A 72,089-nucleotide genomic window follows, 5' to 3' on the forward strand; every position below is an offset into this window, starting at 1 on the left:
AGGTCATAAATGTCTGCAGGCGATGGGAGGGACCCCAAGCTGGACCAGGGGAAAAGCACGAGGAGGAAGGAGTGGCAGAGTGCAAGTGTTACGGACTGACCACAGCCCCTTTCCTCATCCCCCCCCGTGCCACTTTGAGGGTAGGGAGGAGGAGATAGAGGGGTCCAGAATGAAGGAGAGAAGTTGAGCCTTGGGGAAAAAGGGGGGTGGGAGGAAGCTCCTTTAGTTCTTGTCTTTTGTTTCTCACCATCCAGGTCTATTTTAATTGGCGATAAACCAAATTAATTTTCCCTGTGTTGAGCCTGTGATGGTAAGCGGTAAGTGATCTCTCTGTTTTCATCTCGATCCACAAGCTTTTAAATTTTATTTTGTCCACCAGTCCTGTTAAGAAGGGGGAGTGAGAGAGCAGGTGGGTGGCTGGCGGCCTAGCAAGGTCAACTAACCACAGATACAGTTCCCTGTGGGAAACGTATGCTGGTAATTCCCTCCTGCCTGAAGTTCCAAAACCTCGAGTTTATATGTGTAGGCTTTCTCTCTGCTTCTCAGGAAGAGACAAGATGTGTGCATTTGCATCCTATGAAACACAGTCAGTATACGGTTCTTTTGAAGGCAGTAGTTTTGAAACTGTGCTCCCTCCCTAAAGCCATGGTTTAGGATTGTTCCTGGGCTGGGGTACTTAGTGCATGACAGGGCTTCCAGAGGAAAGTTTGTCATCGTGCTAATCTTGGAGCAGTTCTTATGGATCCCAGTCCAAAATACTTAAAAATCGTGTTATTAGATAGTGTTTTCAAAACAGTTAAGATTTGGAGCTGGAAAGCGGTATGTGCCTTACCTGAAGTATTTACTTAGATTCTACCCAATTCCGGCCTGGGAGGTACTTTTTTTCAGAACTCACATGAGTGGGAAACAGGGAGGAGAACTGCTGGGCAACAGTTGCTAATGCATATAGTCAGTATTATATACTTATGTGCCATTTTTCACTGGCATAGGAGGGAACTTCTAATCAAAAGTTTCAGATCTGTTTGGGGATTGCGGTATTGTAGACTGGTTTTGGTTTTAATTACAGATCAGAATCTATAGCAATGGTTTTCTCTTGGTTTTTTTTTTTTTTTTTTTTTAAAGTACAGTGCATATTTTTATACCAAATGTCATGCTATGTTATTTCCTTGTTGTTTTCTGTTCATAGATCCTTGAGAATAATTTTCTGGGTGTTCCTCCCGTGCCCCCCAAGAAAGAAGTTAAACAGATTACTTTAACCTGTCTCAATCTCTTTTAATGCTCATGTCAATTCAGTACTGGTTTTCCATACCCCCACCCCTGACCTGTGGTTAGAAGACCTAAACTGTTGTTTACTACAGATGTGTGAGTTTGGAGTGATCGCTACTGAAGTAAACAAAGATCCTGCCTAACCCGTCTATGGTTCGTTTTCCCATATACTAATATTCCCAAATAGTAATGCTGAGACTTAGCCAGTTTTGTAAATTAGTTTGCAATCTACACATAAAAACATAGACTAAAAAGTACAGTTATGTTTTTGCACGTCAGTAATGGCTCCAGAGGGCCTATTATGTTCTATTGAGTAAACATTTTGACAATCCTACTTATTTTAGAATATGTATTTAGGAATTTGTTTAAAAATGGATTTTTGATCAATAGGCTGTAGTGGATTCTTAGGATGCTCATTAGGGTCTATTGTGTAAATCTCTTACTTTGTGGTTTAATGATCCAGTGGAGGTAACCATTCCAATCTATTAGGTCAGTTTGTCCATGTGCTGGCTCAATAAACTCATGCTGCTTTTGTGTGTGAAATGTTGCCTTTTAAGACTTTTATGTTGTATTGATCTTTAAAAATTACCATGTAGAAGGAAAGAAGTTCAGTTATATGGATGACCGTATTTAAAATAAAAGCTGTTATGAGTGCTGAAAGTACCTTAAATGAGCAGTCATATTTCACACATAAAACTATAAACCTGTCTTTTTTTTTTCTCTAATCTAAACAATGTTTTTGTAGCAAACTTGCATGGCATGTTCATACTGTAGTTAATCTATACACTTGTTTCTTAACCCCCTAAAACCAAGGGATTTATGTTAAAGAAATGACAGACATAACTACACAGGTGTAAACTGGAGTGCTATAATACACCTAATGCCAGAGAGAATTAAGTAAAAGGTGGGGAATATTGTCAGACTTCTCTTGTAATGAATTACCTTTCCTTAAACCAAACACATTGTTGGGTTTAAGATTTTATAGACAAGATTAATGAGCAAATCTAAATGGTTTTGCTGTCAATAATTGCAAGCTTTCTTGCAATGTTTGTGAAAGCTGAACATAAATTATGTTGTTACAGCATTTATCGCAAGTGTAATGTATTATTAACAGTTGGCAGAAAAGCCTCAAAGTAAGATTTCAGATTGACTTATAAATCAATAACCAGAGAACCACGTGCAAGGTAGAAAGAATAATGACATACTTCTGAGATTCTGATGTGAATTACTTTGTAATGCAGCTGTGAAAATGTTATTCAGGTTTTTGTGGCATAGTTGCGTGTAAGTTCTACCATAAAATTGTGAGGATGTATCAATGCATCTTCTCTGCAGTCAGGCAGGCATACGCAATGTATTTTCAGCATTTCAGCATAGCTGTACAGCTTTAGTATTTTCCTTTCCAATTTGATATCTTTTAAATGTTTTTATGCATCAAGATTGCTTTATTTATATTGAAGCTGTGGAGCCTTTTCTGGTCTGTTGGTCTGTGGGGGTTTTCTCTGTGTGTGTGGCTTAGAATTCTGTAAGTCAGTGATCTCTCCAGGGCGTCTTGAAATAAAAGTGTCTCTTCTGGCTAAGGATGTACTTCTTATAAACCATTTTTGAGCAGTGATTTCATTTTTCCTAGAGCATGCTCTGTATCAGTTTAAGTGTTAAGGTCTGAGCAGCCAGAGTAAGTGTTGCCGCGCTGTGTAGCATTGCTTTGGGATTGAATGGCACTGCTGATGTCTTTTTTGGCGAAATACTACATGTATGATGGCGGTTATGACCGTGCTTTGCAATGTCTGTAAGCTGATAAGCAGGTAAGTGAATCTGTGTCTGTAATACAATACCCCTTCAGTAAGTTTCAATGAAATATGTTGTTGCTGTGTTGGTAGTATTTTGATTTACGGTAGGAAGTGTGCTAAATAGAGAAGGAAGCAAAAAATGACCAAACTGTAGCATAGGCAGATCTGGAAGCTGTATCACCCCTTACATGGCTCAAAAGTCTTTGTGTGTTTCTTAGCATTCTTAGCCCCAAGCTTGCATGTACTTCTGTCTGCATTTAACTGAGATGTGGGTTGTCTTCTTACTGTTGGAATGAGGTTTTTGTATGTGTATAACGATACACGTGCATATACGTAAGTTAAATATCAGGCAGTGTTCAATTAAGAGTTCTAATGAATTTGGTTGCATTGAGAGAAGGCATGTTGCCTCGCAGGCCTTTTAACCTCCCTTAGTACGGTGTTGTGTCCTGTTACTGTAGTCATGCATTCAAGTCAGTGAGACACCTTGTAAGTATTTAAAACCCTTTACTTAGGGATAGGCTAAAAGTAGGCTGGGCCTCTTTTTAAATAACCAGTTGTGTTGCCCCTCATGTTATACTGTAGAGGCATTTTAGAACGCTTATTTTTTTGCATGCCTTAATTTAAATAGTAGCATTTTTTTCCCCCCAAGATTTCTTGATGTTTTAAGCTGTATTGGATTGGAAGAATGCTATAGAGAGAACTCTACGCTAGTTAAACGCGGTCAAATCTAGCCTTAAAGCCCCACTAAGCATGAGGTACATAACGTCAATGTAGTGTTAGGAGGGAGGAAGCTGCTGTCTTCACACTGCTCATGAAGGAATAATGTGGGGAGCGTGAAATTGTGTGGAATAGTTGGGGCAGAACAGTAAGCAGACAAGCATAATCCTTGATTTCCTTAGTAGCTGTTCCTCCAAAGCAATTGTAGTGCTGAGCCAGACCCATATATTTTAGGAGTCCTGCAGGCCACTGCAAGCACAGTTGCACCAGAACGCCATGTCTCCTTGGGGTAGCAAGGGCACACTAAGCTTTTGTTAGTGCGAGTCTGTGCAGTACCACTAAGGTACGTGTGCTGACTGTTGTGGCAGTCTGCTTTCCAACAGTACTTGAAAATACAATTTATATCTATCAAGTAATGAGAATTATTATTTATTCCTATTTTTACTATGAACTGAAAGACTTTATAACTCCTTTTTCTTTTTTTTTTTTTCTGGCAAGCCCTACTGCCTTTTTGCCATCTTTGATTCCCTCATTTATCTTGCTGCATCATCTCTTTCCTGCCTCCAGATGTTACTTACTCTCCGGATATTGAAACCCTCCCTTCCCTTCTACTGCTGTTGGAGACAGCCCTTCTGTATAACCTGTGCTTGCTTTGATAATCCATTCTGTCTACTGGTTTTCTTCCATGTCTACTTTCATCTCTTGCTTAACGTGTTCTGTGATGTCTTCCTTTAGCTTTTTCATGGTGTAAGCATGCTCTAATCCTTCCTTCTTTGTACCTGCCTGCTTCCCCAGCTGTGCCCATTGCTCTCTTTGATATCTGAAGTCTCTTACTGCTTTGGTTACAGTGTCACCCATCCAGTGTCTTCCCCAGACCCGTTGATATCACTTGCATTCTACAGAGCAGTCTTTTACTAATCTCTTCTGAATAACCTCTTCCAAACGAGAGCTAAGAAGCACCTCTTGTTCACGCAACTGTCTGCCACTTCCAATGCTAGCTCAACCTCTGACATTTTCTCCTGGTCATTCTCAAATTCTTCCTTTGACTTTGTTCTTTTGGGGGTTTCATGATGTGCTGTACCTAGAGTTGAAGTATACATGAGAAATGTAACTTAAAACTGCATATTTTTTAGTCTAAATAGCATCTAGATCTGCCTCAATACCTGTTGGTCCAAGCTATGCTATCATCTTGCCTTTTAGAGACCCCTTCCTGTGCATTTAGTCATTAATTCAATTTCAGCGGGAATCCAACAGCTGCTTAATCTTTCCTGTCAAGTTCTTCCTCCCATTGCTTTTGATGGCTGAAGCAAGCATTCTCTTCCTGCTACGCATACCATTTTTAGCATTGCTTTCAACAAGAATGTGTTTCTAAGTACTCATGCTATGTCTATGTCTGGTTTTGTAGATTCTTTTTAAGATAGGTGACACTTCCTATCTCTATCACCTAAAACTCTGAACTGGGATAATCTGGTTTCGCATTTTCATTGACCGAAATATCCTTCTCCTGATTTTGGGAAAGATAAGATTTAGAGCTCTTGCAAAAATAATTTTCTTAGGCTTTTTTTTTTTTACTGTTACTCTTGCCTGTGCCTCGGACTGTGGCGTCCTTCCTTTTGTAAGCTCTTTGTTTTCACTGTGAAAATTTTTTCCTAGTCTCCAGTACGCTACCTATTCTTCGTTTAAAGTCCTACTGATTCTGAGCTGCATCCAGCAGACAGTGCCTGCTCTCATAGATCTCTGCAACCAACAATGAAGAACTAAAACAAGACACTGCGTGAAAAGCGTAATCTCATGACCTGCCTTTAAGTTCTGCCTTTACAAATTTTCTTCGCTACGACGCTTAAAAGAAGTTTATAATGATAATGCCATTTCTTAAAAACGTTCATGGGCTCTCGTGTAGACAGACATGGTCTTGCATGTCTGTGGCGTATAAACTCTCTGGCTTTCTTGTGGTTTAACGTCTCTGTTCTGTGTCTCTATAGTGGATACTATCATAGGGTCCAGTGGTCCTTGATCTGTGTTTGTAAATGCTCTGGTGATATATGTAAACTTTTAATCTGAGCAAATCACTGAATTTGTAAGCGTTACCAAATGGAATTAACTAGATTACATTTTTTTTTATATATATATAGTTTTTGGTGTTCTCCACTACTTCTGCAGCAATTAGTATGCTATAACTGCGTAATATATTGAATTGTATACGTTACAGTTACATAATTGGCAGTAATCAAGCACCAATCTTGTTGAGAATAGATAATTGGGTAGATAACTGTGATTAAAAAAGGTTATAGAGCATCCCTGTGTGGTTCTGTCTCAGTTCACTGGCTCTTGCTGAGTTTGCTGTTGCAGTGAACTCTGTGATGGTTGTCAAAGAGCGTGGGGGCTGGCAGGTGTCTTTGTTGGGCAGCCTCACGCGTGGCTGCAGAGAGGGTCCTGGGGCTGAGTAGGTCCTCAGTGTTGGAGGTAAGTTGTCAGGATCAGGGCTCTAGTAGCTTCTGTAGCTGTTTTGGGAGGCTTGGGTGAGAATTTTTACGATGCAAGCAACTTTTTTGAAAACTCTTACAGCTGTCTGGTTTTGGTGAGAAAAGACCTGATAGCTGTATTGGAAACAAGAAAGGCTTTGAAACTCTTGTGTGCAAGTGCTGAGCAGACACTTGTGTAGCAACTCATAGCAGTCTCTAGCCGAGTAAACTGTAACCAAAACACTTGGCAGTTAGTTAATTCATTAAATATTAGCTCTTAACATGTGAAAGTCCTCCTCCATCCCTAGGTTTCTAATAATATCAGTGGATTAAGATGCTACGTTAAGAGACAAATGCTGGTGCAATCTGTGAATCTGCGCCGAAGGGAATCATGGAAATGCTCTGGTTTGTGTTTTGAAGTTGGTATTGACTGTAGCTGGAAGAGCTGCTTGGTCTATGGAACTGTTTCATTTCAGAACGCGTTCCAGTGAAGAGCCCCTTAGGAAGAGAAAACTGTATCAAACCAAGCACAGAACTGGCACTTTTGATTATGTTAATCCGAACAGGCCTATTACTCCTAAGAGAAAATGTGAAAGAAAGTTTAAAGGTTGATCTTTGAAATAGAATGCCTACATTTCTTTAGTGCTGAGTGACTCGTAGTCAAAGGAACCACCCACCTTTTATTATAAAAACATAACAAATGAAAAACCCCACCCCAAACCCAATGGATTGCATCACTTTGGTACAAGGCGGTAAACCAGTTTGTCAGGGTACTGTTGCTAAACGATTCCTTCGCTGAATGGGGTCTGTGCCTGATATGAAGTATTATTCATGCTTCATTATCCTGTTGGATGGGTAATGTAGCCTGGCTGCCTGTCTGGGCATGCTGGGCTTTTCCATTGAATCAGTTTTTTCTAATTTTAGAATATAACCTCTGTTTAAGTTGCTTTATATTTTGTTTGTAATGGAAGTTGTCAGTAGATGGCAGCAGCAATCTCTTCAGATAATAGTTTTAGGTTACCAGCCAAATGAACATCTTATGCTAATGTTAACTAATCCTAAGAAAAAACACTCCACTGAAGTAATTCACTGAGGGCAAAACTTGCTTTTATTTTTGGCCTAAAGCAGGATTTTGAAGCCGGGGCTGCTGATTAACCTCGGTTTAGGCTTTTATGAGCAGGATGATGAGAGAAGAAGGGAAACCAGAGCAGTAGATAGACAGCTGGAGTCATCTTGCAGCTGCAAAGTGATTGATGCCAGCCAGCCCAAGGAAATCGTGGGTAGAGCCCCTTGTACCATCAAAGATGATCTTCTGGCTAGCCTGTGCTTGCCCCACCATATCCTCATCTGTGAAGGCTCTATTTAGCAGAAGGGAGAAGAGATGTGCAAATATATATACATATATCAGGGTCCTGCTCTTTAAATTGCATCCCAGGTGATCCTAACCAGCATTTTCTTTTTTTTTTTCTAGTGCTTGCTACTGCAGTGGGCTCTCAACTTTGAGGGGCAGCCTTATCTAGGCTATACTCTCTGCCCCATTAGGACGTGAAGCATAAAGGGTTGGTTTGTTCTGCCCACATCCTTTCTTTTCTGCCCTTCTGAGCAGGCTTGACTTAGGAGGATGTGTTATGGCCGCTGAAAAGCGCTTCAGGGAGGGGCTGTTTTTCTCCTCTTGAGGGCCTCACAGTATAACCCAGCTGTTATTACTTGGTTACAGGAGGGATGAGGGGTGATTTCTGTGTATCATCTTGGTATCAGTACTGGGATGACCGTGGTGAAGACAAAATCCTGGTGACACTGGGACCAGAAGGTGTCAGGACAGCGGTGCGAAGGGGAGGGAAAGAGGAGGTCAGCTAGATAGCAGTGAAGGGTAGCCATGCTTCCACAGGCTCCTGGCTGTGCCAATAAGAAAAATACTGGATTTCATACCTATCTCTCACTCTGAGATTTAACAAGATTTTCTTTTTCCCTGAATAAGTCATGTGACTAATTTATTAGAAGGGCTGTAGTGCTATTCTAGCCTTATGTTTGGTTTGTCAGCAGCTACTAATAACTGCTAAGGACAAAACAGTGCCGCCTTCTTCAGTATCTTCATTAAACACTATTATTTACTATTCCCTTTCTTTTTCTGACCAATCCTGAGAACAGAGCCGAATTCTCCACAGCACCACCAGAACTTCTTTGCTGAGTGATGATAGCTAATGTTAAGTCCAATGTTATAAAAGTGGTTAAGCGTTTTGCCGAATGTGCACAGTTTGCACTTATCAGCACAGAATTTAATTTAGTATTTTATCACTTGGTTGGTGAGGATACTGAGAGCATATAGCTTTGACTTCAGTTTTATGTTTCAGTATCTCTTACTGACATTAGCAAATGTTACCACCTCCTTATACGCATCCTTGTTCCTGGGCATCTATTAATGCAAGACGTCTGCACTGTATGGCTTCGCAGTGTAATTTTTCCAAGCAATGGGTAAAGGACCTTGTAAATTTTTATTTTTTATTTTTTTAAAAGTTAATGTATGCAACACCAATGCTTCTGATAACTCTAATAGGTTTGTGATGTGGCATCATATATAAAACCTGATAACTCTTTACCTTCCTATTATTATTTTATTTTGATAATTTTCTCTTATTTTGTGTTATAATTTCTACCCATTTGTCCAACACAGAGGAGTTCTTCAATAGAAAGACTTGAAATATACTGTTATGTACCTGCTTGTAGAACAGGTAGAAGTTAGGTCAATCCTTGCCTGTGATCAGTATTACCAGGATATTAACCTAACTTGAGTTTTTTAGGATAAGTTAAACACTTTTTAAAAAAACCTGAAAATGTTAACTAGATTAATCAAAAAGTTGCACTTGGTGATACTTAAGAGTTCTATTGTAGCTTCCTAATAGAAGTTCAGAAGTGAAAGGTGGGGAAAACAATCTGTAGCTGAAGCCATACATAATTCATTTTCTTTTGTAGAAAGAGAGAAACAATTCCGGATCTGATACAATAAAAACAATTACTAGGTTTGGGAGAGTTTTGGCTTTGTGGTTGGTTGGGTATTTTTATTAACTTATTAATTTTTTCTTAACCCTCAATAAAAATTCCAGCTAACACGTTGGAGCTTGGTGGGTTTGTGTGGTGTGTTTTCATGTTGTGTGGTGTGTGGGGTTTTTTGAGTGTGTGGTGCGGGTATTTTTTGTGGGTTTTTTTTTTTTGGTATTTTTTTGTGTGTGTGGTGTATTAGTTTGTTCTTGGCTTACTCAGCTTCTTTGGCTCATCCTGACTATTTGAAAAGTCTGCCTGATATTGAATAAAACTGCAGACTTTTGCCATTGACCTTTATGTTAAAGCAGTATTTATAAAGAATAGAACAGATGTGGAACACTAAAGCTTGTGAAACAAGAATGGATATCTATGTACTGTTTCAGAAGGGTATAAAAGCTTTCCTAACATAAGAACATTCTGAAATATTCCCATGAGAGAAGATAAGCCTCAGCATTGCCAATGATGTCTCCTTTTTATCACAGCCTAACGCACTAGTGCTAATGGATCAACTCTTTAGAGGATGACAGTTAATTCTATTTCTGTTAAGTGCATTGCAGATACTACCGCAGCATGGTACCTGAGTGACAAGCTCATGTCCTACCAGCATCAGGTGGTTTGATTTCAGTGGAGGAGGGATTATGAGATGCAGCACGACTGCTTTGTTGAGCAGATTTACTAGTGATTATGAAGAATCTGCAGCTGTTCACTCAGTCCCCTTTTTTGCAGGAGTTATTTTGATGATGGCGGATTGTTGATGTGCTACAAAGTTGAGGTGAAAGGAAAAAAAAAAACCCACAATTATTTGTTCCTTTAAAAAAATTATTCCCCCCTTCTCCTAAAATAGCCAGAACACACTCCCCACCCCCCATTTCAGAATCAGTAGGTGGAACTGCTTTTAGCTGACAGAGTCTTGGATTTTATGGATATCTTCTAGATACATAGGAAAGTTAAATAAACAGACTTAAACTCAAATTGGGTGTTTTGAGGATTAATGTCAATGTAGTCCAAGGGCATAATGGGATTCAGCAAGAGGCCAACATGTTTGGCATTTTAGAATGAATTTTAGAGAAATAAATACAGTGTTTGATCAGTTTTTACTGATGAAAGTTTCCTTGTTTGAGGAGCAAGACTTTTTTTGTATCAGTGGTCTGATAAGTAATGAGTGTTACTTCATCTAGGTTCTGTCAAAGCTTTGAAAGATTCCATTCTGCTCAACATTATTTTAATAGCCATGTATGGCCATATCAGGCAACTCCAAAGTTTGTTATAGAATCATAGAATGGTTTGGGTTGGAAGGGACCTTAAACATCATCGAGTTCCAACCCCCCTGCCATGGCCAGGGACACCTCCCACTAGAGCAGGTTGCTCAAAGCCCCATCCAGCCTGGCCTTAGACACTTCCAGGGATGGGGCATCCACAGCTTCCCTGGGCAACCTGTTCCAGTGCCTCACCACCCTCACAGGAAAGAATTTCTTCCTAATATCTAATCTAAACCTCCCCTCTTTGAGTTTTAAACCATTACCCCTTATCCTATCGCTTCGCTCCCTGATAGACAGTCCCTCCCCATCTCTGCTGTAGGCCTCCTTTAGGTACTGGAAGGCCATTATAAGGTATAGGTTTTCCTGGATATGTCCCTCCTCTTTTTACATGTATTAACCCTGTCATTTTCTTCTTTTGGGAAACTTTATACAGACTTTAAGGAGTTAGGACTTATGTCTAGAATGCTGGACACATTGCAGCTAGCAGAAGCCAAGTTATTTTTTCAGAATATTTGTGACTTCCTCTGTATTTCTCCTTAATGAACATGGTAGCTTTTGTCGGGTTTATGGGAACAGGCTTATTCTGTTTTCCCTGAGTTTTGTTTGTTTTTTTTCTACCAGTCATTCTTTTCTGATCCGTGGTGTGGACATACGTGGAGGCAAAGCCTTCTGGCTGATCCTGCAAATCTCACTGAACACTTCAAAGACCCTATCTTACATTTTAAAAATTAGTTTTAAGGTATTGGTGCTTGCTGTGTTTTGCCTTGGATTTTTTTTTTTTGTTGTTGTGGTCCCCAGTAATCACGGTACGGTTGTGTTTAATCTGAGACTTTTTTCTGGTGCTGGTTGGAACAAGCTGGACTAGACTTACTTCTCACAGTTTGTTAACTTGCATGTGGAAAAAAAAATAAACCCATTCCATTCTATAAGTTATATTAATGTTTTGAAGTAATTTTAGGATTGAGAACTGTGCTGAGAAACTAGGACACAAACAGAATTCCTGTGGCGAAAAAATAATTAACACTTCAACAGTCACTATTAAAACTTAGATGTTTTTCTAGCCTATTCAAAAATATGTGAATTGAAGGGAAAAGAGTATGTTTTTCATACGTGTTAATGCTAAACACTTTAAAGAATTATTTGAAATGCTAAATAATCTGGACTGGGGAGAACTGCAGGTTGGAATTAAATCTGTGTCAACAAAAGCCTGAAGAGCTGTGACACTCTGTCCGCACCGCAATCCAAAGGTACGCGTTTGGCTTTTGTGACGGTAAGCATAGCTGACTGCCTTGACATGGTGGCAGCATTCTTCTAGCAGCCTGGTCTTCAAGCTACCAGGTGTTCATCCAGGGTCCTGGGCAAGCTTGTGGGCTCTTAGTGGAAAGCCAGCTGAGCCCTCTGCCTGCGCTGCTGCATATGTGTGTCCTGTGTGGCACTGGGAGTTAATGCCATGCAAGGCTGTTACGTTATAGGAAAGGCACCGTGGGCTAAGTCATAGGCTATTAGTAATAATCAGAGGCTTTAAATACCGCTGAAACTTGACCTTTGTAAGGAGGCTTGATAGTCTCCACTAGAAAACTTACGCAGGCTGTGGCCTGGAGAGAAGCAATTTCTTGATATATATTTCACTTATTTTTGACATGTTGCTTGGTTCTGAAATAAAACTAAGCATATTTATCTGTACTGCTTTTCCTAAGAATAATCTTTCTTTCTCTGCTGAGAGTAGTTTAACAAAAATCATTTTTATGTGATAGATTTTAAACTGGAAGAAAATACAGTTTCTCCCCTTATGTCATTATCCCAATAAAGTCTAAAGCTTTTGCTTGATTTTTGATTTTGGGTTTTTTTGGTGTCATGTCCATGTCCTCTCCCCCCCCCCACAAGTGGATATTAGATTTTGATTGGCAAAATCCTGCAGATTTCAAAATTTATGATCTTGAAATGACAAGAAATATCCAAACTGTGTCGCAGACTCAGAAATGTAAGACCTGGAAGGAAGTTCAGAATTTCTTGTCCTTTCATGTTACGGAACACATGAAGACCCATGTGTTCCTCTACCCTCTCTGCTCTGGCATGAGTTGTCTCAGCATACCTTTCCACTGCTTCGGGAAATGCTGAAGCTGGAGGAGAAAGGAAAAGCATCTAGGGCAGGCTTCTGCCTCTGGGAATCTGCAGAGATAAAGGGCTTTGTGTGTGTAGGGGTGTTGGGGTGTTTTAATGTTGGTTGTTTTTTGTTGTTTTTTTTTTTAAATATTATTATAGTGTTCATGGGGACAAGTGCTAGAGCAAAATCTTCATGCATAGTTGTCCTCTAATTTGCTAGCTGTCTTGCTTAGGCAGACTCCCTTCATGGCCGAGACTCCCTGGCTGCAGCCAGAGCTCATGGATTTACCTGGTAGTCTTTGATCCAGTCTGGGCAACACAATTCATATTGCTGTTTCCTGGTATAACAGATTTTCCTTTTTATTTTCAGCCTGATGTTTGTTCACATTTTGCACACTCATAAACTGCTTCACTGTAACTAATTTTACTGAAGATTAAAGTTGAGCTACTAGTCGTCCATTGGTTTTTTTAAAGTAATTATATTAATCCATTGATTTTTTTTTTTTTTTCTTTTGGCAAACTGTTCAGATAAATATACTACCATTAACAGAACTAACAGTTTATTTTCTAGGATAAAAAGAATAAAGGTTTCTTAGTCCTAGTAGAGAAAAATCGGGGGGAAAAAAAAAGGCATTGAGACATTATTTGTGCATACTTACCAGAAAATGAATGCATGGTTTAGGTATTCTAAACACTTTAATACAAACTATTGATTAGCCAGCAGTGCCAGAAACGGTACAAGGAAACATCCAAAATCTTGGTCTAAGTTTGGATTAAAAAGTGTATTTCTTGAAGACAGACACAAAGGCTTTGTACTTTGCCTAAGCAAATGTCCTTTGACCTGATGATACGGGTGGCTACGAACCTGGTTTCTTGCTCTAGACTATTACATACATTGATATAATGTTAAGCTTTAGAAAGGTTGCATATAGTAACTCTAAAAGACGTGCGGGGCTGCTTTTCCACAACTCGTGTTTTATACAGTCTGGCTGCACTTCATCTATAAAGTCGAGTAAAGCTTTCCGGATACAGCAGTGAGCACCCAAACTGGGTGTTTATCCTGTAGAGGTGCATTTTAATTGCACGTGTTCCAAATCTGGTCCACTGGTGTATTGTATTTCTTTCCTTATTGATAATTTTAGCCTGACTACTTTTCCCTGACATGGGGTCACATGCTGGTCTTTTGAAGTATGTTCACTGATTTTTTTCAGTGTCTGTGTTTCCTGATTCCCCCAGTCCATACCAGATGCAAATATCTTTTGTCTAAATCTGTGGAACGTCTATAACTTTAGCCTCTACATCACTATTTTTGCATTTGAAAACTTAGCTCAGATTGCTGTTTGGAGAGAAACGTCTTCAGTTTCTTTCTGCTTGGTGCTGGAAATAAGTTGGATATGTGTCTGACCTGCTAATGCTAAAAATGTTGTCACCCTCCAAAACTTGAAAGAGCCTGGGAATATTCTTCAGAGTGGTTTCCTTAGCTGTCACTTAAATAACAGGGAATCCAAATCTTCTTTGCATACATGCAAGGTAATTTGAATGCTTTCAGCCCTGTTCTATGGTATTCTACATGTTTTTCTGTTGAATGGAGGAATCTTCTCATTCTTTTTCAAAAGAGGTTTTGAGTACATGTTTTAATTTATACAAAGTAGATAAGTTGAGGATGAGGTAGCACTATAATTAATTTGTTACTTGATTTCTTAAATACTTACTCTGTTTTTTGATTATATGCCTTATTCCCCACCTTCCTTTTAGGAGGTGTTTGTATTGGAGTTAAAGCTTAAAGTTGAGAGAATCTTTATAGTGATCATTTCACTGCTCAGCTGTGTGCCTAAATCAGACGTTTGTAGTCATAAATTTTAAAACATTCTTCCCTGCTTGCTTTGTAGAGAAACGTAAACTGAAAACAAAGTCTTACCTCTTACGAAGCAAACAGCAAGATTTTTATGTAAACATCACAGGGTAAATAAGTTATCAACAGAAGCGAGCTTATATATTCTAGAAATTCTGGTTAAGAAAATGTGAACTGTGCTTCCATCATCTTCTAGTAGGTGCTTTCTGCTCTTTGCTTCATCTCTACCTGCGGATCATGAAGCAGGATTGTCTAGGTGACCCTGCTATAATGGGTTGATTACTTCACGTGCCTCCATTGTCTCCCTGCCTCATGGAAGAGGCCGCTAAAGACAAGGCGGTTTTGCACCGAATTCTGCATTTCACCCCTTCAAGGTTATTATTTCTACCTCTCCTTGCTGACAAGAAGCAAGAAGGGCAGTTCTTATCCTTGAGAGAAGGTTACAGGGGTTTTTTTGCCTGATGCTACAAACTACCTAAATTGTGACTGCTGTCTTCTAGGACACTCTTGTAGATACACGGTGAAACCTGCCAACAAGGTCAGATTACCCTTTTGGTGGAATGGTGGAACAATGGCATCTTGCTGATGACCGCTCAAGATCTCTAAATTTGACTTTCTACACCTCCTCCCATTTCTATAGGAAAGCTTAATTATCACCATCCACTCCTAAAGCTTTGCCTATTTAAAGATAGAAGCATATTCTGTTAAAGTTGGAAGCTAAAAAAAAAAAAAAATCCTAGTATCAAGTCTTTTATATGATCTTTGTTTATTGCTTAAAGTTCCCCCCAAAGGGAATCTCTAAATATTTATTATTTTTCAAAAAAGCAGGTTGGTTTTTTGTTTTTTCCTCCTTAGAAGAACCAGTGCAATATGGAACAGGGTAAAATATCTCCTAAATGAAGTATTGTTCTAAAACATTGCTGGCTCCTTCTCCTTTCTTTCCAGTCATGCAGGAGTTCCAAAACCGTAAATACTCAAATGTTCTACTTGTGAAGGAATATATATTTTCCTATCCAAAGTGAATAGAAGACTGTTGAAGGAAGCCAGCTTTTGCCTATTAAGTAATATTGTTGTGGCTTGTAAAATAGGGAAATGGAATATCTGAAACTGCAGCTTTCATGTTGATGTATTGCTGGCTGTTATGCTGTTCAGAATTATAAAAGACATACTTAAGTATGAATTGGAGAATAATGTCAAGGGAAAAAATGTTACTTTTTTGGCAGTGGTTTAAAATAAATTAAACTAGAAACGTTCAGAGTCAGGTGTTCCCATTTTGAATCATTCCCTTGCATTAATATATCGCCGGCATTCTGTGTTGTGAATGACCTTTTCCATTTCAAATAATAAAAAAAAGACTGAAATTAGAGAGGCAAAGCTTTTTTTTTTTTCCTTTCACCCTGAAATAAGAACATTTTTTGGTGCAATAAGTAAACTAACATGTACAAATGGGGAAGGAGTAGAATTTTAGAGTGAGATATTCTTTAAAACTGGAGTAAACACAGAATTTTCAGTTGACAGGTAACAGAAGGAAAAAAATTGATAGATTGCTGGGGTGGGTTTTTTTTTTTTTTTAAAGTTTCCAGGGCGAGTGTGTAGGTTTGTAGTACGTGTGTGTGTGTGTTGGGGTTTTTTCATTTGTTCTTTTTTCCTGGGCAGCTCTTTCCACATTACTACCTGTCTTTCGGTTTATGAGATCTGAAGGCCGTAGGTATTGCTGGCCTTAGGCCAGGCCACCTTTCAAGACCCATGGAAGCCATGGGCTCTAGCTGCAACTTGCCAGACTATCTTCACGAGGTGTTCTCCTTTCCGCAGATCAGCAGAGTATAACCAAGCCTTAGTTCTGATCAGCTCTGCTGAAGTGTAGCCTAAACACACTTGTACTTCTAGAAGGAGATTAAGGGAAAATGCTTTCTAACAATTTCCAACGTCCTCAACGTACCGGTGTAAAAAGTGAGTGGCTTGATGGCCATTTCCCTGTGTATTTGTGTGCATCTATGCAAACATACACTAGAAACTGGAAGGAAGGTTGAGACTGTTGTTTCACCTTCTCTCGCAACAGTTCCACGTGATTTGCTGTCGTGGTGATATCTTCTGCATCTGGATTCCTCCATTATTTTTTTTATTTTTATTTTAAAAAATGTCTAAATGAGAACCAGGGCAAAAGGTGGTGTTTATGCTATGTACAGCAGGAACCGGTGGTGGTAATTACTGAATTTTTGAGAAGAGCTTTGTGCATCAGATAAATGGGTGCAGACCTGGTTGTCTTTAATGTAGAAATGCTGTATCAGTGCTGGTGTCTTTAGAGTAATGATCTGATCATAATAGACTCCTATTTCTTCTGTAGTAGGAGAGTAGTGCTCATTCTGCAATGTTTTAGTGCTTTAACTATGCAATGCTGCGGAACATCAGTTTGTAATTGTTCAAAGATGCATAGATAAACTTAACAAATATGATGGATGTGATGTATTAATTTTGTTTAAAATATTACTGCTAATTAATGTTAATCACTTTACTCTGTTATGACAAAAACAGAAGGGTAGGGGTGAAAATGTATATTGGCTGCTTTTGAAGTGGGAATTAAGTATGTTAATATCAGAAGTAAGTGTGAACTTTTTTTCTGTGGATTCTTTGTGGGTTTAGTTCTGTCATATCTTGTGGAGGTGAAAGGGGGTAAGAGAAGAGCAAGTGGTCGGGGCGTGAAAAAAGGGAACAGTGTTTGCCCCTGCCTTACGCTATTTTCCCCCCCAGCCTCATTTACGTCAGAGACTGCTTGACCTACAGCACTCTAAATGAAATGTGGCTTACCAAGTAATAGCCAGCCATGTAAATTAACTTTCCTATCTTAGGTTTAACAAATATCTTGAGTTCCATGGGACAGGACTGCAGTTTATGCTCCAGAGCAGACACCTTGGTAAACTTCCTTAAACTCTTTCAGGTTCTCAGCAAAGGAAGACAATGGCATGTCCCTCCAACTCAATAATCGATTTAAGGCTTTATTACTCTGTTGGTCAGGGTGCCTCTAAAAGCTGGCTGAGAACAGTATTTGGAAACTTCCCTGCAAATAGCAAAATGCTTAGATGCTGAAAGTAGGTGGAGTGAGATTCGTAAGTCCATAGGTCTAAAGAAGATAAAACATTCTTTAGTAATCTTTTGCATTCAAAAAGTACCCTTTGACATACTTCACATGAGACATATAAAAAAAAATGCATATGCATTTTTTTTTATTTCTTATTTAAAAAATAAGTATATTTTTGGAATTCCATAATACTGACTGTTTTGGTAGTCTGTTATGCAAAAAGATATATTTATTATTTTCTAATATAAAGTTAATATAGGTCAAGGAAACTTTGAATTTTCCAAGTTTAGTTCTGTTTAACGTTCCATTAAGCAAACATTTGTGTTTAAGCAGAGCTCTCCAAAGGAATAATTTAGGCATCTTCATCTTGCAATCAGTGTCAATATACCTTTTTTCTTTGAAAATTTTTAAAGGAATAGTGTATGTTAGTGTCATACTTTCAAATTATAGAACTAAATGATAATCAAGTTTATAGCCCATGAACTGTATTTGGAATGGTGCCAAAAATAGCATTCCTTCATGTTGTTACAGATGACTGTATCACACGCTTCAGAGTAGCTTGTCTCTTTTGTGCTTTTTGGTGACACTAGATTTTGTGGCTGAGTTGTATATAAACGTGTAGTTATGTTTGCTTGTAGTCTTACTTAAGATGAAAGTTTTGTAGTACAGTCCACCTTGCTTTACTAGCTAATATATGAAAGAAAATGGATTGATTTTTATTTAATAACTTGATATCAGCAGTATGTCAGCTTAAACTTTGTGTGTTTTAAACTCATTTAAACTCAACATTGCTGTGTTAAGTGTTGCATTGATTTCTTAGATGAGCGAGATGTGCCCATACTGTATGCAAACTCATTATGTGAAATATTCTCTTCAGTGGGAAAAATGTCCAAATAGTATAAGACATGTTAAAATTATAGAATGAACTAATGGGATAAAAGACAGTTTTCCACATCATTAAAGCACTTGTTTTCAAATGTCATAAAACTAATAAAATAACAGAATTGAAGCAAGTTCTTTAAGGATAAGACTAAATTCTAAAGCTCTGGAAAATGGAAAATAAAGTGTGTGCTGAATATATTTATAAAGATTAAAAATATGAACTGAACAGAAAGATAAAATTCCATGTGCTTTATTTCATTGAATGTTTCAAGGATAAATGAGAGATGGCTAATCAAGATAAGTTAAGAACATAATGGATATTGAAATCATTAAAAAGACATTTTTTTTGTGTCTTAAGCTCGGAATCTGGTATCTGGCTGGATAGATTAGGAACATCTCAGGACTATTTGTAAATTCTCAGGACCCTAAGTTTTTAGGCTTATTAATGACAATAGTGGTAAATTCTGTTGTGGTTTTTTCCCCCTTTTTTTGAGGGGAGAGCTTATAAAACCACTGAAAATCCTACTTGATGATCTCACTTGAAAAAAGCTTGAAAAAAGATCTTCCATTGCAATCTACCAATGGCAGGGTAGAGTATCATCTTTCAGGTGAAGGAACAAATGTAAAATAGAACGGAGTTACCTTAGAATTGCATAATTGGGATGGTTACAGCAATATTAATGTAAGATTTCAGATGCAGACACAGATGCAGATCTGTGTTTTCTGCACAGGTACCAATTGAGGATTAATGACGGATTGCCACAGTCCAGGAATGTGGCCCTGTTCTGTAGTAGGTTTTGTTTCGTGCTTTGCAGACCTCAGGAAGGTGGTAACTTGACCGAGCCTTTTTAGATCTTGAAATCACCTTATTCATTTTCTTCTTCCTTGTTACTAATAGACGCAGCTGTACTATGCGTAATTCTACTTTGCTGCTGCAAGTGACTGAAAGCCAAACAACAGAATAGGTTTGTTTTCCGGGAACTGAATACTGATATTCATCCCTCTTCCATGCTTTTCAGAGGATGACATGGTAAATCATGCCCCAACGATAGCGACTGTTGGATATTTTAGGAAATATTTTGTTTTGTGGGTAGGGGCTTGAATGGAATATTGTTGGTTAATGTAAAATGTAGGATATCAGTAATGTTCAGTGAAGAACAGCACCCAGAGAAACAGCAACTTTAAAAGTAGTGAATAGAAAAGAAAGTATCTAAATCCTTTCTATGGATTCTTTTCTTGCTTAGCTGGAATTTGAATATATATGGAATTATGTTTTAAAGGGTCCTTCTTCAAAACGTACAGAACGTGTTTCGTCTTCTGTGGTTCTTTCCCTCACTAGTAGCAGGGCAGCCTGCTGTCTCTTGTAATAGCATTGCTCTCTGCATACTGGCTTTTCTCAGTAGAATCAAATGACCTTTCGTTCTTAAGAAACTGCAGAAACTGCAGTCAAGTTGGGCCTGATTTGGTGAACAGGTCACACTCTCTCTACAAGTTTGATCCTGCTGTCCAGAATTTGATGATCAGACCTTTAGAGCAATGACTGCTGTAATTAATTCTTCATCGTAACATTCATTTAGGTCATTCTTAAAAAAAAAACAAAAACTTTTTAATCTTGTTTCCTCATCTGGGAATTTACATAGGTTAGTTTAGTCGGGTCTTTTTGTTTCTACCTTTTTCATTCTTTTCATCTCTCTGTTGGCTTTTCCCCCCCTGTTTCTTAAGGAAGAGGTTCTTCTTTTTTCCCGTTTTGTGTGAAATCCCTAGTTCTCAATCTGTCTCCTAGTTTTATTTTCCCCTATAGCTCTTTTTGTTCCTCCCGTTTTGTCCAATTTCTCTATTTTCATCCCAACATCCTTTTCTGAATTAGCCGTCTACTGTTTTCATTTTGTATTGGCCTTATTTTTCATGCGATACATGTTTCAGATGCTATATAATTTCAGTGTTATGAGGCATATCAATATTATGTTACGATTTTTAAAAAGCCGTTAAACTTGACATATTTTGTGACTCTTACTGTTGTATGTTATAATAATTATCCCTAACTATTAATCAAGGCAGAAAGACTAGCAACTAATATAATGAATTAATTCTTTGCCACGTTATTAAAGTAAATTATTATTTACCTTACGTGGGGAATATTTTAAGTATGTTAGAAAGGATGTTGTAAGGATGGAAAACATTGAAATGGTTCAGTTAACAAACTGTGATTGCTTTTTCCATCTACTGAAGAGTCTAGTTGTTCAGGAGGTTGAATGAATTCAGCACCCACTCATCGTTCCCCATGCAATAAGAAATACTGTGCCTCCTAAATCAAATTTTAACAATCTGCTCCCAATTTAACACACGTTTAACCTTTTGAGGCTAATTATTTTTCAGTAAACCTGCTAAATCAGTAGCCTATCTTATAACAGCAGCCAATTTTCACCTCTAAGTAGAGCATTTCTTAATATTTGGAATTGAAGATATATTGGGCTTTAGCTGCAAGACTAAACTGCAGTTTTCCTTGCTGCTAAAAGAATGCAAATTTGTCGCATATAATTCTGTGTGCATTGACAGTGACCTTACTGCTAGAACTTGCTGTGACTTCTGTTGACTTACTGATAGTAAGCTCTTGAGTTTCCTTCAGTTTAAATACAGGGTATGGAATTAAATATGCACTTAATAACAACTGAAAAGTTGATGGACCTCAAATTTACTGCATTCCTAAATTTAATTTTCAATAAAGGAAACTCGTTGTTCAAAAATTTAAAGCTATTGCTGTTTCAAAGCAAATTACAGCATTGTGTTAAAATTCTGATCAGTATTAGCCACAAAATTCAAGGTGTTGAAGTTTTCTGCAGTATAAATGCGATTACACTAAGCTTGTCCTCTGTGCTAATTTATTTTACTTCTGGGGAGGCTGGGTGAAAATCAGAGGACTGTAATTATGCTTTGTTTATGACCAGAAGGCAAGGACTGCAGAAAGAAAGTGTGGGGGTTTTCCATTCTTTTTCTTTTCCTTCCTCCCCCACCTCCCCAAACCCAAAATTTAAGGATATATGTAGTATCAGGCTTGCCCATTCAGTTAGTCCCATAATTTAAAGTTTGAGAAGGGTTATCCAAAAGGTCTTTTGGGACCAAGACTAAGTCAAGCAGACAGTGCAGGAGTGTTGTTTGGCTTTGGCTCTCTGGGAGAAAGGCAAATGTTTGCTTTGAGGTCATCCCTTCGAGTTGGATCATGCTTGGGTTGCCTGAGGTTTCCCTGGGGTGGGGCAGGGTTGAAGGTGTGCAGGGCACATGGGAGGCATCTGCTCCACCAGCCCCTCTGAGCGACTGTGGAAAAGCTGCCCATGCCCTCCTGGAGCCCAGTACTGTTGCCCTGAAGGTAGGAAGCCTGTGGAACTGTCATCTTTTGGTTATGCAAAGGCTCCGTGTTGACCGCTACGATTAGGGACCTGGAGCATCTCTCTGTTATGAGGAAAGGCTGAGGGACTAGGTCTTTTTAGTCTAGAGAAAAGAAGACTGAGGGGGGATCTGATCAACACCTAAAGGGTGGGTGTCAAGAGGATGGGGCCAGTCTTTTTTCAGTGGTGCCCAGGGACAGGACAAGAGGAGATGGGCACAAACTTGAATGCAAGAAGTTCCACCTAAACATGAGGAGGAACTTCTTTCCTTTGAGGGTGGCAGAGCACAGGAACAGGCTGCCCAGAGAGGCTGTGGAGTCTCCTTCTCTGGAGACATTCAAAACCCACTTGGATGCGTTCCTGTCCAGCCTGCTCTAGGTGGGCCTGCTTTGGCAGGGGGGTTGGACTAGATGATCTCCAGAGGTCCCTTCCAACCCCGTGTGATTCTGTGACCTGTTTGTCAAAGATTACACTGAAACTAACTTGTCCTCCTCTCTGGGGCTTATATGTCTACTGAAGCATTGGGTTTTCTTGTCTTGATCAGTTCTCTTTCAGTACCCTATGAAAGCAATACAGTAAATAAGTTTTTCTTTTCAGCTAAACGTTAGAAATATGATGCAAATTAGTTGTCACGTAAATACCTGTCAAAATAATAAATTGATTACAAAAGCCCTCCAGCTGCTCACAAACACGTGAATCAAGAGTCATGAATTGATCTGTTTTGAGAACTGGCACGTTTAAAGAATGTTTTTGATGCAGTGTATGTGAATTGAAATGCAAAATAAATGGAAAGGAAGTCATGGGGCTCCAGGACTCTGGGTTGTCAATGCTGGTCCCTGGCAGATAGTAGGTTAGGAAGGTAACCATAGGTGGTTAGGAAGGTAACAAGCTGCAGCTTCCACCCGTGACCTATATGTTCAAGAAACTCCAGAAAAACCAAACCAAAACAATTCCCCCCCAGCAATTCTAGGAATTGTGTACAAATCTAATGAATGAAGAAATGCAGCTGCATGTCTGTTACCCAGCTTCCCATTCTCTTTGTGAGTGGGTTTTTTGTTTTTTGTTTTGCTTTTTTGTTTTTTGAAAGCCTCTTTCTGTATTTTGACTTTGATCCATCTAGGGTGGAAACATTAGTTGTTTGCAATATGGAAAATTTGGCAACTGCTTTCAATAATAATTTCATAGCCTCACGTCTCTTCAGCAGCACTTTTTTTGGTTTTGTTCTCTAGCTTGATGTACAAAGCAATTTGGGAATCTTCTGTGGGAAGAAAATTCGTACTCTAATCCAGCCATGAATAAGTAGATGTTTGTTATATGTAACTTTGTTATTGATAAATAATACAATCTTTAGTCATTAATATGCAGTTTATAAATATATGGATGTGAAAGAATATAAAGATGGGAGAAAAACCCAATAAACAAAACATGCTGTTTCTGAACACAGGGAAAACTCCTTACCTGAAGGAAAAAAAAGAGATTTGGAATGAAAAACTGCATCTACTTAGTGTATTCTATATAGAAAAATAATAGCGAAAGATTAAAGCAAAAGGTCGACTCCTGGATTGCCAGCAGCATTGTGAACCCTTGCTGTATTGAACAGCAGGTTTGGCGCAAGTACATTGATATGACAGGTGGGGTTTTTCTTGAAGGTCAGCTGCTATAGCAGGGGAAAATTGCTTGCTCATTCGGGTAACACTTTTGTGGGTGATATTATTTTTAACAAACAGATTTCCTTATTTTGCTAACAGTTTGGTGGGTTTTTTAGTTCTGTTGTTTTGTAGACTTAACGGTTATAGAGTGATGCCCTTAAACCTCTTGGTTTAAGCACCGTCATCCAAAAGGTTTAAATGCTCAAAAAGTGTGAGGGAACAAAAAGGCAGCTGAACCTTGACTGGTTTTAAATTAGTTCAGTTTGGCTTCAGGCAGCAGATCTCCATCAGTTAATGCCACATGTGGCTCTGCCATAATAGGTAAAAGGCCACTAATGTTGTAACTAGAATACATGAAGTCTCAGGAAAGTAGTTCAGCTTTCTTTCTCACTCATTTTAGTTCCTATTCTGTTGACAACTTCCCTGGCTCTCCTCTCTGAAATTTGTCATTTATACATGTTTCTGATTTGGGCCGTTGTATAAGAGAAGAAAAAAATTTCATCTGGTGGTGCTGGGGTTAAGTGAGGTTGTTAATTCGTTTTCTTTGAGCACTTCTTGAGCTGATAGTCTCAAGATTTGGAATACAAAGTCTTTTGTGCAGGACAGAGGTGGGAATGTAGATGGCTTTTATATTATCATTTTTGGTATCCTTAGTGTCATGAGCAAGTCATGAGGAAGTACTAACTTTACAGTTTTGCATAGTCTCTGTTCTGCTGTGTTGTACCTTCTAATTTATAGCCCCAAAGAATTTCTCTAAATCTACCCTGTCTATTGTTCCACTCTGCTCCATTTCAGAGCTTTATGCCTGAAAAGAAGCAGGATGTAGGGATCAAAAACATGGCAAATTTCTGGATATCTAAATAAGTTGTGTCTTATATCTTCATCACGTACTTCTTAATATAAACAAATGAATATAAGTTTAATTGCCACAGTAACTGGATTTTAGAAGTGGAAAAATCAGTATTACATGTCCCAGAAAACAGAAAAAAATAATTTGGAAATTTTTCTCAGAACTCAGTCATTTTGTTTTGAGAAATCTTTGTTTTGAATTGAAATGGTGATTTGAGTATATACTACTCCGGATGAGTTCTTTCTGTTCTGCTGGAAGTACCACAGTAAATTTGTGCTCTAAGGAGCATGCTGATTACATTAGAGAGAATCATTATCTTCGCTCGAAGTGATTTAAGATTATTTTCCCTAGATCAGCTAGTCCATGAGGCTCTGTAAGCATGTAGCAGCCTGCTTTCCCTTTATGTGCTAAATGGTTGCCTGAAAAAATACATGTGGCATCTTTAAGATGTTGCTTTTTCGAGTCAGATGTTTGCATTTATCATAGAATCATAGAATGGTTAGAGTTGGAAGGGACCTTAAAGATCATCGAGTTCCAACCCCCCTGCCATGGGCAGGGACACTTCCACTAGACCAAGTTGCTCAAAGCCCCATCCAGCCTGGCCTTAAACACCTCCAGGGATGGGGCATCCACAACTTCCCTGGGCAACCTGTTCCAGTGCCTCACCACCCTCACAGGAAAGAACTTCTTCCTAGTATCTAATCTAAATCTCCCCTCTTCCAATTTAAAACCATTACCCCTTGTCCTGTCACTACACTGCCTGACAAAGAGTCCCTCTCCGGCTCTCCCGTAGGCTCCCTTCAGATATTGGAAGGCTGCTCTGAGGTCTCCCTGGAGCCTTCTGTTCTCCAGGCTGAACAACCCCAGCTCTCTCAGCCTGTCTTCACAGGGGAGGTGCTCCATCCCTCTGATCATCTTCGTGGCCCTCCACTGGACCTGTTCCAACAGTTCCATGTCCTTCCTGTGTTGAGGACTCCAAAGCTGGACACAGTATTCCAGGTGGGGTCTCACGAGCGCAGAGTAGAGGGGCAGAATCACCTCCCTTGACCTTCTGGCCACACTTCTTTTGATGCAGCCCAGGATGTGGTTGGCTTTCTGGGCTGCCAGTGTGCACTGCCGTCTCATGTTGAGCTTCTCATCCACCAACACCCCCAAGTCCTTCACCTCCGGGCTGCTCTCTAGCCATTATTTGTGTGTGCGTACAAGTGCATGCGTGTGTGTACCAATGAGGACATGATATGAGGGAAGCAGGGATAAACACTTGAAAAGGCATCACAAGCTGCCCATTCAGACTTCCCAAATGATCGTCTGTAAATCATCTTCCTACAGGAGAAAAATATATGGTGCACAACACATAGCACAAAATTGTTTCCATTCTCTCTAGGTATGTGAGAGATGCCACAGAGTTCCCCATTTATTGTTTTCTGTCTGAGTGGCAGAACTGGGATCCAGCAGGTAATCTAGAGGGGCTGGTTGAAAAGCACGCCAGCCCAGCACCTCTCTTATCCTACATCAGCCGGTATTTTACTGTTTTTTCTAAACATGTTCTAAACAGTAATTTACTGGTTCTGCTTTACTCTAAGTTCATAAATGGCTTACAATAATCTGATTAAGGTCAAGGATGTTAACATGTGCTACAAGCTGTGAGCATTTTTGCACTCCAGGATGAATTTTTTAGGTTATTTTGTTTACATGTTCCTCAAGGTGCTGTGTAGTTAAACCACAGTCATTGTAGTTTTCAGGACACTGAGAAATAGGGGATGCTATTGTTCTGCAGAGGCTTCTAAAATGATGATGGCAAGTACTGCTTAGAGTTAGTTTTTTTAAAAAATCTATTATTTGTAATTGACTGAGGGCAGAGTAGTGGGTGTTTTTTTTAATAATTATTTTTTTAAAAGCATTTTTAGTTTGCCCTATTTCTCGGTGCATTCTCATAATTTACGGGAAAAGTTAATTGCTTTAACCCTAATAGTTATCCGGCCTCTTTCTCCTTCTTAGTACTGGCAGTTAACTGAAATCCGCAAATTTATGCTGCTAAGTGTACCTTTTAACATGAGTATTTTCCCCAGTAAACTATGTGATGTATATATCTAAATAAAATATCTAAATGTTTTGGATCATGCTGAATACCAGACGTGTTGCTGCTACGGTGATTGTTTTTTAGAATAATGTGTAGTCCTTTTTGTACTTTGCCTTCTGATAGAGGACGCTTTTTGGGTTCTAGCTGTATCACAGCAGCAGTGTTCCCCTTGCACTGAAGGAAATTCTCCTGGAAGTTCACTTCTAAAAAAACCTGTGTCAGCTTTTCCTCTTTCAGGTAAATGAGGTGGTGTATCGGGGAGTGGAGGAGTGACTCATGTCAAGGGTAGGGCTTTGCTTGGGTATGTCTCCCACCAACCCTCTGGCCTGTTTTATATAGCAGAGTTTAACTTTCTGTGGGGTGGAGGAGCTCAGATCAAGAAAATGCTACCAGCTCTTTGCTATGCAGACCTGATAAATGGGAAGTATAGTTTGCCTAGGGTTCCTCTACACCTTCGTGCCCAAATACTTTCTGTGCTACACTGGCATGGTATCGAAGTAACTCTACGACTTCAGTCAAAGTAATAAATTTCACTGTAAAATGCACGTATGTGATGATGGAGTCCTAAATTTTTTTTTTTTCACTCATATCCTCTTTCTTACAGTAGAATAGCTAAACAGAAGAGAAGAATGTGTTGAGTGAAGAATTGGTGCCTCTGTGAGGGCTGTGGGAAGGATTGAGGAGAGGTGGTTAAGGATTCTGCAAATACATGTATGAACATGTATGTTTTCTGTAATGTTCACTGGACTGTAAAAGGCAAAAGTATTAGCCAAGAATTTTATAGTTGCTAGGTTATTTTGATGACTAGTAAATTTTACCTTCAGAGATATTTTTTTTTTTTCTTCTCCTTCTGGAGGCAATCTGCTTTAGAATTAAAGGGAGACTCTAAAAATGACCAGATGGAAATGGAAAAATTAACCATGTAGCAGTTTTCCAGGCAGAGATTAGGTATTCCAATCTGGTTTTGGGGGGACTATTCTCGAAACTTTCAGATAACACCACAATATTAAGAGGGACAGTCTAATTTCATTTGTTAGGTAGAGCTCTCAATGCACAAGCAGACTTGTTTTCTTCAGGATACTTCAGGGTATTGAACAATTACTTCTGTGGGCTTTGCATGTGAAAAACAAATGGATATATTTAAAAAAGAATTGGAGAGCAGTTCCAGTAGTTAAAATTTTAGCTAGGATGTAATAAGGTATTTTGTCTTTGTAAAGAGATAATAGAAATAATATAGCTAGCGTTAGGAATCAGCTCTCCACATGATTTGCCTGTCTGAATTCATAAGAATATTGCTATGCTAATAGACCTATACTGTAGTGAAGAAAGATGGTGTCTAATGGCCTTGACAATAGCTGGGAAATCACCCCTGAAAATCTACGTATACAAATCAAATAATACATTGGCACACAGAAATGAATGGCTGATCCCAGGGCCGTTTCTTTCAGATGTAATAATAAACCAGCAAAACATGGTGCAGTGAACAGACTCCTGCCCAAATCTGTGCCCCAATGTAATATCAGTCCTTTGTTCCCCACCCATGCTTTTGCTGTGGCACTGGGTTGAGCTGTGTGCCTTGTCTTCCTTTTGTGGATAGTAAGACTAATAATTCTAAATGTAATGAAAATGTGCAGTAGCCCTAACTTCTGTGATGAGTTCCAACCCAGTCACCACTATAGGCATTAATTATGAATGCTTTTACTCTCTATTATGTACTTGACGTTTTTAATTAAGTCCCCAAAACGCTCCAAATATCCCTTCCGTTACTCTAATTAATCGTCGCTAAAGTGAGAGAATAAATAATTTGAGTAGAATGAGAGATATATTCTAGTAGAGAAAACACTATGTTTCAAAATTACTTGTCCAACTGTGATATGACTTGCACTTTGTTCCAGGTTCGAGCCAGAGGAGAATATAGGGTTTTCTCCTTTGCTTTAAGATAGTACAAACTATTGTTTTATCTTAAATTGCATCACAAGTTTTGCTTTCCAGGGAAAACTGCTAATCTGCCTTGCATTTGACAATCCTGCATTCATCAACTGAGAATGTTCTGAATCCAAAACTGTAACTTTGAAAATTTTTTGTCTCAATTTTCCATGTAAACATAGTATGTGGGGCTGTGAGGTTTGAATAAGACTTTCTCCAAGCTGAAAGGGTAGGGAAACAGCTATTTTGAGCAGATCTGGAGCCAGACAGAGCAGAGCAAGTGGGAGGAATCTCTTGCATTCCCTGACTATGTTAGCTGTCTAGCTGGCTGCAGTTGGAAGATGTCCTTCATTTTTGCTCTGAGATGGTGCATACTGGCCTCTTCTGTAAGGTTCTTCCCTACCGGTGTCATCACCCTGGATGGTTTTGTTTGTACAACTGGAATTGCTGCTTGTTAGGTGAGGAACTTGGAGCTTCTCCTAACTTGTGTAATTTCCCCAAGAGTGCAAACTCTATAGGCCGTCTTTAAATAGTGTATATATGTTTATATATGTTTATATAGTTTATAATGTGGGGTGTTTTTTGTAGAATCATTATCAAAACTCACATGGTACTTATTTTATTGAGTCTTATCTTTTAGGATAGGGCTGGTCTTGGAACTAGCAAATAGAAACCTTAATCAATTTATTTGATGAAAGTAATTAATTCAAATTTGAGGTTATATGTCTAAAAGCAACAGTTTGAAGAAAAGGGTAATCTTCCTTCAGCATATGCAGAGTTGGTACCTCATGAGCAAAGACTGCCTCGGGAGGAGGGAAAGGAGGGCATGGCTGGAAGACAACCTGGTTCAGGCGAGTAGATTGAAGTGATTTTTTAATTTTTAGTTTTTATTTTCCTCCTCTGTATGGAAGGGAAATTTAAAAGGTAGTTTTATTGCATTTAGCAACACTGGATCTTAAGGGGAATCCAAGTGAAATAAATGAGCTTTGGCTCATGTTGGATAACTTCTGTGAATATGAAAATACTTTTTCACTGTATGCATTCCCGAAATAGTGTTTTCCCTCTTGTCTTTGGGAGCCTGCCAAAATAGGAGCTATTGTAGTAAGTCTGCTTAATTTTTCTGACCTAGGTCGGAGAAGTGTTCTCATCTATCTTGTGAAGAATTGTAATTGCAGAGATTCTTCTTTCAGAAATGATGCATTTCTCGCAGTTGGTTTCTGTGTGTACTTCCATTTTAAAGAAAAGATTCCCTTGTGTATAAAAGACTGTGTGTTTCTACCCTGTTTAGTGGAGAGATCAAAAAGTAACTCCAGACTAAAGAAGCTTTGATTTCTTCCTTATAATCTTTAAAAATTCTGATGTATTTATCTATCATAGTGCTAAGTGGTGAATCTGTCCCGTTACCTTTGGTTAGATGTCACTTCACATACAAACCCCGCTGATGGACTTGGGGCTGAAAAGAACAGACTAGGTGCTGCTTTCAGTGGTGTTCTTCACAAAAGCCTGTTAAAGGTCAAGAGAAACAGAAGCAGAGGATTTCGAACTCATTTTAGAGTTGAGCCCTGAAAAATAGTTTGGGACGCTGGGGCTTCTCACAAGGCTCGGTTGGAAGAAACTGTATTTAATTTAGGTTTTAACTTTCTGATGTGCATCTATTGTGCATTTGAGGTAGAGGCTTTAAGCAGTTTTGAGTCTTCAACAGTATGTATGTGGCTTGCTACTGAGACCAGGAACCATCAGAACTCTTCTGGTCATACCCAAGGGTCTCTAGTAATGATTTAAATACCAGTAATATTAGATTGTTGTTATAGACTGTGGGGTTTTTAATTATCGTTATTTTAAAGTATATTATTTGTTTTTTAAATCAACGTAGCATACTGTAATTTTAAAGTCAGTTGGTATATGGAATTGCTTACTGAAAGTTAATTTCTATTTTCAACCTCTGTTGACTAAATATATAGCTGCCTAGTGTATCTTAAGTATTGCTTTTGGGAATCTGGATGTGACTGCCTGTGATCTAAACAGTATGTCCCTGATGCCAGATACTGATATTTGCTATTTCAGCTTTTCTATAATGCAGATCTGTGCAACACTTGGAAATTATGGTGGAAATGAAATAAGAGAAATTAAAATTAGAATTGCTATACAGAAGAGAGCAAAACATAAAGTACTTGATAATGTCAACTTCCCTGCTATTAAAAAAACTATGAAAAAAACCCCCCAAAGCTCTTCAAAACTCATGCCAGATGACTGAGACTGTTATTAAAGAATGCTTTTTGTAGCCTGTAGACTACTGTTATGATTGTATTATTTCCCCAGATCAAAGTTACGAAATGGATGACTAAAAAGAAGAGCTTCAACTGTCTGGGAGCTTTAAAAGACAGACAGACAGGCAGGCAGTCACTGCTTTTGAGAAACTTCATTCGCTATATGCAGTAGGAATATAAAATTCCAAATGAGATAAGAAATTTAAATTATTTTATCATGGAATAATGCCAAATTGCTCATAGCTTTTTTGTATCATGAGTGATTTTAAGGATGTTAATGGCTGAATGCATTTCAGGTTTGTAACTACTGTGGAACTGCCATTTCAAGTCCTTGTGTTCTCCTGGGGCTCTCGTTTTGAAGACCAACACCTTCAGTCAGGAGAGTCTTAAAAAAAAAAGTCTGAGCAAGGTTTCTGTTGGCAGAGGTAACTGTTGATTTAGGCCCTCTGTGTGTCTGTCTGCTCCATCTTGTGCAAATCTCCTGGCTTCAGTCTGTTGGGATTCACAAATATGCTGAAGTGTAGATTTTGAGGAAGCTGCAGAACAGAACATGGTGGGGGAGGAAAAGCTCGACTGTGCTGCCACATGAATATGCAAAGTTTGAATTACGGGACATACCAGGTGTGTTCCTGAACCCATTCCCCATCGATATTATAAGCGTAACTAGTACAATAATTTTCTTTGACCCTTCAGAGGTCGTGAGCTAATGAGAAGCAGAAGTTTGGGGAGAAATTGTGGCCACTGATTTAGATCAAATCTTCCAGTTTCCTCTGTCACCAGGCAATTCTTAAGGTCAGACTTCACATGAGCTATTCAAGTGCAATATTGAATCGTTACAAGGAGTGGCAGAGGCTGTGAGAGAAATGAGTTCTGTTTCTATGTACCTTCAAATTCACTGTGAAATGGTACACAAGGATCTTGCTGATTCAAAAGAGGCGATACTGGCCAATAACCTGTTCATTTGGCAGCAGCTCTGGTGTTCTGCTTGTCTGCTCTCAACTTCCATGGAGGCAGAAGCTGAATGATGTTGTTGAGTGCAAATGAGTATTGTGATGGCCTTTGAAATGCAGTAGGTGTAGTATCAATGTATGCTTTGGAAATTGATTTTTCTGAAGCTTGTTTGGTTGCAGGTCCCTCCGCACTGTTGGCAACACGCCGCATTCAAGTAATATGTCCTTTGAATTGTATCAGTTTTAAAAACTTCGCATGAAAAAGCCCACTTTTTGTAGTATTTATTTGCTTAGGTATTAGAACTGAAATGCTTAACCTACAGGAGTTTATAATTTTGCTAGTAACCTTTCATTGATGGGTTGTGGGTTTTTTGTTGACCATAACATGTATAATTAAGGTAAAATGACCATAAAATTTGCAATTATGTGAATTAAGAATTCCTGTAATGAGGTGATTAAAGTGGTTACTGCCTGCACGTGATGGGGTTGGCCAGCTGTTTAGTAGCTAATTTAAATCATGTTTGTTGAATGTTTCTAAAATACTGCTGTGTATGTGAATGAACGAGAGAGCTCCTGTAAAATAGAGAGAAAATATTCAAAATGGAAAAAAAAAAAATAGATCAGAGCTGTATTAGTTGAGTTTTTTAATTAAAAAAAAAAAGAAATCAAGGTATTTGGACTGTGATGGAATATAAGGGTATTCTCATGTGCTGTGGGAATAGATTCCCAAATTCAAATGAAAATATTACCTACTAGAAAGCAGGATTTTTTCCTTACCTTTTTTGAAGGTGTGGCATAAACATAGGTCAAAACATGTGAAATCTTGTAAGCTTCAAATTTTCAACATATTTGCTGTACTTTTGTAATTTGGAGATTAGGCTTAGTCTACTATTACACCTTTTGGGTTAAGAGTTTGCAAACCCCACAAATCTGCATAGAGCTTCATGAACCATGTCTTTTTTTTTTTTGTTTGGTTGTTTTAAAAATGGTAAGTTTGCATTAAATGCAACATAGAGATAATTTTTGGTCACCTTTCTTAATTCTGGGGAAGGTTTCAAAGCTAAGATGGGTCCTTGGAATTTACAGGTGTTGCATATCAGCTGAGGTTAGCAATTACCCTTCATGGTTAATCTGAGGTACCGCAACTTTCATCTGTAGTATCTGTGACCTACTGTGACTGGTCATACTGATGACATATTAGAGGTGTTTGAAGGTTTTGGTGATACTGCTTTTAGTGATACAGAAGAAGGATGAAATGCTGGAGTTCTGCATGTGTGGATAATTAAGTTCTTTACCACCTGCTGTTTGACTTCACTGAGGCCTACGGAAAGTCTTCCCTGCAGCTGTTTGCTCAGATGACATGGAAGTAGAATCATAGAATGGTTAGAGTTGGAAGGGACCTTAAAGATCATCGAGTTCCAACCCCCCTGCCATGGCCAGGGACACCTCCACTAGAGCAGGTTGCTCAAAGCCTCATCCAGCCTGGCCTTAAACACCTCCAGGGATGGGGCATCCACAACTTCCCTGGGCAACCTGTTCCAGTGCCTCACCACCCTCACAGGAAAGAATTTCCTCCTAGTATCTAATCTAAATCTCCCCTCTTCCAATTTAAAACCATTACCCCTTGTCCTGTCACTACATCTCCTGACAAACAGTCCCTCTCCGGCTCTCCTGTGGGCTCCCTTCAGATATTGGAAGGCTGCTCTGAGGTCTCCCTGGAGCCTTCTGTTCTCCAGGCTGAACAAGCCCAAGTCTCTCAGCCTGTCTTCATAGGAGAGGTGCTCCATCCCTCTGATCATCTTCGTGGCCCTCCGCTGGACCTGTTCCAACAGTTCCATGTCCTTCCAAGTACTTCAAGGGATGGATATCTGTATCTTATAGTTGCATGCTGCTCCGTGCCGTAGTATTTTTGTTGTTGGCTGTGGGAATTAAAAAACAGACCCCCATGTGCCATTCAGAACTTGACGTAGGAAATGTGGCAGTATGGAGAGTGAAAATTGCATGCTGAGGTAGGGTTGTTCAAATTCTTTTGTTAGTATTTAAGCTTAGATTTTGGAACTGGAAAATTTCTTTTAGGGCAAGTCAATAAGATAGCCTTTTAGATTTGGCTAGAATTTTTTATGTGGCTTGAGGATTTCAGATACATTTTAAGACTTACACTAAACTACCCTTAGAGGAAAATTGTGTATTAGTGGAAATGTGGTCTTGAAAGCTTATGGTAGTGACTTCCTTAAAAAGAAACAATCGACCAATGCCTTCCCATCCCCTCAACAAAAAGCCCTCCCTTAAGCTTTTTTGTTGTCCAAGAGTATTCTGTTCAACCAGTGAAAGTAGTCATCTGTATTATGATGCCAGCTCGTACTGTGCTGTATTGTCACATTTCTGAAATATTTCTTTTACATTTGAAGTCATAGCCAAAGGGAGCCTAAATTATGTAAATCTTGTCAGAACCACTTTTCAAACCTCTAGAGGAATTACTACTTGGTTCCTGTCCATAAATATAATTTAAAATGCAGGGATTTCTAAAGAACAGAGAGACTGCCTGTATAAGAACCATTTCTTTCTCTTGTTGTTTTTCTTCTAGATAGACTTAGCTGATATAGAGACAGAAATCTTGTTATGCCAAGTCTCAATTCAACTTTTCTTCCTCTTTTTACTCCAGTTTTTGATGCTTCTAAGAAAACTCCTCTTTTCCTGTTCTAATGTTAGAAATGAGTATCATTTGATTTATGTGAGGAAAATGAAGGTGTTATTAATTTAATGGCTTAATGTGCAAATGTAATTAGATAATGATTTTGTCTTGATGGGTGAAGCTAGACATTGGAACCTTCTCCAGGAGCGGAAAAGGCAGCAGAGGGTACGTGGGCCTGCTTTACACAGGCTGCTCATAACCACTGAGGGACAGAAATCGGGTACTGTACGTGGAAAATACAAAGCAACAAGGTAGACTTCAGTCGATTTAGACATTATTGAGTCTTGTAGATTCAAACTGGCTTCCTCAGCATTGCACAACTGGAGAGATGCAAACATCGTGCTGGTGTCTTGCGGGATGGGATGACAGTAACCCTGTAATAAGGGATATGTATTACAGGCAACTTCCTGAGGTGGAGTAGTTGTTTTTGATAAGTGGGGTATGTAGCCTTAAAAGTTTACTGGCTTAATTTTCAGCACTTAGTGGCTTTCACGTAAGTCTAGTAGACATCTTTGTTGGCAAGAAGGGGCTCTGTTAATAGCTATGCTTTTATATCAACTGAAGTTATAAAAGGAAGAAAATTGTTTTATGTACTGAAGTGTAGAATAACTAATGGTATTATAAGATTATCTTGTCTTTCTGTTTCCATCCTGGAAGAATTTTTACAACAAAATAGCAGCCTGTGTCATTACAGTGATTCTAGTGAATGCACAGATTGTAACGTGATACAAAATTTGAACTCTAAAGTTAAATTCATTCTTAGCGCAATCCCTGAGTTACTGAAGAATTGCACGGGATACGTTTGACCCAAAGATGTTTGTATACTATATATTGGTCTCTTGTGACAAAAGTGAGTATGGAATCATCAGCTGAAAACTGAAAAACCTGGCTTGAGGAACGATCCATAGTATTACTCAGTATACCTTACTTTGGATTATCTTTTTTAAGGGTTTTCAAAGCTCTATGTCAATGTAAAATTAGGCCTAGTAGGCACTGCTTATCATTTCATCATTGGGTTTATAAGCAGCATAACTGTATAAATACAGCTTTTAATGCACAAGAGAAGTAATTTTATGTTCTCTAGCAAATGTAGTCTAAAACCATGTTTTGGAACAAGTCATTAAAGAAGTGTTGAAACCGATTTTTCTTCTTTTAGTTTCCCTTTTTCTTATCTTTCTGAATACAGCCTTCACCAAAGAGATGAAAAATGAAAGTTTGATTTCCTATTTTTCTTAACTGCAGCAGAGTTGTATGGGAGTCCAGCCAATGCATTTAAGTAGAGAAGCAGGCATGCAGATTTTCCAGAGTTAGAGGCATCTGGGAAGAAGACTTGAAATAACCATTTCGAACCTTCTTTTTTTAGGCTTGTTTCTCAAAATAGCTTTGAAGCTTTTTTAATGGGTATCATTTCAATCTAGTAAAATCAAAACCTGGGGCCAGTGGTGAGATGATGCCATCCTAACAAAAGTGAAGATGATTCTAAGATGGCTCATTTATCTGCAGACACACCTCTAACATATATATTTTTCAAAGGTTTTCTGCTCTTTTAAGTGTTGTGGGGTTTTTTTTGTATGTGTGTTGCAAGGCTGGCTCTAATATTACAATGTGACAGCAGTGGCATAGCACCAGGAATTTGATGCTTTTTGGAACAGTACAGTGAATTTACCTGCTGCTGGAACAATTATCTTCATCAGTACTTTGTATGCAGAAATAATTTTTTTTAGATGAGGGAGAATTACAAAACTTGAGTCTTCTAGTCAAATATGTTCTTTCCCTTTTAGTTTTTTGTTCTTAATCTTTGGATTCTTTTGTTTGTGTGCCAAGCATATTTTAGCACAAGTACTTTACCTTTCTATTGGATTTTTTTTTTTAAATGTCATGCTGTATATTTCAATGGATCTGATTATTTTCCACTTTTGAAGTGGAGAGGAGGAAGCCTGCTCACCCAGAACTTAGGGCAGATTTTCCAATGATGTTTTCAGAAAAGAAAAGGGAGTTTGCTTAGTGTGGCAATAAATGTTTAATGATACTGTGATGGAAGTGGAGATTCATATAGCCCAATGTCACTAAAATTTGAATACTTTCAACACTTAGAAAACTTAGGGTTTTTTCAAGATAAAAAGAGGATCTTTGAAGAGTAGCTTAAAATGCATCATATAAGGTGCTGAATATACTCTTAATATAACTTAAAAGACTATATGAAAAAAGATGGAAATAATGAGTTAAAAATAGCTCAAAGATACTTTAGATGTAATTTTCAGATAACTGCTGTACAGTTTCTATCATAATTCAATGCAAAATATTGAATATAATTACAAGACCAGGATGGTGTGGGTTTGTTTTTTTTTTTCTAAGGTAAATATCTGGTCGTAAAGTTCAAACACTTCAGAAAGATTGTAACTTCTCTTTCAAATTGTTTGAATTTGGCTATTCTGTCTGATTATACTCCTGTGAGTCACTGGATAATCGTCTACAGTTCATTCTTGGATGTTATATTTAATTCTCCTTTATTGTTGTCTTATTGAAGGTCGTGATGATTTTCAAAGTAATTCCCATCTCAGCTCTGATGATCTTTTAAAAAAAAAAAAAAGCGTGTATCCCTTGAAGGAAATAACAGTGTTTTGGGCCAGGAGAAGAGGGAGGCAAAGTGAAAAGATCCTCTTTAATAGTAGAAGGAGAGCGGTAAAATGAGTAAAACTGAACACTTTATGAATGGTTGATAATTATTTCTCCAGGGCAGAGACTGTTTTAAGGAGCATGAAAGGAAACTTGTACTGTTGTTACAGCCCCAAAGAGAGGTAAATGGGACATTTACCTATCAGACAAATCATTCAGCTTCCATAATAGCACAGTGCATTTAATACTTGAATTTGAATTTCTATCACTAGTCATAATCTTTAAGAAATGGTTCTTACCAAGTACCTTCCTATTTTGGGCTCTTTTCCCACAGGTGTGTTTTCCTACATTTATTCAAGCTGGATTTCATTTTATTTCTGGTTCGTGCATCTTATCCCTTTAATTTCCAATGAACTCTCTTATATTGGCACTAGTGCTCCCAGTGCTATTCTATATTAGCTCTCTTCTGGGTATGAATGAAGTAAATATTTCTGTAAGGTCTGTCAAAGTTTCTTCATTTCAGAGCCAAAAATTTTGCAAGTCCCATTATTGTCTGTGTATCTGTCCCGGTTTGAAGTAAAACCGAACCAATTTTCTGTTCTGTAACTTTACATCTTAGCTAGGCCTCTTCTAACTGTCTGAAATTAATGGCCTATTGTGGAGAAAACTGCTCGTTCTCAGAATGATCAGACCAAAGTTTGTGCTCCATGCCAAGGAACGGTGTGCAGAGAGGCCCCTGCTTATGCTTATTGCTATAACAACCAAGGTCAGCCAATTTCGTTATTTGCCCCCTTAGGGGGTCGGAAATGGAAAAACGTAGAGGGGTCACATCAGTGGGGGGGAGCGGACAGGACAGGTGACCCAAACCTGACCAACTGGGGTACTCCATCCAATCTGCCCCATGCTCAGTATAAAAGCTGAGGGATCAAAGGGTCAGCCCTTCTTCCTGCGATGGCCGACGTCCGGAGGGGACTCTGTCTGTTCATCTGCCTTTGATCCCGATCCGTGTGTTCCTGACTCCAGAGCTGGAATCCAGTTCCCATCCGTCGCTGAGTCCAGTCTGGGACTCCCCCAGTGCCTGCCGGTGATGTGACTGTCATCCTGGGAGCTTGATACGGTTTTGTATATATTGTATCTATTTCATTATTTTCTTTTTTTATTTTTATTTTAATATTAATTCTTCATTAAAGTAGTTTAGTTCATTCTAAACTTCTAAATCTCCTTCTCTGTTTCTCTCCTCTCTCTTTTTGGGGGAAGGGAGGGGGGGGAGGAAGGGCCATCTGTCGGTCTGGTTTTGGTAAATTCGTCCGAAACCACGACAGTATCCCAAGGTAAGCTTATCTGCAAAAGTGAGGTTTTAACCTGAAATGATAAAGAAATTTACAAGTTGGGTATTGACAATGGAGGAAAATAAAGGGAGGAGGTGGTGGGACACAGTAAAAATGATGAAACAAGATATCACTGTTAATACTGTGAGCACTTACGATATGTTTTTCTTTATTTAAGGGTAGTGGTATTTTGGGAAACCAGGGTGACAGAAAAGGTTGAGCACACGATGTATCATACTTAAAGTATATTATCTTCTCCAGCCCTATTAATCAAAGAGTGCCAACAGAATATTAACAGCTCCTAGGGTTGTATCTTCATATACAAAGAGCAGTCCTCTGCTCAGCAAATCGGTGTGACCCAGCACTGCAGGTGTAATAGAGAATTTAGGCAACGCTTTATGAAGTAGCTTTAGCACTAACATAGCAACTTGGGTAGAACTGGATTGCCTGTTTTTCTGCCCTCTGTGCAGGGGAATAAAGTTCCTGCCTCAGGTCAGGGGGAGCTATAGCAGACAGGGTTCCACTGAGAAGCAGAGCTCAGTAGAACCTGCCCTGTAACTTAGATTTCACGTTGAAGTTACCCTTAGCGATAGGACTCATCGTGGCAAATCCCCAAATGCAATAATGATGATAATGCAGTTCTGAAGTTTCTTTTAGTTGCAGAACTAGGGAAGGTGTCGTCTCCCTGCAGTATGTTCACAATAGCAGATAAACCTTAATTGCTTTAGTAGAGTGCAATGGTAAGGTTCATCTTGTCAAACTATGTTGGAAGCTTGGTAGCCACAGTGGGCTAGTGGCAGAATTAGGTCAGGTTTTCAGTGTTTAACTCTTCACTGACTTCATATACTTGCTGTCCAGACTTTCTTTGGTTGACAGTGTAGAAAATGACAATTTTTAATGACAAAACACCACTGCAACACTTTGTTGCATTTTTTTGTTTGCATTTAAGACGAGCAACAAGATGGTTTCACAGTTCACCTACTTCATGTGTGTAGCCATGGTCTTACTCAGGAAAAAAGCCTTAGAACAGTACTTCTCACGTGTACGTGTGTCTGGGTTGTTTTCCTGTTCAAGTTGAATGTGAATTAATTGGTAGGCTATATTAATAGTTGCTTGCATAAGGAATGCATGATTTTGATATGCTTTTAGAATGGATTTGCTAGTTATTTGTTGGATTATATCTTTAATATTTCATATCTTAATCTGTGACTGCAGTTGAGTATAGCCCTAGATCAGTACAGCTTCTCTGAATTGTAGCTCTATATAGAGATTATCCATTTCTCAACACTATAGGTATTATTTTTATATCTGTACTACTTTTTGTCACATTTTCCTGCAAGACGAGATTTGGCTAGATATCACAGAAAACTCTGTGAATTATGTTACGTGAAACTAGTTGAACAACTACAACCGTCCCTAAACTGAAAAAGTACTATATTCTTTCATAGTTTATTCATCTGAAAAAGGATCTGGAAGCAGTTTACTAAAATGGATGCATAGTCTTTCAAACCAGTTTTTGCAGATGGGAGAGCTATAGTGGATTTCAAGTTACGATGCCCAAGCAACATAAACAACAGTTTATTTGATGAAGCAAGCAGTGAAGGAAAACCCACAAGTTAAGGTATTTTTTAATGAGATAACTGGGTCTATTAATGGTAAGATACAAGGCTAACTTCTTTTTGTTCTGAATAAATGGATATACTTATCCATTCCTTTTTATTATAGATAAAACTTTTTGTTGATTGTTTAAGTCTTGACTGCTTTTCATCAATTATGTCTGTGAAGAGGAAAAACTGAAGTCCTGCCTGGAAGGTGGAGTGTTGGAATGCAAAACAGTGAACCAAGTTGACTGAACCTTCATGAAAGACTATTAGGCAGAGCAGATCTTAGGACTGAGTGTCTGAAGGTACGTGTTCACAGCCAGTTTGTTTCAATTTTGAATTGCAGAACTCATGGATTCATAGATTGGTCCAGGCCAGAAGGGACCTCCAAAGGTCATCTAGTCCGACCTCCCCGCAGTCAGCAGGGACACCCCCAACTAGACCAGGTTGCCCAGGGCCTCGTCGAGCTTCACCTTGAATATCTCAAGGGAAGGGGCCTCAACCACCTCCCTGGGCAACCTGTTCCAGTGTTCCACCACCCTCAGAGTAAAGAACTTTTTCCTCATATCCAATCTAAATCTCCCCTTCTCCAACTTAAAACCATTGCCCCTCGTCCTGTCACTGCAGGCCTTTGTAAACAGACTCTCCCCAGCCTTCCTGTAGGCCCCTCTCAGGTACTGGAAGGCCGCTATGAGGTCTCCCCGGAGCCTCCTTTTCTCCAGGCTGAACAACCCCAGCTCCCTCAGCCTGTCCTCGTAGCAGAGGTGCTCCAATCCCCTGATCATTTTGGTGGCCCTCCTCTGGACCCGCTCCATCAGGTCCATGTCCTTTCTATATTGAGGGCTCCAGACCTGCACACAGTACTCCAGGGGAGGTCTCACCAGAGCAAAGGGGCAGAATCACCTCTCTGGATCTGCTGGCAACACTTCTTTTGATGCAGCCCAGGATGTGATTGGCCTTCTGGGCTGCAAGTGCACATTGCCTGCTCATGTCCAGCTTCTCGTCCATCAGCACCCCCAAGTCCCTTTCCTCAGGGCTGCTTTCTAATACCTCATCCCCCAGTCTGTATTTATACTGAGGATTGTTTTGGCCCAGGTGCAGGACCCTGCACTTGCTTTTGTTGAACCTCATGAGGTTCACCTGGGCCCACCTCTCCAGCCTGTCCAGGTCCCTCTGAATGACATCCCGTCCCTCTGGTGTATCGACAACACCACACAACTCAACCATGTTCATTGTTTTTTTTTAAAATTCTGTGTTCGTCTGAGAAACCTTATGCTTCCTGGAAGCTAGAAATCAGATTGGCTGGCTTCACATGTTTTGTTCAGGATTATAGGATATACTTTAGAGAAGCCTCTCAGTTGATACTGTACTGATCACAAAAGTATCTTATTCAGTTGTTAAGCTGGGACATTGGGAAACATGAGATATTTATTTAGAGAAGTAGGTCATAGTTCCTTGTTTTTTCAGGCCCATTTTCAGTGGTACTTTGTTAGTAGCATTACCATCAGCTTTCATATGCTTCTTGTTGGCTGAGGTCACACTGTGAAACTAGGAAAGGATTTTCTCTCTATTTGTAAAACTTGTAGCCTATTTTTCTTTTTTTTTTTTGCTATATTTCAAACAGGTATCAGCTTGAGTCATTTGGAAGACTGAGATCAAATATAAGAAAAGTAGCAGTGTGTTTTTTCCTTCTTTCCCCCCCATTTGCTTAGCACAAGTGAGGAGAACTGTCATGTGCATGCTTCTCATTCAGGACTAGAAATGTCTTTAGTTTTGCACAGTTTCCTGCATGAGGAGGATGAGAGTATCCACAGTGGGTCTGAATTTGTGAACTAATGAGACACCTGCTGTTCATTCAAATTTGCTTTCCTGTGCGCTTGTTGGGGGCTACCATTGGCTAGTATTGTTCCACTATTCTCTATTTTGCAGTGCTCTGTTTATATATGTGCTCCGTGAGTTTTTGGAAGTGTGCAATATTTGCACAAGTTAATCAAATTCTCAGCCTAAACCTCCATATGTTATGTGGAACCCACAGTGGCTTGTAGCAACATGACATTTCCTCCTCTTATGTGAGGTGGACAGCCCAGTTTGTGGGAAGATTAGGTCTTGTTGTTTTGGGCTGAAGAGCAGTTGTATCAGGAAACTGAAACCAGTTTATTCTTCTTTTGAAAGCACCCGCTGGACTTTTCAAATAAATCTTGCTTTTTGAATTCTAAAAAGAGATACTGTTTTTCTAAATACTGCTTTCTGCTGTGAACTTGAGTTGCACATGGAAATTCTTCCCTACTTGTGAACCTATCAAAATAATAATTAAAATGAAAAAAGAACCAGATCTATGTTTCTGTACAATAGTTGGATTTCTTTGTGTGTGTGTGTGTCTACAGTGTAGGCCTTTCTGAAGTTTATACCTTAGCCTCAGACTAAGTGACTTCTTTGTGAATTGCTGATTTTTTTTTTTAAATTTTTTTTTTTAAAAGCATATTTAAAAAGAAAGTTAACAGCTGTAGTTCTTTTTGGCCTTTGACTCCAAGTCTGAAAACCTGACATGCAATTCAGTATCTTTACATTACATATGATCAAGTGAAGTGAGTAGTATCTTTATTTTGAAAAGTTCACAATGGTCATGCAGCAAAGGAATGAGACCACTTTAAAAAAACCCAAAGGTGTGTCCAGGGAAGGATGGAATAGAGGAAACAGACTTTCTCATCAATATACGTCAGATGATAAGATATATAGAGAAACTGGTAGGAAGGCAAAACACTTCAGTGATGCAGGGCTGATGAGAAAGTAATGGGAGACAAAGCAGGCTAACTATTGTACTTGTTTTACTTGGAATAGTTATTTCATGTTAATTCTACGGCTTTTGCTTTTTTAAAAGGACTGATCTGGCATAATTTAGTAAATAAGATTGAAGGATGTACTGTTTAACCTCAATTCATGAATTAATAGAAAACAGCTTGTCAGACTCTGAGGTTGGTGGTTGGTTTTTTTTTTTTAATTTGTTTGATTTTTGTTTATTTGTTGGTGTTTGTTTTTTTTTTTAAGAGGTTGCAGTTTTATTCGATAAAACTGTTTGTGTAAATTCTGGGGATTTTTACTTGAGTCTTCTTTCTGTCTTAGAAAACGTAGGACACTCTTAAAGGCTTTAGTAAAGACAGAACAAATCCAAACTGAACAGATTCAAACATAGCTGGGCTGGATGACATCTCAAAAGCTAGTATCACTTGAGTGATCATAGAATGGAGGTTTTGCTAATGAGTCTGCCAGTTTCGGCAAGAATGAGGCTTAATAGTAATCAATTGTTCTAGGAAAGTTCTTCCCTGCCTGCTTCATTGGATTTGAATTTGTGAATTACAAACCTTGCTCAAGGGAGGATGTTCCCAGATGAAGTGCCTGATCTCAACTTATCAAATAATAGATCCTGCCATTGTGGTTTTCAAGTTCTTAAGTATTTCAAGGGCATCCTCAAGAATCTTTTCTTGGTCTTAGTCTCTTTAGAAGGAGAGCTGCTGACCTTTTCTTCAGGCCTATTGTGGGCTATCACTTGGGTCTCCCCATAGCATTGGCAGTGATTCTGCTCTGTGTTTTTGAACAAACAGAAGGACTTTTTTTGGACTCCTCTTAACCTTAGATAACAGTGAAAGTATTTAATGTTGTAGATGAAGCTTTCTTAGGTGGGGGGAGACAGGCGTTAGTCTAGGTGGAGAAGTTAATGGGGTTTTGGGGATACTGAAAAAATGTAGATTTGTAATGTCTCTGAGCTAATTGGGGAAAAAGATGGGTAGTATGGCAAGACTGTATGACTGAAACCTTAATAGTCTCTGATTTGATGACTTCGTGGAAGCTGATTCATGAAGGACATGAGATGCTTGATGAGCTTGCAATTGGGTGGTATTACATAATTGCAGTGTGCTTGTTAGGTAGGGAGGTACCGCAGGAAAAAGAACTTACTTGGAATATTTGGAGACCTCTCTCTGTGTTTTCAGACAGAGTTGGGTTCTGCTGTCCTCACAGCCTAACATCTGGCTGTGATTTCACATTTAGTGAAAAGTTGTCTGAACGAGTTCTGAAACGTTATAGCAGTTGCTGAAACAGTGCTGTCACTAGCTACCTATCTAAACTGAACTGTGATGATTATATTGCTGCTTGTGATTGCTGTCTCGAGCTCAAGGTGTCAACTATTTAAGAAGAAAACCTTGAGGTATTGTGAAAATTAGCCAGCATCTTTAACTGGTTATCTAGTAAAGTGGAGCCTTGTTGTTGAATTAGTTCACTTGGAGTATCTGCTTAACACCTTCTTAGATTCCAGAAAAGGCTGTTCATCATGAAATAATAGGATAACTCAAATTATTTTATATTGATTTGGGTAAGGACTCTGATTTCTGTTTGCTGCAATTCTGCTATGTAAAGCTGCCTCTTCATTTTTGGACATCATCAGTTATGTGGGCCCAGTTCCAGAAGGCAACCTCTAAACTGAAATGAGTTTATAGTTGCCAGTGCATTCTTTGGGACTGATCTGAGATTTGAATGCTCCCTATTGATTACACCATTCAAAGCTTTGTGGATTTTTAAATTTGAAGACACTGGTTTTATTAAAAAAACCTAAATATTAAGTGAAATAAAATGTGTTAATTTTTTTCTATAAAAATTAAACAACTTTGATTTCTATATTGTAGGGAATTCCTAACAGTAGTAAAGCAAAGTTAGCCTTAGAGAGGACCTGGAGAGTTGTCGTTCCAAATACTCCATGGAAAATTATTTTAAATTATGATAAAAATCAGTTAAGTGCTTTACCACTATAGGTAGCATTTGTATGTACTATCTGGGATTTAGTCCAACCACTAAGAATGCCCTGTGATCTTTGTCTTTAATCATACATGTCTTTTTTCATGTCTCAATCCAAGTCTTACCACTGCAGTACAGCGGAACCGTATAACTGTCAAGTTTAGCATTGGCATGTGTGTTCTCTTAAAGTTAATTGTTGTTTTATGCAAATGTTTTGGCAGTTCGTAATGTTAATACGGTGATTATTTCCTGAAGAAAAACAGGTGAAGCCAGAAGCAGATTGCAAGCTCACATTACCTTGCACCATGTTGAAACTGTATATCTGTGCAGCTAGCAGTGAGGCAGATGTTGTTTGGATTTACAATGACATCTCACAGCAATCGGGATTAAGAAGTACTTTTTTTGTAGGGCCTCAAATGTCAGTGAAGCAGCTGACTGCATTGTGTATTCAGAAACTGCTGGCAGCTGTGGTGGAATAGAGGTAGTGGTTATTCCAGCCAGGAGTACAAGGTGTTGGTCAAGGTTTTATGTCTGTTACTGGGCTTCTGTTTTTCTTTGGTGTCTCTCATTTTTATTTTTATTTTTTTCCATTTTGTTTGCCCAGAAAAGTTTGCTCAAGCTACTTTAACAGCGTTAATTAATTGATGGTGGTCTTTTAATAGGATGGCAGTATAGGGGAAGGAGACTATTATTTGGGAGGACAGAAACACTAGATACTGTGATACAGCTGTGTACGGATGGTAATTAGACCAGCCCAGCTATGTTGCTTCTTTCACCCTAAATTTCTTCGATTTTGTGGCAGGCAGCTCCAAAATCCTTCATTCTAAATAAATCTCTGGCTTCCTTAGTTCAAGAAGCCTATAGGTCATGCCTATAGGTTTAACAGTGAGAGCTTTGAAGAAATGAAATGTGAAAATAGAACATGTAATAGAGAATAGATCGCGTAATAGAGTAACCAAACTTGCTAGTAGTGGTGTTAATCACACTTCAACTGTGTGTTTTGGTATTTGTATGTTGTGTGTGGTGTTTTTTGGTGGTTTGGTTTTTTAATCGGTCCTGGACTACACTGGATGCTGTCAGAGTGGCAAGACTCCCAGCATCATCTTACAGTATAAGCTGGAGTTTTGGCTCTGGAAGAGATATGTAATGGTAGCTTCTGGTACTGTGGTAAAAGAAGTAATAAAAGAAAAGCAAAAATGACTCGGTAGAAAAATTAACCACTTTGAGAATGAAGGCCTCAAGGGTTGTTACAACTTCCTTTCAAAAAGGTGCCCAATAATTGTAGAAACAAATCTGTAAGTAGTATTGTGTTATTGCAAAGTGTGTGTAAATGTTCATGCTTCACAGAACTTGATGTGCTGTCGCTTGAGTTCTCTTGCATCTTCCCTGTTTTAGAATCATAGAATCATCTGGGTTGGAAGGGGCCTTTAAGATTGAGTCCGACCATTAACCTAACACTGCCAAAACCACCACTAAACCATGTCCCTCAGCACTACATTTACCTATCTTTTAAATACCTCCAGGGATGGTGATTCCATCCCTAGGCAGCCTGTTCCAATGTTTGATAACCCTTTTGGTGAAGAAATTTTTCCTAATGTCCATCCTAAACCTCCCCTGGTGCAACTTGAGGCCATTTGAGAGGCTTGTGAAACAAAAGTAGAGCAGGATAAAAAGCTGACCTTGTAAAAGAGCTCTCAAAGATCTACACGTACACCCATGTATCAGGAGCAATAATTTTTCTCCAAGCGTAATGTACTGGACATCAGCACTCTTGTTCTCTGTATCCAGTTTTTTGTACTTCAGAGGGTTCTTGTGAAGACCAAAGCAGTTTACTCATTTGATGATATGTGTTCCCTATTGGAAAAAGTGACGGCCTTTAATAAAAAAAATAGATCAAGTTCCCCGTGCAATAGTTTTCATGGAGAATAGTGCAGTAGAAGTTATAACGGCAAAATGAGCTTCTTAGCTGCAACAAAACCAGTGGACGTTGTAATGTTTTTTTTTTAAGTCCCAGAAAAGCTCTTATCATCCCGTCTTCTGCACATGGGAAGACTGAGTGCATGGCTTGAAGGACTGTCTCTGTGTGCTCGGGCTACGCTCCTGATCTGCACCATCAGGGATCAAGACTTCGGAGCGTGTACTTGCTGCTTAAGCCTGAAGTCAGCCTGATGGAGAGGGCAGTCTGTCTAGTATGAGCTCTTATGGAGGTGTTCTCAAATTGGTCATAGTTTAGTCTGGGCCGATCTCGGAAGTGCCCAAGTTTAACCACCAAATCCTTGAGGACTGTTGCTCCCTGGGTATTTGTTCAACTGTTTCTGTATGAAGGAAATGTCTCCTACAGGTTGGATATTGCCTTTTCTTCCTGCAGCAGCCTATTTTCCCAACATAAAAGAACATGAGTGGGAACATGAGGCTTATCCTGGAAGCGTTTGTCTGTCACCACGCTGTATTGAAATGTAGCGTGGCTGATTTCTTAATAATCTGAAAACCAGAGTGAGTTTATTTCTTGATATGTGAGATTATAATTTTTTTTTACCATACAAAAAAGGGCGTTTGGGGATTTGTGTTTAATGAGGCCAGAACTGGGTCAAAATTAACACCTAGAATGGAGGGAGCCTAAAGGCTTAACAGGAGTTTGTACCCAGTGATGCAGAGGCAGAATGATCTCAATATGACAGAACTTTATTACACTTGCCAAATCATGTCAGGTTTTTTTAACCCACACTGGAAATACCAAATGGGACTTTTCACTTATATCTTCACGTATTTGGCATAGGTGGTCTTTGATAATCGCTTAACAGCAGCAAATTCTAGCATGCATCTTTGATTCACATGTTTTTATTCTTAACAACCTTTACATACCAACAAAAACTTACAGAAGGTGGTAACACACGATTGTCAGTCTGTTTTTTTTACCACCTTCTTGTACTCTAGTGTTACATATAATAAATAATTTTTCAGAATAACACTGTCTTTTTATGGCCTTTGCCAACTGGCAAAACCGTTTTAGTTATTATAGCCATGACAGTGATGGTAATTTTAGTAACTTAAGTCGTTGTGTTTTGGGTGCAGTTTGTTTCAGTTTATGTACTGAAGAAAAGTGATTTCACAAGGCAATTACTTCGTAAAACACACCATTCTTTTCCTCGCGAAATGAAAGAAATTATAATATATTCGTGTATCGAGTAACTTAACAGTCATATGCCAAAGTGTGGGGCTTATGTAGGTCAGCATAGCTCTAGTTAAGGCTGAAATTTTGGTACACCCAAAGAATTAGCAATGAATGACCTCTTGAAGTTTAAATAGAGTTTGGCACCACTCTTGGGAGGATTTATCAGGAGTGGCATTCACGCAGAGCTGGGAGCAGCTGGAAGGAGCCCAGCACAGCTGCCTGCAGTTGCTTGGGCTTGTGCGCCACAGCCTGTCTTCAGTTGTGGTGCAAAGTTCTGTCTCTATGCTGAAAACCTGGGAAACTTAAAATACATAGGCTATTTAAATTGGGGAGAATTGCAGGCATTTAGCCCTGGCTGATAATTGTAATAGAAAACAGCAGCACATAGACTTCCTATTACGCTCAGCTGTCTGTAATGCTGCTGCGCTGTTCTGGAGCATTACGTGAAAAAAGAACTCAGGAAAGTACTAAAGCAGTTTGTCTCATGCTGTATTTTCTGCCCTCGTCTGCTCTTGAGGATGCAGATCCGTGTACTTTTTACTCAGAAGTGGTGCTGCTAGTAAAAATTCCTGCCCTTTGCTAGTGTTCGCTGCCTCCTTAGTAGTAGCGATTGTGCTGGTCGTAGGGCTACCCTATACTTACTGTAAATGTAATTAGCCATAAAGTTACTGTGAGGTACTGGAGGGAGTTTTTTCTTTGTCAAATGGAATGACTTCCGCTGAGAATCTGGAGGATGTGCACTTGCGTTTGTGTTGGGGCACGTCCATAATGTGCATCTTCTATGGGGCTGTTCGTACTTGGACTTTATCCATGTCCTTTATCAGTTCACCTCTGTCCTCTAGCATCACTGCTCAGACGCTGCTGCTTGAGACTCTGCTTTCTGCTGAGGGTAGGGTGTGCATCATGTGGCAGGTGATGTTTAGCAGGATGGCTCTGCTGTAACTTCTGCTGTACTCACAGAGGCGGAGGCAGGGTTTTCTCCCCTTGGTGGTGTTACGTGGTTATGATGCTTTATCACCCTACTGTGAAGTTGCTGTGGCTTTTGCAGTTACTCTCGCAATTTATAGTGTGGTTGCCTGTCATGAGAGATTTTTCAGCTATGTCCAAAGACTCTGTTGCTTGCATTATTCATCAGTTTAAAACAAAAGTCTCCTGAAGTAGCTCAGAGGAGAAACACTTGTCTCCAGCTTTCACTCTTTTCACAGAATCACAGAATGGTAGGGGTTGGAAGGGACCTCTGGAGATCATCTAGTCCAACCCCCCTGCCAAAGCAGGTCCGCCCAGAGCAGGTTGCACAGGAACGTGTCCAGGCGGGTTTTGAATGTCTCCAGAGATGGAGACTCCACCACCTCTCAGCCTGTTCCAGTGCTCTGCCACCCTCAAAGTAAAGAAGTTTTTCCTCATGTTCAGATTGAACTTGCTGTGTTCAGTTTGTGCCTGTTGACCCTTGTCCTGTCTCTGGGCATCACTTAAGAGTCTTGCCCCATCCTCTTGACACCCGCACTTTAGATATTTATAAACATTGATAAGATCCCCTCTCAGTCGCACAGACTTAGGTCTCTCAGCCTTTTCTCATAAGAGAGATGCTCCATCCCCTGATCATCTTTGTAGCCCTCCGCTGGACTCTCTCCAGTAATTCCTTGTCTCTTTTGAACTGTGGAGCCCAGAACTGGACATGGTACTCCAAATGTGGCCTCACCAGGGCAGAGTAGAGTTGTCCTTGACATACCTTACCAAATTTAATTCCAAGTGGGCCTTAGCCTTCCTTGTTGCATCTCTGTGTACTCTGGCAATGTTCCTATATTCCTCCCAAGTGGCCAGTCCTTTTTTCCACCTTCTATATACTGCTTTTGTCTGTTTGATTTTTTTTCCAGAAGCATCTTGCTCATCCATGCAGGTCTCCTGCTTCCTTTGCTTGATTTCTTACTCATAGGGATACACCGATCTTGAGCTTGGACCCTGATACCGAGCTCTTGTACTTGCATAAGAGATGTTTTCATTTTAAATGTAAAATGTGGGTGGGTATATGTTTTCATGATGAGCTTGTTATAGAAATTGCATTTCAAAACATCTACTGTACTTTCAGTTATTAAACTAACTTTTCAAGTAATTTTGATGCCTTCACGAATGGCAAGATGGTAAGATTTACATTCCTCATTAAACACTTTATGTCAAAGCCAAATGGGGCAAGTAGTTACATAACTGGTATCTGTGGTTAATAAAGGGAGCCCATTAAATATTGTATAAATGGATGTGTGAGGTTTGGGGGTGTTTTTCCAGCTTGATGCATTGGAAGTTTGTCAGGCTCAGATGAAAGTGGCATTGATACTAAGCTAGGCTGTTACAAAGCAGCAGCAGTTGGTGGGGTACGTGTGAACCACCAGGCTTTCTGCAGGTTTCCAGTACTGAAAATAAGCCTGCGTTTGGTAACAGCCCAGGGAGAGGAGGATCATAGAATCATAGAATGGTTTAGGTTGGAAGGGACCTTAAAGATCATCTCATTCTAACCTCCTGCCATGGCCAGGGACACCTCCCACTAGAGCAGGTTGCTCAAAGCCCCATCCAGCCTGGCCTTGAACACTTCCAGGGGTGGGGCATCCACAGCTTCCCTGGGCAACCTGTTCCAGTGCCTCACTACCTTCATAGTGAAAAATTTTGTCCTGATACCTAATCTAAATCTCCCCTCTTCCAGTTTGAAGCCATTACCCCATGTCTCATCGCTACATGCTCTTATGAAAAGTCCATCTCCAGCTTTCTTGTAGGCCCCCTTTAAGTACTGGAAGGCTGCTATAAGGTCTCACTGGACCCTGCTGTTCTCCAGACTGAACAAGCCCAAGTCTCTCAGCCTGTCTTCATAGGAGAGGTGTTCCAGCCCTTTGATCATCTTCACTCCTCTCCTCTGGACTTGCTCCAGCAGGATGCCATAACCTCTCTGCTTGTGGGAAGTGTTAGGCAGCCCTGTGTCATATAGCAAACTCATTCCCTTTTATTTCCTTTCCCTGTGGCCTTTACATAGATCTCTTTCAGCAGATGATAGGAACTGAAATTGTGATGGGAGTTGGACATGTCTGGGAGATTTCTTGGGTCTTCCACTATATTTTATGTACCCCTGTATCCTTACCCCTTTGTGTTACCATCCAGTCACTAGCATGAAGGGGAGGAAAAAAAAAAAGGAAAAGCATTTCCATATTTCTGTCTACTATAGTGTGCTTGGTGGGAAAACTAATTTAGTGATAATTATAGTAAAATTTCAATATATTCCCTCACTAATACAGTATGCTTTTCAGAAGATGAAAATGCAAACAGGAAATTAAATAGAGCAAGATAGGCAAAGCTTGAATCTAGCCTTTATTTCTTCATCTAAGATGGTATTGCATTAATACTAATTGATGTTAGTGATTTGTGTTTGTAGAAATACTTTTTTTTCCTGAAATTTGTTAGGCTTTTCTGGCAACCTTGAGTTAGAGTGTGATGATCGGTATGAGAATGTATGGCTGGAGGGATCCCATCATGCAAAGAGGGTGTAAACATCATTGACATTTTGGACTCAAGTTGGCCTTTATCATTGTCTCTGGCAGAGTTCAGCTCTTCTAAGGTCTAAAGGCATGATGCATAGTAGTGTCTGAAGACAACTAAACTACGTGAAACTTGTTTGCAGGGTGCTACATTGCAGAGGATAGCAGACCCTAAATTTCAACAAGTCGAGTATGTTGGTTTAGACGTTCCCTTTAAAAAAAAAAAAAAAAAAAAAAAAGCCAAACCAAAAATACCTAAACAATAATGAGGTAGAATAAAGTTATAGCATAGAGTTTAATTCCAGATAACCCATATTCAAAAAACTGATGCAAGAGACTTCAAATTGGCACAAGAAATGTAGTAATTTGGAATCAATTTATTTGGGGTAACTATTATTATGGAATGGCCAGAAAGTACTAGCAAAATATATTTTAAATACTGTGTATGCAAGAAAATTACTGGTTTTTGAGAGCCCAATAAGAAGACAGCCCATTATGTTAATATTGCTATTGAAAAGTTTATTTACATATGCATTTTTTTAGTTGTGAAAAATGAGAAATGTCTTAATGGGAAAAGTTCTTGTCTCCTGTACTTTGTCTTTTCTGCTGTGTTGCTTGTACGGTGGCTGGTTAGGTTGATGGTTGGACTAGATGATCTTAAAGATCCCTTCCAACCTACACAATTCTATGATTCTAAGATGTTCTTGAAAGTTGATTCCCTTTTACTTAAGGGCTTCTTGCTTGTGTGAGAAACTTATCTCAAGAAATGTTCTTTGGTAAAGACTTAAGAAAGACTGATCATGCATATCCCTGGCAATAGTGAGAAAGATTAGGTGGAATAAGCCTAATTTCATGCTCTTTTTTTTCTCAGAAGTTACTGCAGTTATATTGAATCCTTAGAACAGAGTAATTATAGCTACAAGCTTAAAAATGCTTGAGGTCCTAAATTTGGTTTCTCTTCTTTAGTTTATCGATATTTTTAGAAAAATGAAACAAAAAAGCTCTTCAGAAGTGCTTCATTGTCTCTGGAAATGACACTTAGAGCCAGATCTTCTAAGTAATATTCTGTCCTGTATAATTTAGTTCTGCATATGGGATTCTTTTATTAATCTTATGGCGTACATTTAGTAGTGATTAATTCAAACTGCACAGAGCTAAAAAGTGTGCAGGTAAAATGTTCTTTGATCCCATGTTGCTTGATCTTTTTCAATATTTATACATTTTCTTGTTTACCAACTTGAAAGATTTTTTTTTTTTCTAAAGCACGCAGGTTGATGTGGTTACTGGTGAACGGGCATGTGCAGACACCCTCTCCCTCTCTCCAGCCCTGACTGCAAATACTACTGTCAGCCACAGCAACAGTGCTCAATTTTGAAATATATTATTGAGCTTTCTTCTTATTGATATATGTCCGTTCCCTTCCTCTCCTGGTGGTCTCTTCATGAACACCTGTGCCCAGGATCTTTGTCCATGAGCCTTGTATGTTGAGGTAGTCAAAATTTAGTTTGGTTGCATGGCCATGTCTCCTCGTCTTTCTGCAACACCCTTACGTTTACTTATACTTGCTATGCATTTGTCCAGAGCAATGCTAAGCTTGATTTATGCAAGAAGGCAGGACTTGTGGGACTATTAAGTCTCTCTTTTGCTTGTTACAGGCGATAAGTACTAATAACAAGACTTGTGCAGGTGGAAGACTATTACAAGTGAGAGAATCTGAATAGAGTTACAGGTGTCTCCATTTTTATTTCTAGAAGTTTTTACCAAATGTCAAATATGGTTAGCTAATCTTTTGATGATTTAGATTGGATTTGAGTCTGTGGTGATCTGATAAGAACAATAATCAGCTTTATAGGAAGCTGTTGCTTCCTATAAAATTGAAGACTTCAGTTGAGGACTTTGAAGTTGAGGACTTCGTTGGCAAGGTCAACATCTCAACTTTATCCACCCTTTTGTTCTAAATTCTGGAGAGATGCAGGCAGCAGAGGGGCTGGGACCCTGTGAAGGCTTATGGAAAGAGGGCTCCAGAGCTCAGTGTGTAAAGAGAGCCCTGGTGGCAGCAGACTTCCCCCAAAACAGGAATTTGGAAGAGATCTGTAGGGGTTCCAGCAAAGGGAGAAAATAAGCTTATTTTCTTTTCTTTAAAATTCCTGAAGAGAAGGAAATAGTTTCTATTCCCACTTTGACTAGAGTTCCAGAAAGGAATATCAGACCACAGTTGGGCATCGTATTCCTTTGGTCCAGTGACAACACAGACAAGGGAGCATTTGTCTCTGGGTACTGGTTGGTGGAGATCTAGTGTTGTTTGACCAAGAGAACTGAAAATGCACGTGCAGCAGTGTTGCTGTGCCTACCATATTATTTTTCCAGGCTATTTGCAAGCTTGGACATAACAAAACAAAATGGTTTCATTAATTGTGTATATTCCCTTTTAAATGTTCAGCTGGTAATTCTCCTCATCCCTCATCAAATATGATGACAGCATCTTAGTATGATAAACATACATCTTCTGTAACACTTTGAAAAGTCACTGTTAGCTGCTTTGACATTTAAATTAGTAGTAATATGATGGACATATTGGGTACTGAAGTCAATGTTGTAAATAGTTTCACAGGGTTTCTATGCAACTGAGTATAAATGTTGTACTAATTCTTTAATGTGCTGTTATTTTATTATACCCTAGATTGTTGGTTGCCCTTTATGCTATGTCATTTTGATCAGTTTCCTGGGGACTATCTAATACTTCACTCGGTGTTTAAGGCACAGCAGTTACAGTGAGATGGTATATGAAGCAATAAATGGCTTTTAGGAGTGGTTAAATGCCAAAGCAGTGATGAGGCTGTTAAATGAGAGAACTGTTTGTAAAAGTTTTTTCAGGCAAACATTTTTTCTGTTTTGCTCTAGATAGAAAATAAAACTATTAAGTGGAAATGTGAAAAATAATCATGGAATGACAGAATATTTTTGGTTGGATGGGACCTTTGAGATCATCGAGTCCAACCAACAAAAAAAACCAAAAAAAAAAAAAAAAACCCAAAAAACCAAACCAAAACAAAAAAACCACACCAAAACAACAACAAAAAAAACCCCAAAATCCCAGAACACCAAAATCAAAACAAAACAAACACCCATAACCACACCCCACACCCACCCACAGACAGACACAACCCAACAATCTCGGGCACTAGAGCATGCCCTGAAGTGCCATGTCTACACGTTTCTTAAACACCTCCAGGGATGGCGACTCCACCACCTCCCTGGGCAGGCTGTTCCAGGGCCTGACCACCCTCTCAGTAAAGTAATTCTTCCCAATATCTAATCTAAACCTCCCCTGCCCCAACTTTAGACCATTTCCTCTGCTCCTGTCATTATTCCCTTGGGAGAAGAGGCCAACACCCACCTCTCTACAGCCTCCTTTCAGGGAGTTGTAGAGGGCAATGAGGTTCCCCCTCAGCCTCCTCTTCTCCAAACTAAACATGCCCATACCATAATGTTAAACTTGTTTTATATTAAGTGTTTCACTTTGCTGCTTGCTAAATGTCTCTGCTTTGCATGTGAACTGCTCGTGAAAGTCTGTCTTGAAGGATTTGGCAGCATTGCGAAGGGGTGATCTTGTTAAACCCACAAAGGGTGAAATGTGTAACGCGATGTGTTAGCGTTGTATGTAGATCTATTTGCAGGTGGATACTTTACATGTGTAGCTGCAGTGCATTGGGGACACATTTCCTTGTGTTTGCACACAACTGAAAGCTGTGCATAGTTTGGAAAGAGCTTTTTGAAGTAGGATTACTGCTTATTTCAGTGTCTGTAAGAAATTGTTGCATGTGGCTCTGGATTTTTTAATTTTTTTTGTGGGGTGGGTACTGCAGCTGCACTTGCACTTAAATCTAACATACATCGGAAAGTTTTTGAATTGCTGTTTGAGATCAGTGCTAAAACTATGACATCTAGGGATTTTTTTTTCCTCCCCCTTTTGAGACCAATAATTACAGCTTTAAGCCAGAATGTGAAGCTGAGTTGAAGGTTGAACTTGCCTCTGAAAAGTGTTTCTGGGCTGTTATGTTGCAATCAGCATTGACATTTCCAGAACATCATACAGCTTCATCATCTTAAATCCATTGATTTCAGCTGCACCTTTCTTTTAATAGCTCTCATGAATGTATTTTAATTTTGTTCTGAAAATACTTTGGGGAAAGTTAATTACTGTTATCTGTAATTGAGTATTTCAAATAATTGTTTCAGAAACTTGAAGCTGTCTTTTTATTACCAAAGAAGAAGGAAAATGCAGAAGGGAAAGACGAAGGCTATTATGTCTTATGCTTGCTCAGTGGGCATAGAGTAAAATCATTGTCGGTTGCCAGTGAGATTTTTAGAATATTTTACGTAAAGACCTGCAAGTGCAATATGAACCAACAAGTTGGAGAAAAAAGAAAAGGGGAGGTAACAACCTGGAAAAAAAAAAGAAAAGGGAGGAGGGGGGCAAACAAGCAAAAAACAGCAAAGGAGAGTGAATTTACTCCTCTTTAGCAAGTCTCTACTATGCTACTATGTCTAAAATGTTGCTTTGTTTCTTTTTCCCGGGAAACAAATGCATTTGTGATTAGTCTTGAAAACAATTCTCATTTGTGGTGAGACAAGTTCAACCTAATTCTGCATAGTACGTCATCAAACTTACGATGAAGGTGTGCTTGTATATAGTTGTGTTAGCAAACTGTGGCTTGTTATTTGGACTGTTCAAATGCACAGATTCTCGAGACTTATTACTTGAGCCTTACATACTTCAAGCTTTCCTTGAAGATGATCTGCTGTACAGCCTGTTAGAATTGGCCTCTCCAAACGAGGTTGCACAGCATTACTTGGCAAATGTCTCAGGTTTAAAACATTTACTACAAATTAGGGTAGGATCCTTGCAATAGTTTGATTCCAGTTTTGTAGCTGAGGTTGAATTTCCAGACATAAAAATGAAAGGAATTTGTGGTTTCTTTGTAGGAACTCTTTACTCATCTATATTATCCTTCTGTGTGCATTAGGTGTATCTGGATTGTATGCTTTCTGCATATTTGCAAGTGTTTTCAACTACAGTTTTACTGGGGATTTTATTTTTGTTTTCTTTGGTGGTTGTCATATGGGGACAGCCGATTAGAAGAATGACTTTTGTAGATGGCTATTAATAATAAAATCAAAGGTAATACCAGAAAAAAAAAAAAGAGGAAATTTTTATAAAATGTAGAAGTGGACATATTGGGGAATGTAATATGCTGAACGAGTCGATACAAACTCATTAAGTATACAATTACCCATTTGTTCAGAAAAGTGCCTTAACAAGAGCGGTAGAAGCTGGGAGGTGTTTTAGACAAGCATGGCAATGGGCTTGCCCTGTTCTTAAGTAATTCCCTATTTGCTTTTGCTCCCCATCGTAGATGCATATTGTGCTAGATGGGCCTCTGCGCAGATGCAACAATTATTGTGCAGTTTATTTAAGCATTTTTAAAGCTTAATTTTCTGAGTTCTGTTGTGATGTAAATGTTGTTCTTTTTCTGTCAAAGTAATCTGGTTAGGAAATGAACAGTTTGAATTTTTGTAAGATACTGACATAATGGGCTGATAAGCAATATTGTTTCCCTGGAAGACAGCTAAGATTTCAAAATATTTCTATTCTTGCCTGTTTTCTTTCACTAGGCAGCATTTTTAGTATAGTATGTATGCAATTTCAACAAATTTAGAAGCAAATTGAGACAATTTTCTCAGCGATGGTAAAATCTGACATTCACTGTGTAATTAGTAGCCAAAGATAGCCTTGTGAAATAGCCTTACTTTTTTTTTTTTTTCAACTCCACATGGTGGAAGTTAAAGACAACAGGTGTTTGGGATTTTTAATGTGACTTTCTAAAAAGGCATGTCTACCTCTAAAGAGCAAGCATTGCTTTGTTTCTTGAGTCTACATGTTCAACTGAGTTGAACAAGATGATCTACTGGATTTTCTGGAATTTTTTTTTTAATACTATTTATAATTTTTTTCCTTTCATTTACTTTCACTAGGGTGTCGTGTGATTTTTTTTTTTGTTTGTTTGTGGTTTGTGTTTTGGTGGGTGAAGTTTTTTTTGGTTTTGTGGGTGTTCTTTTGTTTGGTTTTATTTTTTGAAATCCAGGTTTTCTTTTGTAGGAGGCACAATATTTTCCTTTAAAAACATAACTCTACGTGTTATATTAGTTTAGGAAACGCGATAGTTCTTTGCTACTTGAAACTTAAATTTGTTTGTGTCACTATAAATGTACTACTAAATAACTTTACATGGGAACTGCTTCACAGCCTTGTAATGAAGTCATTTATAACACCACAAACTTAAGTGTGTCAGTTGGAAGTAAAGCACTAATCGTTTAGCAGTCTTTTCCCAATGAGTATAACAGCCTGAATTACTTTAATTAGATCATTTTGAATAAAGCCTCCATGTTTAAAGCAGAATGCTTTAGGAAGATGGAAGCTGTATTGTAGTTGTTTGTTGAGATTATGAGTACTTGTGTGTTGAATCAGTGGTTTGAATATTTCTATTATGATTCCATTAAGGGTATTTGGTTTTTTAGGCATGTTAGAACTTGTCACTTACCATTAATTTTAACAATCAGTTTTATGCTTGCTGTTTATAGCCAGCAAGTGGTACTGTAGACCCCAGTTTCTACACTATGTCGAGGCATGTGAAATGTATTGAAATAGTATTTAGATGTAAATAAAGAAATATTTAGGGCTTGTTGATGCTGTAATCAACAGACAGTTTCTGGATAATTGCATTGGAGTAAACTAACCTTCTAGTGCCTTTATTTGGTTTTGCTTCTGCTTGGAGTGTAGAACGTAACACAAGTATTTGAGAATCTGTAAGACTGTTAGTAGCTTCCATCGATGGACTTTTTTGTTTTTCATGCTCTTGGCTTCAAATAATGATTTCATAGCTGGAGTTTGCAGTCATGGGCTTGAGCTGAATTTTGTGGTTTTTGTTTTAAATATACTTTGATTTTTGTAAAGTGTAGAAAGAAAAGATTTTATTTGCAGAGAGCAGGTGGATAGGTCTAAGTACAGATAAAAGTTTGCTTTAATGTATTTACTGATTGTTTACTGTTATTTAAAAAAGAATTTCTGGTAAATAGGTTAGAAACCCCAGTGCTATGCTTTGATATCTTCGGTATCTTTGAAAACTGTATTTGCACTGTACATCAAGTCACTAAATTTAGTTTGAATTTAAATGTGCTATGGTGTGCCTGCTCAAACAAGTAGGCATACTTCTTGCTCACACATACTTACCTATTGATCTTTTCTTTTGAACTGTTAAAAATATTTTTCCCAAAATTTCTTTCTTTGGGTTCATTACTCTTATTTTCTTTTTGTGCATGGTACTCTGAATGATGATAGCAGTGGTGTGTCTGTGATGATGTGAGAACTCCATAGCTAGAGACTATGGAATTTATTAGACCAAGTGGCAGCTGAGAAGTGATAAGCTCTTGATCGCAAATGCCTTTGTTAAGGTTTGAAATCAAAACATCAGTATTCAAAGCTAAATAGAAGGTGAAGACCATTGTTCAATTTATACCATCTTGGAACAGAAAGGTAGTTCCTAGGAGGGAAGGTGGGAGAAGAGTAGACAAGGTGTTCTTGGTGGAGGGAGGAGATGAGAAAGCGGTTGGCTCCTAAGGGGAAGCAGTTTATAGCCGGTGGAATGTGAGGAGTTGGCTGTGGAGGGAGAGATCATACTGAGCCCATAATTTTTATTTTATGGCCCATTGGATGTATTTGGTATCTAGCAGAGTTATGAATTTTAGCTGTTATGTCAGTTTAGTTGCCTGTAAAACTGCAGCCTCCGTTCGAAAGCTCGTATTTGAGAAGTGGTGTGTAGGTTTCACTTAAGGATGGCCTGAGAGATTAGAGATGAAGCAACTGTTTTATGAGAAGTGTCCTTCTACTGATATCTGGCTGGTTTTGTCCTGAATCAATTGCTTGTGTGAATGTACTTTTTTTTTTAAACATTTATTCATGCTTAGTTACCATTCTTACAAATATCCTAAAATAGGAATATATGATCTTCTAATAAAGCAGGAAACTTTTTTTTTTGAGCTGATGTATTCAGTTTTTTTAAACCTGTATACAAAATTTTCTTATTATTAACGAAGTGGTATGGTCTTAATGTTTGTGAGATGCCACCATTTCCTTTGGTATTTAACTGACTAAAAATTATTCTTGCTGCTTACAATGTTTGTGTTCTAATTCCTAAGCATCTAACTTCTACAGTTTGTCACATGAATACTTGGTCCTGTTTAGTGAGAGACTTCCTGAGGTGTAATCCAGAAGATCAGAGAGTCAGTACCTTGTCCGAAATAAAATAATGTTGTTAATCAGTAGGGAACAGAGGGGTTTTTCTTTTCAACTATCTTGTTGAGGTTTAGTAAGTCTCTCTCATTACATGGAGTATGATGTAAGCTTTCTAAATTGAGAGCTTATAACCTAGGTGGTTTTTCTCTGGGTGCCCACACATGAATTGCTTGCTCACTCTGCTTTTTATGTCTAGTGACTTATCAGTTATAAGGGAAGACAAGAAAAAAGTTTCTCTGGGAGAAAAATAACCCTTGTCTGTCTTTCCATAGCCGTAAAAGGTTTGGGTTTCTATGTGGTCTGAGGTTTTTTTGTTTGTTTTATTTTTCCTCAAACATAAAATACAGAAGATACGCATATAGAATACCAAGAGCCTACTTTTGCTGCTCTTACAAAGAACACAGACATGCCTGGTCCTGGCATGGATGCCAGGGCAGGTTAAAGGCAGAGCTGTACTCTGGCATGTCTTGTTATGCCCCTTTGAGCTTGGGAGTGATCTGGAGGGCTGCCATTCCTTTAGCTGCAAAAAAAGAGAAGAGAAGAAAAACAAATGCTGGAGAAGGAGTGAGCAAGTTAAAGTGAAGAAGCTTAAAAAAAAATAAATAAAAGACTTGTCTTATTTGTTTCTCTGTTTAGAAGTTGGAATTTATTGATGTTGGGCAAGGGCTACCTGGAGACAATTTACAGGTGTGCTAGGAGTCCTTTTGATCTTCTTAGGGACTATAGCTAATCACACAACACCCATCTCTTAGCACACCGAGTCCTGAGCATCTCAAAATACTCTGTTTGCTTCTTTCAAAAGCACTGTGCAGAAGATTAAAGCTCAAGGGGAAAAATCATAGCTTGCTTTCTAATAAAAGTGAACATCACTATGGGCAGTTCAAGGAATCGGGATAGCAAGAGTTATCTTTTCTATACATACATTGGATATATTAGCGCTTACAGTTTATAATTAGAAATACTTAAGCCACTTAATGTTGGCAATGGCTCTATTCCAATTTTTTATTCTAAGGTTGTGGGAAAAGTTGATAGCATATAGTGAATTTTGAACTGATTTTTTTACTTTGGGAAAACCTTCAGGGGAAAACATAGACTTATATCGAAAAGAACGAGGTACAATGGAGAAAGATATGTTGTTATGAAGGGTTAAAAGTCTATCCTGAGACTGTCGTCTTTGAGTTCTGTGGATTGTGAAACTAGGTCTTGAGTAAAGCATGGTTCTCATAATTTTCACAGCATACTACTTGTTAGAGGCCAACCTGTGGAATGCGTTTTGGTCTTGTGTTTGAAATATTTTTTAAACACTGTGGTTTTACTGCAATTTGTGATGTTGTTTTTTACGTTTGTATTTTAAATGTATTTGAATAACTGCACATGCAATTTGTGCATCGTTCAAATCACTGATCTGTATGATCCATGAAAACATCTTTCACTTCCAAGAGTGCACACAAAATGAATATAGAAGCAACTGTATTTGTTTATTTTATATACACTTACACCCTTCATTTGCCTTTCAATGTAGTTTTTTTCACCTTCTGGTACAAATAATGCTGATCCCATTGTAATGGGAGAGGGGAAGTCTAGCACAGATAACTAGTTGAGTAAAATATAAGGTCTAAGAACTACAGCTACTTGGCCAATTCTTGCTGTGGAGTACATCAGCAGAGATGTGTGTTGAGGCTGATACTGTCACATCTGCTTAAAGGGTGAGAAGAAGGTGGAGCAATGATGGGAGACGATACTAACTTCCCAAATAGTTAAGATGGGGGCTCAAATATGAGTAATTTTAGAATGACCATAGAAGCCTTAAATTATTAGGCAATGAAGTGGCAGATGAAATTCAACATGGCTAAATGTGAAGTGGCACTTGAAGAAAAACAACAAAAAATTCCCATAGAAACAATGGTCTTTAAGATAATCCACCCCTCCACCCCCCTTCCAGTGAGATCTGTGTAGTTGCCTGAAAAGATCAGATGAATGATCAGTTGTGGTCAAAAAGTTAAATTGAATGTTAGGAGTTGTTGGGAAAGAGAACAAAGCAGAGAACTCTGTAAAGATCCACCAACCAGTTCAGTTTCCCCTCATTTTAAAGGATACAGAGGAGCTGGGAAAGTTTCAGAGAAAGGCTGTTATGGTGCCCAAGGTGGTCTCTGATAGTAATCTGAAAAATCATGATTAGCTTGAAGAAGGAGATAGGGATTATAATGGTTCATTGTCTTTTCCAGTGCAAGAATTTGGGATGCTAAATGAAGCCAATAGGGAACTGGATTACAAAAAAACAAAAGAAGGTGTTTTTTCATGGAACAGGCAGTGGAAATACCAGAGTCGCTTGCTATAAAATGCTGGGAATGCTAACAGTAGACATACTTCAAATACAAATTTGAAAAATACTAGACACTCTCCAGAAAGATGAGCATCATTGAGATTTAGTGAATGGAACATGCATCTGAGGAAAAAAAAACCCCAACTTATGTGAAACCAGCCAGTTTTCACAGGGCTGAGCGAGTACTGAATGTGATTGCCCTGCTTTTTCTCTTCCTTGGACACTTATGGTTCTTGTTGGCAAAATAACAGGTTTTTGGTCTGATACAGCTATTCTCTTGGAAACAGGGTACGTTGTTTTTACGTCAAGTATGCAGACATACCAGAATTCATAGGATTACTGTGAAATGTCTGGGGGCAAATCTGTGGTCAGGGCATCTTGACATTGAAATCCAGAGGTGATGGGTTTTTGAGGGGTCTCTTCATAGCCAGTAGCTATGTAATAATTAATGTAATGGTAGGAAGGTTGTTAACTCACAGTATTGACTTAGCTGTTAAATGGTGATAACATACTATGCTGGTTTTACTGCAATTCTAGTTGATTGTATTCTGAAACCTGTGTTCCATCTTTAAAAAAACTAACAAACAAAACAGCACCACAAATAACACCAAAAGAAACTATGTGCATGCAGCATTGCTGACGGTTCAGCCACTGCATAAAGTACAGTAAAAGTAATGAAATTATTTAAACTAAGAAATTGTTATAATATAAGAAATACCCGGTTCTGGGCTTGGTGTCTACTTCTGGGCTTCTCAATACAAGAGGCATGGACATATTGGAGAAAGTCCAATGAAGGGCCACAAAGGCTAAGGGACTAGGGCATCTGTCACATGAGGAAAGGCTGAGAGAGCTGAGACTTCAGCCTGGCGAAGAGAAGGCTCAGGAGGGATCGTAACAATGTGTGTAAATACCTGAAGGGAGGGTGCAAAGAGGATGGAGCCAGGCTCTTTTCAGTGGTGCCCAGTGACAGGGCCAGAAGCAATGGGCACACACTGAAACACAGGAGGCTCCCTCTGAACATCAGGAAACATTTCCTCACTGTGTGGGTGACCGAGCACTGGCACAGGTTGCTCAGAGGGGCCGTGGAGCTTCCATTCTTAGAGATATTCAGAAGCCTCCTGGACGTGGCTCTAGGTGGTCCTGCTTGAGCAGGGGCAGTTGGACTAGATGACCTCCAGCCTCATCCATTCTGCGATTCTGTGAAAAACTTCAGCCAAACATGGAACCAACTGTAATTGTTCATAAGTAAAAGTATTAAGCTACATCCAATTGTTTTGATTGGGTGTTTGCAAGTTGATTTTTCTGGTGGGGAGAGTCACTGATAAGGAAAATGATGACCGTTTATTTATCTTCAATAATAAAGGTACGAAGCTGTTACTTATTGCAGTAACTTGCTGTTACTGATTGCTCTATTCAACACTGTGTTTACGGGTATTGGTAACACATTGTCTAAAAGCACAGAGCTTTTAGACATCAGCTTCATCAGAGCTGCTGATAGCTTGAGCCACTTGTGATGTTATGTCTTCCAAAAGTTCTAGACAGCTTGGTTTTTTGAATTGATGTATTTTGACTGTCAGTCAGAGACTGGCAGAAGAAACAGTCTTGGTCTGTGTCTTGAAATGTGAATTATGCCAAAGTGTTCTTGTTTAAGGCTTGTGTTTCACAAGAGCAGTCAAGTAATACAGAGGTAAGAAAGTTTGGATGGAGTTCGTTGCATGCCTGCTACTCATGTGACCCAAGTTCAGAATAAAGAGCACGTAACGAAGCCAGAAGAAACTGCTTTTTTGAATTAATGAGGGAAATAATTTAATTAAATTATGGCAATTGAAGTATGATTGCTTTACGATGGGGGGTGTAAGTTACCACAGAAGATTACTCCCAAGTGCATATTTCCCCTTCTCTATTTCCTTTCTCTTCGTTTTGTCCATCAGTGTGGATCATCTCTTGTTTAAACACTTTCTGACAAACAGGTACCCTGTTTTGGAATTAAATCAGAATTAAACAACTGAACTGTGAAAAGATTTCAAGTCTGTGAGAAAAACGTAAACTAGCTTAGGTAAAGGAAACTGTGGTCTTCAGAACTCTCACTGTCTGAAATGTCCCTTTTGTGAACTTGTGTGGAGCATTCTGCAGGGTTTCCTTTAGTTGAAAATTGTCTATCCCCAAGAGGGTGAATTTTTGAATTTCTTCACATCAAGATGCATTGGTCAGGCACACAGTGTAACTCTGTCCCCTCCCTGACACAGTTTAGTGGCAAGCATCCTCTAGCATGAAGACCTTATGTTACCCTAATTTAGCAGGAACTGTTAGGAAGTCAAGGAAGCTGTTGTGGCTTTGGGCTAAATGTATTAAACCCAGCACATGCTCCTTTCCCTCCTCTCTCCCTTACTCATGAACCCTCTGTATCACTCTTCCATGCCTGTAGTGTTTTGGGGACTGCCAGCAGCAACCATTTCTGCTTGCTAGGAGTCTTTTTCAGACACTCTTGTAGCTTAATTGATTTCAGCGTGGGTTTAATAGCATGGGACTCGGTGCAACCCAGAAAAGATGTTTGTTCCTCACCTTCTTTATAGCAGCCCTTGCACAGCCCATATTCAGACCCCGTGTCAAGGAATCATTGTTCCCAGTGGTCTACTCAGCTCCTGGGGTTTTGTCCACTTCCTTCTTGCTTGCGTACTGAAATATACTCATATTGATAACAGTGGTCTTCCCTCCACCCCACCATCGCAAGTGGGACTTTGTATTGCTTTTTGGTTCCATCCCAGTGGTTCCCTGGTGCCCTCATTCTAGAAGTCCTGTGTCATGTTTGTTCTCCTCAACACCAAGGGGAATATCATAGCAATGGAGTGCAATGATTATCATCCTACCCTGGTTCTTCAATCCTCTGGCAATCAGAGCTGGTAAAATCTTGCTCAGCAGAATTTGCCAGAGGAGCAACAGATCTATATGTTTGTCCCCTTTCCACTGAGATCCATTTGAGTCTGGCTACTGGTGCTTGAAATGCTTCTATTTTTGCAGTTTCTCACAAGTTAAAAACAAAAAGCCAGAACTCTCCGAGTGTTAAATGTGATATTCCTTTTAACTTGGTCTTGCCAGAACAATATTGTTTTGGCTGAATTTGGTACTGAATTCAAATGACCAAATAGAGTTTGTTAACCATTTAGGTAGGACTTTTGTTCTCATGTAGGGAGTGCAATGAGTACATCCATTCATTTTATTTAAAAAAAAAAAAAAAAAAATTAATACCTTACAACTGAAATGGTTACTTAAAAGGAAATCGTAATGTGTTGGCTACGAATAAGCTTATTTTATGCATCCTAAGTATCAGGATTAGCTCATCATCTGTTTTTAGTCAACTGTACCAAAACCAGTAAAACATTTCTTTTCTCAAACACTTCAGTGAAATCTATTTTTCTTCCTCTAGCAGAAAATAAAATTGCATTCTTCTGAAATCTTTCTTCAAGCTATATTTTACTTTGCCGAGGTGCGAATCCCTCCCTACATCAATGAAGTGCGATGAACTTGGCAGAGCATTTATCCCCAAAGAGTGGCAGGTGGTCTTCCCATCGTTCCCACTCCTTGGGCTTCCTGGAGAAAGGGGGTACTTTATATAATCAGTTGTTTCATCTGAACCTTTTTTAATGTGAGAAACGTAAGCTCTTGTGACTCAGGTTAATTCCGGCAAGGAAATTTTAGGTGTATCTCTTTCCCAATGGTGGTATTACCACCTCAAGATTAAGGCCCAGAAAAATGAGGAATTTGGCTTAAAAAATCATGCACATCTTTTAAAAAGCAACAAAAAGATCTCTGGAAACCTTGTGTTTATGGTGCTTGGGGTGTGGTTTTGTTGCGTGTGCTGGGGTTTTTTGCTACTTTTTGGTTGGTTGCTTGCTTGGTTTTGGTTTGTGGGTGGGGTTTTTTTGTGTTTTTTTTTTCTACTTTCCCCCTCCTGCAGGAAACCTGAGATTTAGAATAAAAGCTTGTGATATTGTGGCTTCAAGGACTGAGAGTTACTGAAAGTTATGCCAGGTGTTGTGAGAGTTGCAGTAAAAAAAATGGTAAAAATTGTAAGAATTCTTACCAGTGGAAAGAAACATCCTTTATTGTCCACTTTTAAATATCTAAAGATAATTGGTCTCAAAATTGGAAAGTCATGGGTTCCATGGATGGACCACTCGGTGGATAAGGAACTGGCTGAATGGCTGCACTCCTCAAAGGGTTGTGGTCAATGGTTCAATGTCCAATTGGCGGCCAGTGACGAGTGGAGTTCCTCAGGGGTGAGTACTGGGACCAGTGCTGTTCAACATCTTTGTCGGAGACATGGACAGTGGGATAGAGTGCACCCTCAGCAAGTTTGCCGACGACACCAAGCTCGGTTGCGCGGTCGACACGCTGGAAGGAAGGGATGCCATCCAGAGGGACCTGGACAGGCTTGAGAGATGGGCTCGTGCAAATTGTGTGAAGTTCAACCAGGCCAAGTGCAGGGTCCACACCTGGGACGTGGCAATCCCAGGCACAAATACAGGTCGGGCGGAGAATGGCTGGAGAGCAGCCCTGAGGAGAAGGACTTGGGGGTGTTGGTGGATGAGAAGCTCAACATGAGCCGGCAGTGCGCACTGGCAGCCCAGAAAGCCAACCGCATCCTGGGCTGCATCAAGAGTAGTGTGGCCAGCAGGTCACAGGAGATGATTCTACCCCCTCTACTCTGCTCTTGTGAGACCCCACCTGGAATACTGTGTCCAGCTTTGGAGTCCTCAACACAGGAAGGACATGGACCTGTTGGAACGGGTCCAGCGGAGGGCCACGAAGATGATCAGAGGGATGGAGCACCTCCCCTATGAAGACAGGCTGAGAGAGCTGGGGTTGTTCAGCCTGGAGAACAGAAGGCTCTGGGGAGACCTCATGGCAGCCTTCCAGTATCTGAAGGGAGCCTACAGGAGAGCTGGAGAGGGACTGTTTGTCAGGAGATGTAGTGACAGGACAAGGGGTAATGGTTTTAAATTGGAAGAGGGGAGATTTAGATTAGATATTAGGAGGAAATTCTTTCCTGTGAGGGTGGTGAGGCACTGGAACAGGTTGCCCAGGGAAGTTGTGGATGCCCCATCCCTGGAGGTGTTCAAGGCCAGGCTGGATGGGGCTTTGAGCAACCTGGTCTAGTGGGAGGTGTCCCTGGCCATGGCAGGGGGGTTGGAACTTGGTGATGTTTAAGGTCCCTTCCAACTCTAACCATTCTATGATTCTATGATAATGCATTTTACAAACACACAATACTTGTAGCAATAATGTTTTTGTATTCTGCCTTCCTTACTTCCCTGGTACTGTTGAAACTGGTAAAAGCTGTAATTAAGCTGTCATATGTAATTTTAAAATACAGTTAACATTTAATTCTTATTTTAAGCTATTTTTGAAGTAAAAAGGTAATATATTGGGAACTGAGCCAGAGATTAATAACATGTTTTTTAAATGACAGCCAAAAAGTATAGAAAAAAGGGGGAGAAGTTTTTTTAAAAAGTGTATTATCTAAGGTATGTGTTGTGATACAGCACTGGAGTCTTGCACCAAAATATAACTTTGAAAAGCTTAACTAATTCGTATCTGAACTGTATATAATTAACTTTTTAGGTAGGAAGGGTAATTTGAGATTGTTTCAAGCTGTGTTTAGAATGTAGAATGTTTAATCTTCATTTTTTTAATTGTGCTCATGCATAATAAACTTGAGTGAATGTGGGATGTGAATTAAGAGAATGTGTATTTGTACATTATTATTACAACTAATGCATTTTGAAACTGAAAAGAAAATTACTATTGGTTAGGTATTCACATGTGTTAAAAGTAATAGACTATTAAAAGTACTTGTCTCTTCTGCAGGATTTGTTCAGTGACGTAAATCAACAACGTTTTCCAGAGTGAATGCAGATTAGCAGTATTATATTGTCAGCATGAAGTTGGTATCTGGTAGGATTGCATGATGGACTAATCACAGGGGGTCAGGCATTTTTTGAAGAAGATAATTTGAGTATCGTTCCATGATTTGACAGTTTGTAAAGATGGTTGCAATGAACTACCAGGTTACAGCCTGCCTGGAATAAGTGAAGCGCCTCATCAGACAACCAGCATTCTTATAACGAAGCTTGAGTCGTAGATTTTGTGATACTTGAGACACAGGGTGGGAATATTAATATGGCAGAAGAAGATATGATATTAAAGATGATTTCAGATTGTTGAACGCTACTTGCCAACTTTTAAAGGGCTGTTTTTAATTCTGCAAATTATGTGCTTGCGTATACCGTGCAGTCATTTGTTAATACCTCAAAATTAGAACAGTGCACTTTGATCTATTTGGTAATGGACATATTGCTGTAGAAATACATTGCACCTGCCTACATTTTAAGACTATTAGCTTTTCTATTTGTGAATGAAATTACCGTGACAAATCATGTTGCTTTTTTTCTTCTTTATATATGAAAAACCAGTGCTTTAACTGTGAGTGATGAACTTTATCTTTGCTAACACTGAAATAGCAAATGTAGGTGGTAATGTTTATAACGTAGTTAGAAGCGCGACCTGAGCACATGCATACATTATTGAGCTAGTATCAATCTGACTAACTCGTTCACTGTCTTCTAGCTCTCCTCCTGGAGAGGAGTAAGAGCCTGAGGACACTGAGAAGTTCTGAGCCAGATTTACACAGATGTAGGTATGTGGTGGAACTAGAAGAGTCCCTAATGAGGAGTAGGCGCTTCACTTTGCTTTCTGTTCTTGCGAGTTAGGCACTTGGCCTGTGTATCACTGTATATCACTGAAAGCAACCTTGTAGGTGCCCAAATACCTGGTTTTTCAGGTTTCCTCAATCACCAGCTTTCCTCAAAGCCCTCCAGTGAAGGCATTAGTTACATTTTCTAATAAGTGGTGGAAACTTTGCAGTTTGGGTGAGAGATGATGTGGGTTCAAAATGGTTTGATAATCTTCACCTGCTGCTAGCAGTCCCTGCAGGCAAACTCCTCTATTGCAAATATTTTCTTTAATAGCAAGCAGGAACTAAAACCAATTCTCATCATTTGCATTTTGAAAGTATTTTCTTTTTTGTTTTGGTCCCTAGCGTAGTTGTTTGTATTACTTCTGTGTGACTATAATTTTGGCCATTTTAGTTATGTTTTGTTACCTTTCTGTAAAATTTCTGTCTTTAACTTGTTTTTATCATAGGAATACTTATAAATGCAGGCAGAAAATAACTGATTTGAAAAGTGTAGCATCCTTATTCTATAGGGCTTTTGATTTAATTATTTCAAGTTTGCAAAAATAAGCTTTAAAAACATAAACTGAAATTCACACGCACCCCTGCCCCTGGTTGACTGTGAAGGCTTTTTGTAATGTGTTATTAGAAGAGGTTCTACTTTCTATAGTGTTTGTTTTTTCTACAATGCTATAGCTTTACTTTTCTACTGACTGTTTTAACACAGAGGAATTACTTGGAATGTCACTTCTAATTTTAGCTGTCAGTTTAGTTCTTGGCTTGATATAGCTATAAGTAGATTATTATTTTTTTAGAATTTTTTTTTCATCCCATCCCTAGAGCAACAAATCTCCTACTGTAGAACCCTTTCGTAACAGCACACTTCCCCCTGCAATAGTACATCAAGTCAGATCTACAGGAATGCAGAAATAGCTCAAACGTGCCACTCTGTCTGACAGTTTTAAAAGTTTCTCAGTGCTTTCATTTTTTGAAAGCTCTTTTTACTTCCCAGTCCAAAGAAAAATGGCAGTCTGGAATCTGCAACAATGTAGTTACAAATTCCAGTATACAAATTCAGCGCAAAGAGTTAGAAACAACTGAAAAAAATGTACCGATGTGGTTTCAAATACTGTGTGCTTCCCTCACTGCTGTGGAATGTGGGTTTGGTTTTTACACTTTCTGACTGCAAAAATTCTATATCTTACTCTTTCAGAAAACTCCTCTGAATGTGTATCTTGCACACAATGTATACTTGGGTTTGCTCATGAATCTGGTGCAAGGTACTTGAGTTACAGTTGCCAGTTTATTATCATTATGCTTCCTTTACATTAAAAGGAGTTGTGTAGGGTTAGGTGGGTATGAGTATGTGGTTAGCAGAGACCTGCTCATCTGTTTTGGTATGACTAGCTCTTATTTCGGTTTTAGGCAGGGACTCCACAGAAACGGGGACGTTTTCACTACTCTGATTTGAAGCTCGTGACAGTTACAGTAGACAGTAGTGGATTTAGTAGTACAGTAGTACCTTGGATTTACAACCCCATACTGATAGCAAAGCTTGGCCAATCATCTGGCAAAGTGAATTGAAAGGGTTTCTGCTGATTCTAGGTTTGGGCCGCTGTTCTACTTCAGCAATTTCACTAGGATATTTAAGTGATTATTAATCATTTAATTTCCTCCTCAAATCAGTATTTTAAAACAATTTCCTGATCTGAGGGGTGGTGGGGTCGGTTCTGCTGCCTGTAGGCTTTGTCAGTATTTCAAGAAAGATGGAATAGTTCGAGGCCTAGTTGCTGTTTGGCATTTGGATTGGTCCAGTAAGCTTTTTATAAACAATTACCCAAAATTACCAGTGGTAAGAAGAGAAGAAAACACTGAGAAGTTGGATTGTAACACATTACTACAGATCTGATTTTGATCCTATTTGCCATGCATAAAGACCAGATCATTAGAAGTTACCCTTTTATTAAAATCAAACCTAGAAAAATAAAATAATAGCAGTCGAAATAAGCTGATATTATGCACTTCAAGAGAAAAATTTTGGATCTCTTCAGATACTGAAAAACAAAGCTGATCTCTGTCAGATATGCATAATGGTTCCCTTGATTGCAATTTTGTCATTTCATTTGTAAATAAATTTCGTTAGCTTTTTGTATGACAGACAGAGCATAGCTCATCTAAATGATGAAGAGTCTGCAATAATAGTAATTCTGAAGATCTTTTTCTTCAGTTTTGTGTCAGGATGTGGGAGATGTTTTGCAGCAATACGTACTTTCTTTTCTGGCAGCCTTATGCTCTTTCATCTTTATTTCTTGTTTCCCTTCTTGTTCCCTCTCACATACAGAAAACATAAATGCATATCCTCTGATCACTGTACTTGATTTTGTATCTTGGAAAAGCATTCAGATTCATTTGAAGTTGCAGCACTGTTTCATTCCAGCTTCCACTGGCGTAGGGAGTGGAGTAACTTGTCTCTAAAGAGGCTCTTGTGCTGCAGCATCTGCCGTCTTAAAATGCAGGAAGCGTGAAATACTCTGAACCGTCCTCTCTTGTGTTTGTAGTTATTGTTGTGTGTCAACTGCGTTGTGAGACAAAGCTTACTAATACAAATTCTTGTGAATTATTTCATAGTTATTTTTTGCTAACCACTTGCCAATTTGTTTGTATTATATGTTTGCCTTTCCAAACATCAAGCCTTTAAGTCTTGGCAACTACAGCAAACTACATGGAAACTGTGATTCTCTATTCCGGCCTTTCCGAATACCTGGCTTTTCTGAAAGCCGTGCAACAGGGAGTTGCTTCCCTTTATGTACTGACAGCCTTCCACTTACCGCAGATGCATGTTTTGGAGGAAATGTTAAGTCTAGGGAGTTGTCACAATTGCATGTTTCATTTGCGGCGCATGAATATCAGCAGAGGAACCATTTTCTGTAGAGATGCAAAGGGGAAAAGCTGTTAGAATTGATTTACTGTTTTTTGGACAGTCTGGATGGGAGTCTTACGTACTCACAGCTGAGTGTTAAATTGTCTCAGACCTTTGTTAACTTCTGAAATAAACCCCTTCTTTTGGTCACATCTTTTCTGAAAGATTGCCACCTCTTGCATGAATCAGCACCTCACTTTACAAGTGAGGGCTATCTGGGAGACTGTATTGGTGTTGATATCTTGCATCAGAATCTTAAGAATTTAAATAGCTATCAGCATCATTGCAGCGGAGAACTCGTCCTAATTAGTCTGCTGTATGCTTTTTGAACTATTATTGCCTATTTCCCAAGCTGACTTTAGCTGTTTCTCATACGGACTTTCTTGGATTTTACTTTCCCTGGTAGAACCTCAAAGAATGCCTCGCTTGATAGCACCTGAGAATTGCCTCTGGGTTACCATGTATGCCTGACTTGCTGCATTCTATAAATAAAAAAGGTTCCC

This window comes from Numenius arquata, chromosome 10, assembly GCF_964106895.1.
Source record: "Numenius arquata chromosome 10, bNumArq3.hap1.1, whole genome shotgun sequence".
NCBI lineage: Eukaryota > Metazoa > Chordata > Aves > Charadriiformes > Scolopacidae > Numenius > Numenius arquata.